This window comes from Bos javanicus, chromosome X (assembly GCF_032452875.1).
Source record: "Bos javanicus breed banteng chromosome X, ARS-OSU_banteng_1.0, whole genome shotgun sequence".
NCBI lineage: Eukaryota > Metazoa > Chordata > Mammalia > Artiodactyla > Bovidae > Bos > Bos javanicus.
This window is the reverse complement of record NC_083897.1, coordinates 24,582,248-24,654,336: the sequence shown is the minus strand read 5'-3', so window position 1 is coordinate 24,654,336 and position 72,089 is coordinate 24,582,248. Positions and strand designations below refer to the sequence as shown.

Genomic DNA, 72,089 nt, shown 5'->3' with positions numbered 1-72,089 from the left:
CCAGGTTCCTATGCAATATTGCTCTTTACAGCATTGGACCTTGCTTCTATCACCAGTCACATCCACAATTGGGTATTGTTTTTGCTTTGGCTCCACCCTTAATTCTTTCTGGAGTTATTTCTCCACTGATCTCCAGTAGCATATTGGGCACCTAACAACCTGGGGAGTTCCTCTTTCAGTATCTTATCATTTTGACTTTTCATATTGTTCATGGGGTTCTCAAGGCAGGAATACTGAAGTGGTTTGCCATTCCCTTCTCCAGTGGACCACATTCTGTCAGACCTCTCCACCATGACCCACCCGTCTTGGGCGGCCCCACACGGCATCACTTAGTTTCATTCAGTTAGACAAGGCTGTGGTCCATGTGATTAGATTGACTAATTTTCTGTGATTATGGTTTCAGTGTGTCTGCCCTCTGATGCCCTCTTGTAACACCTACCGTCTTACTTGGGTTTCTCTTACCTTGGACTTGGGGTATCTCTTTATGGCTGCTCCAGCAAAGTGGAGCCACTGCTCCTTACCTTGGACAAGGGGTATCTCTTCACTGCCATCCCTCCTGACCTTGAATGTGGATTAGCTCCTCTCAGCCCTCCTGCACCCGCACAGCCACCGCTCCTTGGACGTGGGGTTGCTCCTCTCGGCTGCCGCCCCTGACCTCGGACATGGGGTACCTCCTAAGATGGGTAGAAAATATTAAATCCAAATATAATTTTTATACCTACTAATCACAAAGGAAGACCTTCTCCCTGCAAGCAGTGTATGCAGAACCTATTGAAACTTGCAAACCTTAGTAATTAGCTGTATAACATTTTAAACCAGACTGTAAAAACTTGGACAATTCTTGTAGTGAGACGTCATTTTAATATCCACACCTAAACATATCCCATCAAAGATCTGCATGCCTATCAATCAATGTGATACACCATATTAACAAATTGAAAGATAAAAACCATACAATAGTCTCAGTGGATGCAGAGAAAACTTTTGACAAAATTCAGCACTCATCTATGGTTTAAAAAAACTGTTCAAAAAATGGGCATAAAAAGAGCCTACCTCAACATAATAAAGGCCATATACAACAAACCCACAGCAAAGATTATCCTCAATGGTGGAAAACTGAAAGCATCCCTCTAGGATCAGGAACAAGACAAGAGTGCCCACTCTCACCACTATTATTCAACATAGTTTTAGAAGTCCTAACTACAGTGATCAGGGGAGAAAAATAAATAAGAGGAATCCAGATTGGAAAAAAAAGAAGTAAAACTCACTGTTTGCAGATGAGATGATGCTATACACGGAAAACCCTAAAGATACTATCACAAAATTACTGGAGCTAATCAGTGAATTTACTAAAGTCAGAAGATACAAAGTCAATATACAGAAATCACTTGCATACATATACGCTAACAACAAAAAATCAGAAAGAGAAATTAAGGAATCAACCTCATTTACCATTGCAACAAAAAGAATGAAATACCTAGGAATAAACCTACCTAAGGAGACAAAAGAGCTGTATACAGAATACTGTAAGACACTGATGAAGGAAATCAAAGACAGCGTAAACAGATGGAGAGACATTGCATGCTCCTGGGTTAGAAGAATCAATACTGTGAAAATTATTGTACTACCAAATGCAATCTACAGATTCAGTGCAATCCCTATCAAATTACCAATGGCATTTTTCACAGAACTAGAACAAAAAATTTCACAATTTGCATGAAAGCACAGAAGACCCCAAATGGCCAAGGCAGTCCTGAGAAAGAAGAATGGAACTGGAGCAATCAACCTTCCTGACCTCAGAGTGTACTGGAGGGCTGCAGTCATCAGGACAGTATGGTACTGGCACACACACACAAAAAAATATAGACTGATAGAACAAGATAGAAGCCCCAGAGATAAACCAATGCACCTATGGATGCCTTATCTTTGATGGAGGAGGCAGGAGTATGCAATGGGGAAGGGATAGTCTCTTCAATGGGTGGTGCTGGGAGAACTGGACAGCTACATGTAAAAGAATGAAATTAGAACATTTTCTAACACCATACACAAAGATAAACTCAAAATGGATTGAAGACCTAAATGTAAGACCAGAAACTATAAAACTATTAGAGGAAAACATACACAGAATACTGTATGACATAAATCACAGCAAGATCCTCTATGACCTGCCTCCTAGAGTAATGGAAATAAAAAACAAAAATAAACAAGTCAGAACTAATTAATCTTAAAAGCTTTTGCACAGCAAAGGAAACTATAAACAAGGTGAACATGGACTTCTAGATTGCTTCCATTGCAACCCAGAACTGACAAAGGATAAATTTTTAAAATATATAAGCAGCTCATACAACTCAATACCAGAAAAACAAACAACCCAATCAAAAAGTGGGCAAGAGACCTAAACAGACATTTCTCCAAAGAAGACAAACAGATGGCTAATAAACACATGAAAAGATGCTCAACGTTGCTCATTATTAGAGAAATGCAAATGAAAGTTACAATGAGATATCACCTCATACCAGTCATCATGGCCATCATCAAAAAATCTACAAACAATAAATCCTGGAGAGGGTGTGGAGAAAAGGGAACCCTCTTGCACTGTTGGTGGGAATGTAAATTGATAACAGCCACTATGGAAGACGGTATGGAGATTCCTTAAAAGAAAAAAAAAAAAAGCTAGGAAAATAAGCTAGGTCACCATATGACCCAACAATCCCACTACTAGGCATACACCCTGAAGGAAACCACAACTGAAAAAGACACATGCACCCCAATGTTCATTGCAGCTCTATTTACAGTAGCTAAAACATGGAAGCAATCTAGATGTCCATCGACAGGCAAATGGATAAAGAAGCTGTGGTACATATATACAATGGAATATTACTCCGTCTTAAAAAAGAATGCATTTGAGTCAGTTCTAATGAGGTGGATGAACCTAAAGCCTATTATACAGAGTGAAGTAAGTCAGAAAGAGAAAAAAAATACTGTATATTAACACATATTTATGGAATCTAGAAAGACGGTGCTGATGAACCTATTTGCAGTGCAGCAATGGAGATGCAGACATAGAGAACAGACTTATGGACATGGGGGTAGGGGAAGGAGGGAGAGGGTGGGACAAATGGAGAGAGTAACATGGAAACATATACACTACAATATGTAAAATAGATAGTCAGCAGGAATTCGCTATATGACTTAGGAAACTCAAACCATGGCTCTGTAACAACCTAGAAAGGTGGGAGGGAAGGTCAAGAGGGAGGGGACATACGTATACTTATGGCTGATTCATGCTGATGTAAGGCAGAAACCAACACAATATTGTAAAGCAATCACGCTTCAATTGTATTACTCAGCCATTAAAAAGAATACATTTGAATCAGTTCTAATGAGGTGGATGAAACTGGAGCCTATCATACAGAGTGAAGTAAGCCAGAAAGAAAAACACCAATACAGTATACTAACGCATATATATGGAATTTAGAAAGATGGTAACAATAACCCTGTATACGAGACAGCAAAAGAGACACGGATGTATAGAACAGTCTTTTGGACTCTGTGGGAGAGGGAGAGGGTGGGATGATTTGGGAGAATGGCGTTGAAACATGTATAATATCATATATGAAACGAGTCGCCAGTCCAGGTTCGATGCACGATACTGGATGCTTGGGACTGGTGCACTGGGACGACCCAGAGGGATGGTATGGGGAGGGAGGAGGGAGGAGGGTTCAGGATAGGGAACACATGTATACCTGTGGCAGATTAATTTTGATATATGGCAAAACCAATACAATATAGTAAAGTTAAATAAAATAAAATTTAAGAAAATAATAAATAAATAAAAATAAATCAAATTTTTTAAAAAATAAAAAATCAAAATTTTAAAAAGACTGACATAAACCTCTTCCTGCCCAAGGGTTGTGGAAGAAATTTAGCTTATCTTTATATTTTCCATAACTGGATCCATTGAAACTGAGAAAGAATATTAATTTGGGTTGCTGGATAAAGTGATTTAAATAGCCAAAATCAAGGAGTTCATAATATAGTCTTACTTCCAATAAGGAGACTCCAAATTAAGCCCAATGAGAATACTGGGAATGGATAGGAGAGCCTTCCTGATTCATATATGCTATGAATGACACCAGAACTACATCACCAGATTTACTCTCCATTTTATGATGGTCCATTAATAGCAGGACCTTTAGTTGCCTATGCTTCCCCTTAGATAAATGCAAATGAAAAAGAAGCCAGTCTTACACATATATAACTGGGGTGAAGTATCAGCTCCAAGAAAGTTATTCTGATTGACTGCTTTCAGAAGTCGAAAATAATACAGCCAGTCCACTACACTGCCAATCAAGACGCAGTCTTGTTGCACAATTTGGACATTCCAAGTAGTTAAGATAGCCTTCTGAACAAAGGAAAAACATTTTGCATTTGATATCAGAGCAAGTAGAATTAATACCAGCCTAAACATTAAGAGTATAAAATTCAGGATAGCAGCTACTTCAGTAGAGGGGTGTAATGACAGGGAAGGACCGTGAAGAGGAAATGAGGGGTGTTTTGATATGATTGGTGCATAAATAGGTATATTTTTATTGTACAAACGCATTGAATTACATGTTTTGACTTGTGAAGCTTTCTTTATTCATGCCTACTTCAACAAGAAGTATACTTAAGTAAATGTCAGACTGGAAAGCAGGGGTAGAACTGTCAAAATTCTACCTTGAATCATTACAGGAATCAGGAAATGGCTGTTCAACAGCTGGTAGAGACAGGTCCAATCCTGCCCTAGGAAACCAGGCAGAGTTCAAAGAAAGCACATCTAACATGGCCTCAAAAGGAAGCCCTTCCCAGTTTTAGAGGAAGAATGTGAGGCTAAGTGTAGGATGGAAAGATAAATAGAGAAGAAGAATGTGGATGGCTGGCACCCTAGAATGGGAGGTAGAAATCCTCCCACTGTGAAGGGGTAAAAAAGAAGATAATAAAGACTTCCTCAGTGATCAATGCAAAGAAACAGAAGAAAACAATAGAATGAGAAGGACTAGAGATCTCTTCAAAAAAATTAGAGATACCAAGGGAACATTTCATGCAAAGCTGGGCACAATAAAGGACAGAAATGGTATGGACCTAACAGAGGCAGAAGATATTAAGAAGAGGAGGCAAAAATACACAGAAGTACTGTACAAAAAAGATCTTCATGACCCAGATAACCACAGTAGTGTGATCACTCACCTAGAGCCAGATATCATGGAATGCAAAGTCAAGCGGGCCTTAGGAAGCATTACTATGAACAAAGCTAGTGGAGGTGATGGAATTCCAGTTGAGCTATTTCAAATCCTAAAAGATGATGCTGTTAAAGTGTTGCACTCAATATGCTAGCAAATTTGAAAAATGCAGCAGTGGCCATAAGACTGAAAAAGGTCAGTTTTCATTCCAATCCCAAAGAAAGGCAATGTCAAAGAATGTTCAAACTACCACACAATTGTACTCATCTCACATGCTAGTAAAGTAGTGCTCAAAATTCTCCAAGCCAGGCTTCAGCAATATGTGAACCATGAACTTCCAGATGTTCAAGCTGGATTTAGAAAAGGCAGAGGAACCAGAGATCATATTGCCAACATCCACTGGATCATAAAAAAGCAAGAGAATTCTAAAAAAAAATCTACTTCTGCTTTATTGATTATACCAAAGCCTCTGACTGTGTGGATCACAACAGACTGTGGAAAATTCTGAAAGACATGGGAATAGCAGAGCACCTGACCTGCCTCCTGAAAAATCTGTATGCAAGTCAAGAAGCAACAGTTAGAACCAGACATGGAACAAAGGACTGGTTCCAAATTGGGAAAGGAGTACATCAAGGCTATATATTGTCACCCTGCTTATTTATTTGCAGAGTACATCATGTGAAATTCTGGGCTGGATGAAGTACAAGCTGAAATCAAGATTGCCAGCAGAAATATCAATAACCTCAGATACACAGATGATACCACCCTTATGGCAGAAAGTGAAGAGGAACTAAAGAGCCTCTTGATGAAAGTGAAAGAGGAGAGTGAAAAAGTTGGCTTAAAACTCAACATTCACAAAACAAAGATCATGGCATCCAGGCCCATCGTTTCATGGCAAATAGATGGGGAAACAGTGACAGACTTTATGCTCTTGGACTCCAAAATCACTGCAGATGGTGACTGCAGCCATGAAAGTAAAAGACACTTGCTCCTTGGAAGAAAAGCTATGACCAACCTAGACAGCATATTAAAAAGCAGAGATGTAACTTTGCTGACAAAGGTCCATCTAGTTAAAGCTATGGTTTTTCCAGTAGTCATGTATGGATATGGGAGTTCAACTAAGAAGAAATCTGAGCACCCAAGAATTGATGCTTTTGAACTGTGGTGTTGGAGAAGACTCTTGAGATTCCCTTGGACTGAAAGGAGATCCAACCAGTCCACCCTAAAGAAAATCAGTCCTGAGTATTCACTGGAAGGACTGAAGCTTCATGCTGAAGCTGAAACTCCAATACTTTGGCCACTTAATGCAAAGAACTGACTCACTGGAAAAGACCCAGATGCTGGGAAAGATTGAGGGCAGGAGAAGGGGACGACAGAGGATGAGATGGTTGGATGGCATCACCGACTAATGGACATGAGTTTGTGCAAGCTCCGGGAGTTGGTGATGAACAGGGAGCCCTGGCGTGCTGCAGTCCATGAAGTTGCAAAGAGTTGGATATGACTGAGTGGCTGAACTGACTGATGAAGGGGTAGGAATCCTCCCAATATGGCAACTGCCATCCAGCCATGGTGATGGAAGGTAAGAAGCAAGCTTCCTTTCTTGTAAATCTAAGCAACACTTATGTGTCCTTGCAGTATACTTCAAAACCAGCAATCAAAACTCTACCTGAGCAGGGTTTGGCTCTATTTCTGAAGGATTAGGGTCAGTGCTGAAAACAGAACATTTACCTGGTATCTCTTTGGCTTAGGATGGATAATATATTCCTCAGCAGAAAACACATTCCAAGTGGTCAGAAGCTGCACATTATGCAGAGCTCAGTGGCACTAAATTAAATACCACCATTTCTCTAGACTCATAAGCACAAAGGGAAATCTGCTCCACTCCTGGTTCTTTTAAAGGTTCCAATATTTCATTAGGGGGAGATGGTGTCCATCACATGGCCACCTGCCCTGCATAACTATTACATGGTAAGCTGCAAGCCTACCTACTTACTCACAAGCCACAAGGCGATCAGATCTCATCAAATTCTTGGTGAGAACACACCTAAACCCCCAGCTTCTTGCCATTCATATGCACAACCAACAAATCATTGAATTAAATATGGTATTTGGGTCTATAATTTGAATGCATTCCCCACCTAACCATACATACTCTTTGCCTCACTCACCTATACTGCTCTCTATATTTCTCAATTTAACTCACCAACTGATTCCTTTAAATTCTTTGGAACATGTTCCCTATTCAGTCTATTCTCCTATATCTTCAACCACTTCAGGCTCCTTCCATCTCCTCACCTTAATCAAGACCTGCCTGTCCCATGAGGACATGAAGCTGTCAAAGGTGGATATTTTTCTCTCTTAATCTTTGAATCTCAGAGCCAGAGGCAGCCTTATTCCTCACCACTACTTCAAAATCATTTCTTTTATTCAAAAACATCTCAAGACCCTATAAAACTCATACCATTATGCATAAAACAATGCTACCTCTCCTAGTTGCTACCAACAACCAACCTCCCAGGTGGCACTAGTAGTAAAGAACCTGCCTGCCAGTGCAGGAGATGGAAGAGACACGAGTTCAATCCCTGGGTTAGGAAGATCCCCTGGAGGAGGTCATGGCAATCACTCCAATATTCTTGCCTGGATAATCCCATGGATAGAGGAGCCTGGCAGGCCATGGCCCATAGGGTCACAAAGAATTAGACGCCACTTAGCATGAACCCAGCACCGACCTCCCAGTGCCTCTTCTTCATTCATTAAAGGCTTTGGCCATGGCTCTCTGACATCATTTCCATTTCTGTTCAGGTCATAATGTTTAGGGATGTCAATAATCACATGCATGGAATGTCTAATACTCTAGAACCACAGCTTTTTAACTTCTTCCAGTTTTCTCTCCCTCTGCCTCATCTAAGGAGAAGGCAATGGCACCCCACTCCAGTACTTTTGCCTGGAAAATCCCATGGACGGAGGAGCCTGGTAGGCTGGAGTCCATGGGGTCCCTAGAGTTGGACACGACTGAGCGACTTCACTTTCACTTTTCACTTTCATGCATTGGAAAAGGAAATGGCAACCCACTCCAGTGTTCTTGCCTGGAGAATCCCAGGGACAGGGAAGCCTGGTGGGCTGCCGTCTATGGGGTCACACAGAGTCGGACACGACTGAAGTGACTTAGCAACAGCAGCAGCCTCATCTAAGTCACTCACTCCCATGTGCATGCACTCAAGTTTAACATTACCAGTAACTGTATCACTTCTGAAATCTTGATTCCATCCTTTCATTCTTTCTCTTACTCCCACTCAAACAATCTTTCAGCAAACTTGTCATCTCCAATCCATTAACCCCATCACCATTTCCGTGTCCCCAACTTCTTTACCCAAATTAGATCCCATTATCCATCATTGCAATCATTCCCTTTCTTATACACTAACCCTTCTATCTCTCTGAGCAAGGAGTAACATCTCAACCTTGGTTGAACCCAAGTATATAATTTTCTCACATGTAAAACTTAGCAGTTGAATATTACTCGAGGAAAAGTCCTATTTAAATCCATAGTCACAAACCTTACATAGGTACTCTATAGTACCAGGAAATCCTACATTCTCCTGATAAATTTGCTTTTACCATTTTGTAACTTTTCCATCTTTCTTCAAATATGCCATAGCCTCACTCACATACTCTTAGCAGATGGACTTAGCACATTCCTTTTGAGAAATTAGAAGCAACTGACTTGAATTCTCTAATCTTCTTCAAAGGATAACCAATGATCCCCCATGTTTGCAAATCCAGTGGACCCCTCTCTGCTCCTGTCTTAAACACTCTCTCTTTAAACACTCCCATCTCTAGGTACTCAGGGTGTTACACTCTCCTGACTGTCTGCACACACAATTGGTCAATCATTCTCAGTCGTCTTTGCTGTATCATCTTCCTCTTCTTGGCCTTTCATTGTTGAAGAGTCCCCATATTGAGGGGCACTCTTCTCTAAAAATAGTTTGTCTGTCAAAAAAATCTCACGCTGGGATATACTTTGAACTATCACTTATATGCCAAGTTTATAGTTTCAGCTTTAACCTCTTCTGTGAACTTCAAATTGTTATATTCTCAACATCTTCATATAGTTCTCTATTAAAGTTCAAACTTAATATGACCCAGCATCCAGATTTCACAACCAAGGCCGGCTCACTCCCCAGTCTTTCCTGTCCCAGTAAATAGCATTATCATTCACCCAGTTGCTCAGACCAAAAATCAAGAGGCCATCATTCTTCCCACTCTCTCATCATTTATATTCAATCCAACACATGCTTTGTTAACTTACCTTCAAAATATATCCCCAAATCCATGCACCTCTTTCCATCCTTACTGCAGTCAGGATTAACCAAATCACAATTACCTCTCATCAGCTGGCTAATTGGTATTTCTGCTTTCAGTCTTGCCCTTTATAGCTAAGAGTCTACTAAACTCCAAACAGCAGTTGATTCTCACACATAAAGCAGATTGTCATTTTCCTGCTTAAATCCCAACAGTGGCTTCCCACCACACTCAGAATACAATTCCCAGTCCTTCTTATAGGTTATACAACCTCGGAGGATCTGACCCCTACCAATGTTTTAATCTCATCTTATACCTGTCTTCTCACCTTAATTGCAGGAGCCTCCTTTCTATTCCTCAAAGAAGCAATCCTCTTTCTCACTTCAGCATCTGTGTGTTTGCTGATTCCTCTGCCTGGAGTACTTTTTCTCAGCTCCTCATGTAGTTGGCCTTTTTTGGAATATGCCAATCTCAGGACAAACATGTCTTCAGAGAGGTCTTTCCTGAGAAGTCATTCCAAGGCAACCAACCTTTTCCCTGCCACACCCTAACACACTGTTTTGCTCATTACTTTCCTATCAAAACAACCTGTAATTATAGTTTTGTTTGTTTTCTGGGTTATTTTCTCTTTTTTTATTGGGTTATTTTCTTATTATCTGTCTAGAATAGAAGCTCTTTAAGGACAGGGGCCTTGTCTTTTATACTGTAGAGCATATGTACTATCTAAGCTTACATGGCTTTGGAGTCCTCATTCAATGCTCTAAGAATCACTCATCTATTTAGAGATCCCAATTTATAAATTGAGGGAGCTCTGGCTTCTTCTCTAATTGCTGGGACCAGTCTATATTATGGGGCAGTTTTACATATTGTCCTGCTAGTGTACGAGGGTTGGAATAGAAGTTTCTGACAAACTATCCTTTTGCTTTTATGTAATCAATTGTACATCAGGGAGTTGTACTTTTTCTGACATTTGACCCTTTAAAAATGACACTGTGAGTACTTGATTCTTTGATAGCTAGGCAGATAAATGATTTCCACTAAGTTATTCTGTGGAATATATACTGTGGGGCATATGACTATATGGTCCAGTGAGGTGTAAGGAGCATGCCCCAACCAGAGACAACTCAACTGGAGAAACAATCCCTACTTTTCTTTTCCTTTTAGGGTAGCTAGAAGCATAGCTTGGAGGTATCTACAATCCAAGTTCCATACTACCCTCTGCTTAACTATTCAGAAAGCAAGTCTCATAATGGAAATAACCTGAAAGGATATTTTGTTGCTGCTCATATCAAGAACCAAAAAAACTATTCTTCAATTCCATTAACCAAATATTTATTCAGTGCCCAATTTTGTTCTAGGTAGGCCTGCTCTCAACATAGGTGATACAGTGATCAATAATATAGGAATCCTATTCTCAAGAAGCACACAGCCTGGTGGGAAAGGATGGCAGAAGCTTTGAAACATAAATATCTCTACTATAACTCTTTTACAGTGCAGTGAGAAGTGCTGTCCTAAAGGTGCAAAAAGAGGTCAGAACACAAAGGAAGTGGGATTTATGAAGGCTTTTGCCAAAAAGAGACACACCTGGACTACTATTTGAAGCCAATATCACTGGAGCAAAGACATCAATCATACACAAACTAACCCAGAGTGTATCTGGAGGTTTCAAGAATGGAAATGGAACACACTAGCTGTGGCATTTTCTATACCTGTTAGCAAGCTAAAGTCTAACTCTGATGTCCCTAGACTGTGTGTCTGAAAGCCTCACGCATCAGAAGCGCTTCTGTGTCCTTGAACTTTCTATGCAGTCAGAACTATGGAGTGACAGGGCAGGAGAATAACTTAGTGGAAATCATTTATCTGCCTAGCTATCAAAGAATCAAGTACTCATAGTGTCGTTTATAAAGGGTCAAATGTCAGAAAAAGTACAACTCCCTGATGTGCAATTGATTACATAAAAGCAAAAGGATAGTTTGTCAGAAACTTCTATTCCAACGCTTGTACACTAGCAGGACAATATGTAAAACTGCCCCATAATATAGACTTGTCCCAGCAATTAGAGAAGAGGCCAGAGCTCCCTCAATTCATAAATTGGGATCTCTAAATAAATGAGTGATTCTTAGAGCATTGAATGAGGACTCACAAAGCCATGTAAGCTTAGGTAGAACATTCTGCTTTCTGAAGTCCAATTTTCGCCTCGTATGTAAAAGAATTTAGTAATTCCAACATCCGTAAGCTATCCTAAGCACCAAATGAGAAAACGGGTGCCTTGCAATATCACCTACGCATTTAGAAGTGCAATATTACATCTGTACCATATCACCTCCCCCAAAATTCGGCAGTTTCCTCTGTGACCCAGAGAGCTGACTTTACTATTGACTCTTGTCTCACTAAGAAACATCAACAAATTTACCCTGGTTCCTTAACCAACAATGGAATCCCCTCCAAGAAATGTTGGAGTCCCTTTCAATAATCAGTCTCATATCATTCAGTAATATCTAGAAACCTTGCCAATGTATTGTTGAAAATTAATCCTACAACTCTGAATATTAATATTTTTACTTAAAAATAAAAGTAAGACCTAGCCAGTGCAATCAGGCAAGAGAAATAAAATACATAACATGGTGGAAAGGAATTATTTAAACTATCTCTATTCACAGATAATCTGATTGTCTATACAGAAAATCCCAAGGAAATTGAAAAAATATATCTAGAACTAAGTGAGTTTAGCAAAGTTGTGGCTTCCCTGATAGCTCAGTGGGTAAAGAATCCACCTGCAATGCAGGAGACCAGGGTTCAATTCCCCGGTTGGGAAGATCGGCTGGAGAAGGGATAGGCTACCCACTCCAGTATACTTGGGCAAAATTGTGGGATACAAATTAGTGCAAAGACAATATAGGAAAGTCATGGCATTTCTATATACAAGCAATGAAACTGGAAATTAAATTTTTAAATTAAAAAAATGTCATTTACAGTACCACCCAAAAGTAAAGTGTTTATATGTAAATCTACAAAATCAGGCAAGATCTGTATGTAGTAATATACAAAGCACTGGTGAAAGAAATTTAAAAGCAAACCACATAAATAGAAATATAGTTCATATTCATGGGGTTGGAAGACTCAATATCGTTAAGATGTTGATTCTTCCTAACTTAATCTATAGATTCAATTCAAACCCAAACTCCCAGTAAAAATTTTGTAGCTCCTGACTGACTATAAAATTCATGTGGAAATGCAAAGGATTTAGAGTAGCCAATCAAAATAACTTTAAAAGAGAAGAATACAGTTGCAAAATATTTCCTGATATTAAGATTTATTACAAAATTACATTAAGCAATAAAGCATGGCATTGGCATATGCCTGGGTGCTAAGTCACTTCAGTTGTGTCATACTCTGCGACCCCATGGACTGAAGCCCACCAGGCTCCTCTGTCCATGGGAATTCTCCAGGCAAGAATACTCCAGGGGGTTGCCATGCCCTCCTCCAGGGGATCTTCCGGATCCAAGGATCAAACCAGTGTCTCTTAGGTCTCCTGCATTGGCAGGCGGGTTCTCTACCGCTAGCGCCACTCGGGAAACGCCCCCCAAAAGAAAAAACTCCCCTGGGGGCGGTGCAGTCCGGGGGAGACCAGAGGGAGAGCCCGACCTCCCAGACCCCAAGGTAGACGGGCGACGCCCCCCGCCCCCACCCAGGGGTCTTGAAACCTCCGCGCCAGGACGCGCTAGGTACCTGGAAAGGGGGAGGTGGGCGAGGCGGGGCGTGGTGCCCCACGGGCCCGCGGCCCAGACCCTGACTACCGCGTCCGCCCGCGGGCCTCGGGCGCTACCAGCCCGTGACGCGGGGCCTGCCCGGCCCTGGCCAACAGCCGCCTGGAGTCCCTACAGCCGCCGCCACCAGCCCCGACGACCCCCCCCCCATTTCCCCCGAAAAGGAGCAGAACCCCACCGCGCGCCCAGACGGCACCCTCCTCTTCCCCCACAGCCGTGGCCCGTCCCCGCACCCACGTCCCAGACACCCTTTCCCCTGCCACCGAGGGCAGAGGGACGCTCCGACGGGAAGCGTGGCGCAGTCGGGCAGGAGCACGACAGAGGAAGGGCGCGAGAGAGCCGGCCGGCCGGTCGGAGGGCACTCCCCAGGCTCGGAGGGCGGGGAGAGGCGCCTGGCGACCTGGCGGAGAGCAGAGCAAAGGACAAGCGACGACCGGCCGGGAAGACTGGTCCAGGGCCGGCGGCGACCGGCAGGCGAGCGGCCCCGCCGCGCAGCCTGCGAGATGCACCGGACGCTCCGGACTGTGCCGTCGCGACCGGGGACAGTCCTGGCCACCGCCAGAGGCGAAGGTGTGTAGCCGGGGGAACCTCGGCCCCCCGGCCTCGAGGTATGTAGCCGAGGTCGGGCGGAAGAGAGACGCCGCCGGAGACGACAACCCGGGGCCGGGGTCCACCTGGGCAGGCCAGGCGTTGCGGAGGGCGGGGGGTGCGGGTCGAGTGGCGGGGACGGGGTGGGAGGAGGCGCGGAGAGGGCGACGGGGCGGGGGAAACGGGAGGCGAGGAGCCGCCTTCCCGCCCGAAGACCCTTTTCACGCCGCCCCCCACCTTCTCGCTCTCCTTCCCCTACCGGAAAGACCACCGGACCCGACAGCCGGCCGCCGGGAATACCCTGTCTCCGCGCGGAGGGACTGGCCTCCGGATGTCTCCCTCCCTCCGTCCCATCCCGCGCCGCACGGGTGGAGGAAGCTCGCGAGCCGGCGGGCGAGGCCACTGCGCTGTTACCTAACAAATTGGCATCAGGATAGACAAATCCTCCAATGGAAGAAAATACGGAGTCCAGAAAAGAAAGTAGAAAATACCATATACAAAAATTTTTTTATCCTATAAGTCTTTATTTCTGGATATTTTTAAATATAAATTTATTTATTTTAATTGGAGGTTAATTACTTTACAATATTGTATTGTTTTGCCTTCAGTTCAGTTCAGTTCAGTCGCTCAGTCCTGTCTGACTCTTTGCGACCCATGAATCGCAGCACTCCAGGCCTCCCTGTCCATCACCAACTCCCGGAGTTCAACATGAATCTGCCAATACAAAATTTAATTCAAAATGAAACACTGACCTAAATGTAAACCTTGAAAGTATGAAACTTCTAAAACTAAGCATGAAAGAGAAATTGGGGCTGGGGGGGGGGTGGGGGGGAGGTCCTAGGCCAGACTACTGGCTCCCCAGGTGGCACTAGTGGTAAAGAACTGGCCTGCCAATACAGGAGACATAAGAGACGCAGGTTTAATTACTGGGTTGGGAAGATCCCCTGGAGGAGGGCATGGCAACTCACTCCAGTATTCTTGCCTGGAGAATCCTATGAACAGAGGAGCCTGGTGGGCTACCGTCCACAGGTTCTCAAAGAGTCGAACACAACTGAAGCGACTTGGCGCACACGGCAAGCCAGACAACAGTTTGTTAGATATAATACCAAAACACCAAATCAATTTTTAAAAAATGGATAGGGTTGGCTTCAATAAGAACAAAACTTCTCTCCAAAATATTGTTAAGAGAATGAAAGGATAAGAGAAAATATTAGAAAACCATGTGTTCAATGGAGGGCTTGTATCCAGTGTATATAGAAAATTCTCAAAACTCAAGAAAACAATGCAATAAAAAGTAAAAAAAAAAAATTAACAGACATTCAGCAAATAGTTTATGTGAATGGACAATAAGCACATGAAAAGATTCTCAACATAATAACTTGGAATAGGCAGATAAAAACTACAATGATGTGCCATTACATACTTGCTGAATGACTGAAATTAATATGGTGACCAAACTAAGTGTTGGTGAGTATAGTCTAATATTTCAACTCTTCCATTCCCACTACTACTTTAGTTCAGATTCTTATGAACTATTATACTGTATCCCTTTACTGTTTAAATATTTCCTTGAAAACTCCCCATTTTTACTCCTGCCACCCTCCAGATGTTCTCCATACTGTAAATAGGGTGTTATGGTCTGAATGTCTGCATCCTCCCAAAATTCACATGTTGAAATTTTGATGCCTAATGTGATGGTATTAGTAGGTGAGGCCTTTTGGAGATGATGAGTTTTTAAGAGTAGAGCCCTCATGAATGAAATTAATGATCTTATAAAAGAGACCCAAGAGAGCCTCCTTGCCCTTTTTCAGCTTATGAGGATATGAGAAGTCTGTAACTTAGAAAAGGGCATTCTGTTGAAACCTGATCTCAGACTTCTAGCTTCCAGAAGAACTTTGAGAGATGAATTTCTGTTGTTTAAAGCCATCCAGTCTGTGGTATTTTATTATAGCAGACAGAACAGACTAAGATAGAAAATTGGTACTGGAAGTGCTATTGCTGCTGTAACAAAAAAAAAAAAAAAAAATGAGGCGTCTTTGTAACTGAGTAATGGGGCAGAGGATGGAAGAGTCTAGAGGTGCATGCTAGAAAAAGTCTTCCTTGCCAGTGAATGGACTGTTAAGAGCTATTCTTGTGAGGGCTCAGAAGTAGAACTATTGAGAATGCCTGACTCTTGCTTCATCAATATGCTCTACCTTACACTCTTTTAAAAAATCTTATGCTCCTTCCTCTTATGTATTTTATGCATCCTACCAGACAAAACCATGTTATTTTTCCTGAACACATTATTTTATTTCAGACTTTTATGCCCTTTACAAATCTACTATTTTCTTTGTCTAGAATGTCCTCACTTCTCTTGTCCAACTTATAATCATTTGTCAAGATTCTGCAACAGCATCATTTCTTCTGTGACCCAGTGCTCCAAACATTAGCTCTTCTGTGCCCATAACACTATGTTTCTTCAGTCAATAACAACTCTCTCAGTGTACTATGAGAACTAATTTATATATCTGCCTCTTCTACTCTACAGTGAACCCTTTAATGGTATGAATTGTAAAATTTAATGCCTGTACATTTTTTGTGACTATACATCTTTTTTTGTGAATTGTAACTGTACATTTAGCTATGATTAGTGCCTAATTCATGGTAGGTGCTCAGTAAATTGGAGAAGGCAATGGCACCCCACTCCAGTACTCTTGCCTGGAAAATCCCATGGATGGAGGAGCCTGGTGGGCTGCAGTCCATGGAGTCGCTAAGAGTTGGACATGACTGATCGACTTCACTTTCACTTTTCACTTTCATGCATTGGAGAAGGAAATGGCAACCCACTCCAGTGTTCTTGCCTGGAGAATCCCAGGGACAGGGGAGCCTGGTGGGCTGCTGTCTATGGGGTCACACAGAGTCAGACATGACTGAAGTGACTTAGCAGCAGCAGCAGCAGCAGCAGCAGCTCAGTAAATGTGTAAGAAAGAGGCATTAAAAATAATTTAATTTACAGCTACTCTAAAACATTGTTTTATGCCTAGGCCCTCCTTAGTATCTAGAACTGATTTTCAATTTAGAGAGATTCTTGCCTGAAATGAAAGTTTAAATCATTTTTTTTTTTTTTTGGTCTACTAATAGGATAGGATCATTGTCATTTGGGACTTCCACATTGCTGTGTCTTGGTACCAAGAAAAGATGGTTCTTTTCAAAAACTGCAATTTAGTGACAACAAATGAGCTGTTAGATCTGTAAAAGAGATTCTTGACTCGGAACTCTTTTCCACAGGAAAAGTGAAAGTATCAGTTGCACAGTAGTGTCCAACTCTGCAACCCCATGGACTGCTTCCACAGGAAGAGAAAGGCAAATCCAGTGATTGTTTCAAGATGATGTTTTTACAATTTTTGTTTCTCTTTCTTTTTCTTTTGGTTTGCTGCTGCTGCTGCTGTGTCGCTTCAGTCCTGTCCAACTCTGTGCGACCCCATAGATGGCAGCCCACCAGGCTTCCCCGTCCCTAGGATTCTCCAGGCAAGAACACTGGAGTGGGTTGCCATTTCCTTCTCCATACATGAAAGTGAAAAGTGAAAGTGAAGTCGCTCAGTCGTGTCTGACTCTAGCGACGTCATGGACTGCAGCCTACCAGGCTCCTCCGTCCATGGGATTCTCTAGGCAAAAGTACTGGAGTGGGATGCCATTGCCTTCTCCGTTCTTTTGGTTTAAATTGTTTTTATTTTTTGGTACTCTCTAACATCTCACTGCAGAAGGTGATGGTACCCCACTCCAGTATTCTTGCCTGGAAAATCCCATGGATGGAGGAGTCTGGTAGGATGCAGTCCATGGGGTCGCTGAGGGTTGGACATGACTGAGTGACTTCACTTTCACTTTTCACTTTCATGCATTGGAGAAGGAAATGGCAACCCACTCCAGTGTTCTTGCCTGGAGAATCCCAGGGACTGGGGAGCCTGGCGGGCTGCTGTCTCTGGGGTTGCACATAGTTGGACACGACTGAAGTGACTTAGCAGCAGCAACATCATCACAGGCAGTTTTGCATAGGTAAAAATGAAAGATTTAGACCACCTTCTGCCTCATGTGGGGGTGTTCATGGGGTCCTGGCTTTCAGTTTCTCTTGCTGTCTGTTTCGAATGCCTCAGCCATTTATAAAATTTCTGAACATTTATTTGGAGGAAGTTACATAAGAAGGGGTGCTCGTTGCTGCAAATCCAAGAAAATTTTTTTAGACACAGCATGATGTTATAAAATATTTATATCTTTGCTGTGGCCCTGAACTGATGGTTGTTTTCTCCAGGAGACTCCTGAGTTTTTTTGTCATGGTCATATATTATCTTCAAACCACTACCTTAGTAGTCCTCTGAGGAGCTTCACTTTACCCTCTCTAACAAGTTTGGAGAGTTGGTTACAACTGTGTGATTTGTGTTGTTAACATAAATCCGGCCCCTGAAGCATTGTGTTTTGGACTTTCCTGCCATGATAGATGGCTTCCCCAGAAGTTTCTGTCATTAACCTCATTGTTCCAGATGCTCCTCCCAACTGCCTTGGGAGCTTCCTTTTTGTTGGAGATGGTTACAAGAACTGTGGCCCAACCTTAAATTAATTAGGCAATAATTATGTGACCCATGGCTAAACATACCATTTCTGGCATGCCCCTCAGGGACACTTATAAAATTCTTCTTTGAAACATATATGAAAGTTTAGCTTTAGGTATTTCAGGAGCTTTGGCGACAGGAATATCATCCTTTTTGTTCCCAGTAATTCTGATATGGGTAGAAAACTGGGTCTAGGGGCAGAGTTAAGAGTGAAATTAACTTTGGCTCAGTGTCTGAACTGGACTGAGGCCTAGTATGCTTTCTCAAGAATAATGACAGTTTCACAATTTTCATCTAGGAGAGATTTAGAGATGGCACTCTAGTCACAAGTGGATCCTAAAGGACTGGATTGGAAGCTACATTTGCAGAGCAATTTATATAAGATTGTGAAAACATCATTTGTCCACATCAGTGAATTGAGGAAAAGGGATAGATACTTGGAGTAAAGCTAAAGGAAAGGTTGTGTTCATCAAGGAACACAAACCACTTCTGCTACTGCTGCTTTCAGGGACTGCTACTGCTGCTTTCAGGGAAGAGTGCACTCTCCATAATGGAAAGTGTTTGGCTTCTTGGTGCAATTATTGGGAAAAGGAGTCTTTTGGGAGAAGGCTGTTTTTGTTTTGTTTTGGGCCAAAATGCACAGGTTGTAGGATTTTAGTTTAGTTTCCCAACTAGGGATTGAACCTGGGTCTTCATCAGTGAAAGTGTGGAGTCCTAACCAGTGGACCACCAGGGCATTCCAGAAAGGGGATTCTTGCTTAGAATAGATTCTATTTTTCTCTATTTCCATGAACTGACTTTTATAGAAACCAGCTTGATCTTTGCCACTTCATGATATAAATCCTATGTATGATTCTTAAATAATTCTGCTCCTTTCAGTTCAGTTCAGTTTAGTTGCTCAATCATGTCTGATTCTTTGTGACCCCATGAACTATCCCAGTTCTTGTTTATCAATAGTTCATTCTTTTATATTGCTTTGTAGTGTTCCATGGTACAGATATATGGCAGTTTGTTTAACTAATCTGCTGCTGCTGCTAAGTCACTTCAGTCATGTCCGACTATGTGCGACCCCAGAGACGGCAGCCCACTAGGCTCCCCAGTCCCTGGGATTCTCCAGGCAAGAACACTGGAGTGGGTTGCCATTTCCTTCTCCAATGCATGAAAGTGAAAAGTGAAAGTGAAGTCACTCAGTCATGTCCGAGCCTCAGCGATACCATAGACTGCAGCCCACCAGGCTCCTCTGTCCATGGGATTTTCCAGACAAGAGTACTGGAGTTGGTTGCCATTGCCTTCTCCGTTAACTAACCTAGAATATCTAAATTGTCCCCTGATTTTGAGTCTTTTTTATATCATCTATTTCTTTGCTAAAACTTTATATATCTTTTCTGCAGATATTTTTTCATTTGTTTTAATCATGTCCATAATTGCTCACTGAAACATTTTTATGATGACTGCTTTGAAGTCTATTAGATAGTTCTACGAAGAAGGCAATGGCTCCCCACTCCAGTACTCTTGCCTGGAAAATCCCATGGACCGAGGAGCCTGGTGGGCTACAGTCCATGGGGTCGCTAGAGTCGGACACGACTGAGCAACTTCACTTTCACTTTTCACTTTCATGCATTTGAGAAGGAAATGGCAACCCACTCCAGTGTTCTTGCCTGGAGAATCCCAGGGACTGGGAAGCTTGGTGGGCTGCCGTCTCTGGGGTCGCACAGAGTCGGACACGACTGAAGCGACTTAGCAGCAGCAGAGAGTTCTAACATTTGTACTACCTAGTTGTTAGCCTCCGTGCATTGTGTTTCTCATTCAGTTTGAGATCTTTTTAGTTCTTGGTATGATGATTTTCAGTTGAAACTTGGACATTTTGTGTGTTATGAGACCCTGAATCTTGTTTAAAGTTTTGTTTTATCTGGCTTTCTCTGACTCTGGCACAGGAAGGAGGAGTGACACCACCTTGTTACTGACAGGTAACAAGTTCAGATTCCCAATTTGGCTTCCATTGACATCTGAGCATTGGAGTTTCCCTCAGATTCTCTACCCTGGATGGGGTAAAATTCCAGGCCCATAAGTGGTCTCTTGCTGTCCAGTGGTGATGACAGTCCCCAGTTTCCTTTAGCCCTTCTCTGACATCACCCTGGCAAGGGAGTTGGGGCTGCTTTGTTACAGGCCTGTGAAGATAGAAGGCTATGCTCCCCACTCAGCCTTGGCTGTTGTGTGCAGGGATGACACCACAGTTACTTGTGCCGTGTTTGGCTGGAATAGAGCAGTTACTGTCTAAAAGGTTTCTGTCCTACTAAGCTGCCCCTTTCTTTGTCCTTAGGCTAGAGAAAGCAGGATTTTGCCAGGACTTTTCTTTTTGTCTGCATCTATTGGCATTTCCTGATTGCTGGTTTCTTCAGCTCCACGACTGGGACTTACGAAGCAAGAAGAAAAGAAACTCAGGGAACTCACCTCTTTGCCATTCCTCAGACTCCTAGGCCCTTAGCAAGTCTGGCTGATTCTTTTCACCTTTCAGAGTCCTTTTATATTTGTTTTGAATATAATGTCTAGGATTTTTAGTTGTTCACAGCAGGAATAATAAGAAAATACATATATATTCCATGTTTTCCAAAGTAAAAGTCTTCAGACTAGATTTTGATGATTAGATAAGGTCAGAGTATTTTCCCTCTACTTTTCAGATCAGTAATTTCTATTGTTCTCTTTTCAAGTTCACTGACTCTATCCTCTGTCATCTCCAGTCTACTATTGAGCCCATCCAACAAGATTTTTATATCAGCTACAGTATTTTTCACTTTTATATCTTCTGTTTATTTTTTTATAATTTCTATCTCATTTTTGACAATTTTTTCTTTTTCTTTTCTTTATAGAGAATTTGTAGTTACTTGTTGAACTTGCTTTCTAACGGCTGCTTTAAATTCTTTTTAGATAATTCCAACATTTTATTCACCTTAGTGTTGGCATCAGCTGATTGTCTTTGCTCTCTCAAATTGTGCTTTACTTGATTCTGGGTATGAAAGCTGTTTTTCAATTGTATCCTGCACATTTTGGACATTATATTATGAATTCTAGATCCTATTCCTTTTTTTTTTTTTTTTTTCCTTTTTAGCAGACAGTTCCCCTGTTGAGATACATGATGGGTCCACGTTCAACTTTCCTCTGGTCCCCACCAACATCTTCTCAGCAAAAGCAAGGTGCTGACTCACATAGCATTATTATAGACAGAGTGGAAGCTCAGCTCCCTCTTTGACTGAAGTGACACTGTCCTGGCAAACATAAAGAACTAACTCATACTTCCTGGGTACCTCCCAGCCACAATGTAAACTTGTCTTTCTGCCAAGTAACATGGTTACTCACCAGTATGAGTGGGAAAGAGGGATGACTCAGACTGCTTCTATTATCCTCTTCTTAGCCTCTGTGCATTGCCTTTCTCATCCGTTTGAGATCTTTTTAGTTCTTGGTACCTAACCTATAGGGCAGGGTAGATTGTTAGCTCACCACTGGCCCAGTGTCACTGTGATACTAGGAAAGTGGAGAGGAGGTATGCCATATAGCTCTGCTTCAGAGCTATGTCATAGCTCTGCATGGCCCAATGTTATGAGGGGAAAGAGGCTGGATCCTGATCACATTATCTTTGAGGGGGAGTCAGAGCACCTCCTACTGTGCCATCTGGAAGACTTGGAAGACCAGCTTTCTGCTCTGCCCCCAACACACACACACCACCTTGGAGGGGAATAAGGATGTTGTGTGTTTCTGCCAGGCAGGGAATATGAAGGCCAATACCTTGCTAAGCCTTGCCAACATTATTACCCTGCTAGGAGAATTCTGGCACTACCACCTTCAGCCTTAGAAATGTAAGATCAGTTCCCCACTCCTTCCTAATAACCTTTTAGTGTGCCGATGGTGTGTGGATGTTGTAGTTTGTCTGTTAGTGTTTGGCTAGCATGAGGCAAGTATTGCTAAAAGATTTTCTCTTCTTAGGCCAAACTTTTCCTGGTCTTTTGTCTAGGAAAGAACTTGCATTTTTTTATTAAATGGCAGAGGTAAGTGGAAGGTTAATATATACATAATTACCAAGTATGTTAAAAGAAAAACAATATATTTTTTAATACATGTATTTATGGAACAACATAGAATAACCTTTAAAATAATACACAGCAGATTTTTAATTGTAGTTACCTCTGAGGATGATGCTGTTATAGTGCTGCACTCAATAGGTCAGCAAATTTAGAAAACCCAGAAGTGGCCACAGGACTGGAAAAGGTCAACGCTCATCCCAATTCTCAAAAAGGGCAGTACTAAAGAATGTTCAAACCACTGGACAATTGCACTCATCTCCCATGCTAGTAAGGTTATGCTCAAAATCCTCCAGGCTAGGCTTCAGCATTATGTGAACTTGCAGATGTTCAAGCTGGGCTTAGAAAAGGCAGGGGAACCAGAGACCAAATTGCAAAATTTCATTGGATCATAGAGAAAGCAAGAGAATTCCGGAAAAACATCTAACTCTTGTTTCATGAACTATGTTCAAGCCTTTTGACTGTGTGGATCATAACAAACTGTGGAAAACTCTTAAAGAGATGGGAATGCCAGACCATCTTGCCTGTCTCCTGAGAAACCTATATGTGGGTCAAGAAGCAACAGTTAGAACTCTGTCTGGAGCAACTGACTGGTTCAGGATTGAAAAAGGAGTACAAGTTTGTTTATTGTCACCCTGTTTGTTTAACTTATACACGAAGCACATCATGCAAAGTGCCTGGCTAGAAGAGTTACAAGCTGGAATCAAGACTGTGGGGAGAAATAGCAGAAACCTCAGATATGCAGATGACCTCAGATATGCAGATGATACCATTCTAATGGCAGAAAGTGAAGAGGAACTAAAGAGCCTCCTGATGAGGGTGAAGGAGGAAAGTGAAAAAAAAAATGGTTTAAATCTCAATATTAAAAAAAGTAAGATCATGGCATTCAGTCCTATCACTTCATGGCAAATAGAAGGGGAAAATGTGGAAGCAGTGACAGATTTCCTCTTCTTGGGCTCTAAAAGCACTGCAGATGGTGACTGAAGCCATGAAATTAGAAGATGATTGCTTCTTGGCAGGAAAGCTATGACAAACCCAGACAGTGTGTTAAAAAACAAAGATATCACTTAGCCAACAAAGGTTCATATAGTCAAAGCTATGATTTTTCCAGTAGTCATGTATGGATGTGAGAGTTGGACCGTAAAGAAGGCTGAGCACTGAAGAATTGATGCTTTTGAACTGTGGTTCTGGAAAAGACTCTTGAGAGTCCTTTGGACAGCAAGGAGATCAAACCAGTCAGTCCTAAAGGAAATCAGTCCTGATTATTCATTGGAAGGACTGATGCTGAAGCTGAAGCTCCAATACTTTGGCCACCTGATGCAAACAGCTGATTCATTGGAAAAGACCCTGATGCTGGGAAAGATTGAAGGCATAAGGAGAAGAGGGTGACAGAGGATGAGATGGTTGGATGGCATCACCAATTCAATGGACATGAACTTGGGCAAACTCCGGGAGATGGTGAGGGACAGGGGAGCCTGGTGTGCTGCAGTCATGGGGTCTCCAAGAGTCAGACACAACTTGGTGACTGAACAACAACTGAGAAGGGGTATGGATTTTGAATGAACTTTGTAAAGGGGAAAATTGTGATTGATTTTTGTTTTTAGAATTTTTTTACAAGAATATATGAACTACTAGCTTTCTAAGTATGGAGAAGGCAATGGCACCCCACTCCAGTACTCTTGCCTGGAAAATCCCATGGACGGAGGAGCCTGTTGGGCTGCAGTCCATGGGGTCCTAAGAGTCGGACAAGACTGAGCAACTTCACTTTCACTTTCATGCATTGGAGAAGGAACTGGCAACCCACTCCATTGTTCTTGCCTGGAGAATCCCAGGGACAGGGGAGCCTGGTTGGCTGCTGTCTATGGGGTTGCACAGAGTCAGACACGACTGAAGCGACTTAGCAGCAGCTTTCTAAGTAAAATATTTAGGTAGGCCTAAAATCAGAAATAGGTGCTATGTGTTAATCAGTAAATTAACTGCTTGCTGACGCAGTAGACAAAACCTGACATATGAGTGACTTAACACAATTGTTATTGTTGTTCACATAAACTCTGATTTGGGTTGGCAGGGACTTTCTGCTTTCAGGTGACTCAAGGCTACAGGCTGCTTCCATCTTGTAGCACCACTATTCCAACATGCGGGTCTCCATGTTTGCTGCTGAATGGCAGAGGAAGCATGGAAAGGGCATACTGGCTCCTACCTAACTACCAGTGGAGCACCCAGAAGGTGAGGAAGCAAAATGTGGATGAGTTCTTGTAGTCTATTCCATAAGCCTTCGCATACTCTCTCTCCCATGAGCTGTCACCTAGTAGGTGCTCAATAAAAAGCAGAGATTGTAATTTGTTATAACAGTTCTCTTCATTTCTTGAAGGCAGTTTCTGAGAAAACCCAATTTACCTTAAGATTCACCAACTTTTCAGGAACCTACTATCTGACAGGTGCTTTCTAATATAAGACCACACCTAGTTGTCAAAGGATTCTATAATCTCGGCAGGGAGAACTTACCCTTCTTCACCCAATAACACTTTAGTTCACTACTCTTTGCAATAATGTTTCTAATTTCAGCATACTGAGAATTTTCTCCTTCCTTGTGATATGTGGCCAGAATCTTTTATGAGCCTCTGCTACGTTCTACATGACTGAACATTCCTGTACAGGTAGGTGTCTTTTGGCATGCTGCAAACCAGGACTTTCCTGTACAACAGGTACACAGACAAGGGGCAGTAGAAGGATGGTTGTTTTAGTCAGCTCAGGCTGACTAAATAACATACTATCAACTTAGTGGTTTAAACAACAGAAATGTATGTATCTTCTGGGGGTCCGTGAAGTCCAAGACCAGGCTGCTGATGGACTTGGTGTCTGGAGAGGACCTTCTTTTTGACTTGAAGACAGTTATCTTCTTATTCTATTGTTACATGGCCAAGAGAAATCTCTAGCCTATTTTTCTCTTCTTATAAAGGCACTACTCTCATCATAGGGGTTCCACCATCATGACCTCATCAAAACCTAACTACCTGCCAAATGCTCCACTTCCTAATACTACCACAATGGGGGTTATGTTTTCAATATATGAATTTGTGGGCGACATAAACATACAGTTATACAGTTCACTACAAAGATTTTTTTGTTTGTTTTTAAACAGAGCTAGCATGTCTGCTAAGGAACCATTTTCATTGCCCAGAAGGACTACAGAGATTTTAAGAATTTAGCCTCTGTAGACATTTGATTACACAGAGATTTCTATGGTCTTTCCTTATCTATTATTTACGATGAAGGCTTTGGTTTTTAACCAGCTAGATAAGCACATCCATCTATGTATGTGTTCAGTGGTCAATTTCAAAAAGACATCCCATTAAAGTCCTACTGCAAGTATTATGGTGTTTTCAAAAATGGTGTATCTAACTTCAGAGTTATATTCCAATAGCCAGTAGATTCTATGCGGAATCACACTCTACTTGGAGAAGTCAATGGCACCCCACTCCAGTACTCCTGCCTGGAAAATCCCATGGACGGAGGAGCCTGGTAGGCTGCATCGATGCGGTCGCTAAGAGTTGGACATGACTGCGTGATTTTACTTTCACTTTTCACTTTCATGCACTGGAGAAGAAAATGGCAACCCACTCCAGTGTTCTTGCCTGGAGAATCACAGGGACGGGTGGGCTGCCGTCTCTGGGGTCGCACAGAGTTGGACACGACTGAAGCGACTTAGCAGCAGCAGCAGCACACTCTACTAACAAGCACCTTTGGAAAACACTTTGATATTCTGTTAAATACACCTGGGGGAATGAACATGTAGTAGCTTCCCAGGTCTATCTGTAAATCTTAATGAGAATTCCATCTCATGGTCCTCTTCTGCCTTCTGGTTATCACCAGCAATCCTTGGTATTTCTTGCATTATAAATGCATCACTCCAATCTCTGCCTCCAACCTTCATATCACCTTCTTCTCTGTGATTCTGTGTGTGTCATATCTCCCTTTCTTTTTCTTACTTATGCACCATTCATTGTATTTATGGCCTACCCTAAATCCAAGATAATCTCAAGATTCCTAACATAATTACATCTGCAAAGACCATTTCCAAATAAGGTCACATACACAGATACTGGAAATTAGGACTTGGATATATCTATCTATCTATCTATATCTTAAATACATATCTTTTGGGGGTCACCATTTAACTCACTACAGATCAGTATAATCTACACTGTCTATTTGAACTTTCCAAACTGGACTTCAAAGTTGAAGGGGCTGTTGCTATCAGGGCTCCAGAGTGAAGATGAAAACAGTCAGAGTACTTTTGCAGGGAGTAGGAATGTTCTCTGTTAGGGGGAAGGCAGCGGTGGTGCTGGGTCGTCCACTGGGAATAGGGTACAGCTTTCAGATGAGGAGACAGTGAGGAGCTGTCCAGCAGACTAGGTTCCAGAACTGGACAAGAGGGCACACTGGGGAAGATAAGGGGAAGTGTGCTGTAATTCAGGATATTGCTAGGACTGGACACAAATGCCAGCACCTGGGTAGAGTTAACTATGAAGGTATCCTAGGTCTCTAAGCAAGAGGATCCTAGATAAACAAAGCTCAGACAATCCCCAAATTATGTCTTATTCTCATTTTCTCTTCATTTTTTTTTTTTTTTAGTACCTTGTCACGTGGTCCTTCTTTTTGTCACCTGAGAGGTTACACAGTACTCAGAAGAGAATGGAATAAAAGATAGACCTGCCATAAGCTAGGAGGTTATGGGCCCTAGATGAATTCAGACCATAGTCTAGTCTCAGCCCTATCACTTACTAGCAATATAATCTTGGGGAAATTACCAACACTATGAGCCTTGGATGCATCTTCTATAAAATGGTTTTGATAAGCCCTCTTATAGGACTGCTGGAATGTATGGAAAATAAGAAAAACATCTAGCACAGTGGCATTTATTAGGTCTTTAATGAATGGCAATTATTTCTAGTATTATTTTGTCCCCAGACCTTACGACCCTCTCTTCTGGGATTTTGTTTTTATCCAGGGTGTCCCAAACAATATACAGATAATCAAATCAGGCAAAAATGCAGCTTCACAAAACTCACTAAATTTTTGAGTTTTAGAGGATTATTAATTTGGGGTATGAGTAAATTGCCCCAGCTAATATAACTCAAAGCTCCTAGAATTTAAGTCAAATTCTTTCCTTCTCTCCCAGCTACTCATCTATCCAAAATACTATTTTCATTCATTTCACTGCCACCAAAGTCTAGACCTTGCTTAGATTTGGCCTAATTACACACAAGATGGGATGGACTTCCCTCCTGGCTCAGACGTTAAAGAATCTGCCTGCAATGTGGGAAACCTGGGTTTGATCCCTGGGTCTGGAAGATCCCCTGGAGAAGGAATGGTTACCCACTCCGGTATTCTTGTCTGGTGAATTTCATGGACTGAGGAGCCTAGCAGGTTATAGTCCATGGGGCCACAGAGAGTTGAACACGACTGAGGGGCTAACACTTTCACACTCAAGCTTCCCAGGTGGGGCTAGTGGTAAAGAACCTACCTGCCAATGGAGGAGACGTAAGAGACACGGGTGGAATCTGCTTGCAATGTGGGAGACCTGGGTTCGATCCCTGGGTCATGAAGATCCCCTGGAGGAGGGCATGGCAACCCACTCCAGTATTCTTGCCTGGAGAATCCCATGGACAGAGGGGCCTGGCAGGCTGCAGTCCATAGGGTCAGAAGGAGTCAGACACGACTTAAACGACTTAGTATGCATGCAAACTCAAGATAACCTATCTTTAACGGGATCTTAACAGAGTTGGCTCTGACTGTCTTAGGCCAGGGACAGGAATGCCAGCCTAGTGGCTTCTGGGTATCACCTCAAGAGAGTATCACCCTATTCTCAAGAAATCACTGCAGATGATATATATATATAGAACACCTTCAAGCACTGTATTCACTGCCCTGGAACAAGAGTTCAGGGTACCTCTCATACCTGCCCCAGATAGGGATTTCCCTCTGGTTTATCCCTGATCCAAAAGTAACTACTAAGCAATTTTCCATTACATGCTCTTCTCTCACCTCTATAACACGCAGTCTAAGAGTCTGGCCTCTGCCATCACCCATAGCTTAACTAATAATTAGCTCTCATAGAAGGAAATGCAGTTTTCCCAAAGCCCCAAACTGCCCTAGCTCAGGGCATTTCCACTTGACTGCTCCCATCTGGAGTCCTACTTCCTTACTCTTTTTTTCAACTGTTGTTTAGGTAATGGAGGACATCTTACTTTCTTCCTGATATTATTGCTTCTCCTAACCTCTTCCTTTCTCTGGGCAGGAGTATGTCTTGCTTATCCTCAGATTTCCACTGTTATCACAGTGCTTTCTAAAGAAAATATATCCAGTTAATGTTTGATGAATAAATGAGTCAGTGAGTAGCTTTTTATTTACTAAGATTAAGATCACTCTTTTCCAAATAAGCCAAGCAAATTCAAGTATATATCTTTTAATTTTACTGAAGAAAATCAAATCAAATCCCTTATGATTATACAGTGGAAGTGAGAAATAGATTTAAGGGACTAGATCTGATAGACAGAGTGCCTAATGAACTATGGATGGAGGTTCGTGACATTGTACAGGAGACAGGGATCAAGACTATCCCCGTGGAAAAGAAATGCAAAAAAGCAAAATGGCTGTCTGAGGAGGCCTTACAAATAGCTGTGAAAAGAAGAGAAGCAAAAAGCAAAGGAGAAAAGCAAAGATACAAGCATCTGAATGCAGAGTTTCAAAGAATAACAAGAAGAGATAAGAAAGCCTTCCTCAGCTATCAATGCAAAGAAATAGAGGAAAACAACAGAATAGGAAAGACTAGAGATCTCTTCAAGAAAATTAGAGATACCAAGGGAATATTTCATGCAAAGATGGGCTCGATAAAGGACAGAAATGGTATGGACCTAACAGAAGCAGAAGATATTAAGAAGAGATGGCAAGAATACACAGAAGAACTGTACAAAAAAGATCTTCACCACCCAGATAATCACGATGGTATGATCACTCACCTAGAACCAGACATCCTGGAATGTGAAGTCAAGTGGGCCTTAGAAAGCATCACTATGAACAAAGCTAGTGGAGGTGATGGAATTCCAGTTGAGCTATTTCAAATCCTGAAAGACGATGCTGTGAAAGTGTTGCACTCAATATGCCAGCAAATTTGGACAACTCAGCAGTGGCCACAGGACTGGAAAAAGTCAGTTTTCATTCCAATCCCAAAGAAAGGCAATGCCAAAGAATGCTCAAACTACCGCACAATTGCACTCATCTCACATGCTAGTAAAGTAATGCTCAAAATTCTCCAAGCCAGGCTTCAGCAATATGTGAACCATGAACTTCCTGATGTTCAAGCTGGTTTTAGAAAAGGCAGGCGAACCAGAGATCAAATTGCCAACATCTGCTGGATCATCGAAAAAGCAAGAGAGTTCCAGCAAAACATCTATTTCTGCTTTATTGATTATGCCAAAGCCTTTGACTGTGTGGACCACAATAAACTGTGAAAAATTCTTCAAGAGATGGGAATACCAGACCACCTGACCTGCCTCTTGAGAAACTTATGTGCAGGTCAGGAAGCAACAGTTAGAACTGGACATGGAACAACAGACTCGTTCCAAATAGGAAAAGGAGTACGTCAAGGCTGTATATTGTCACCTTGCTTATTTAACTTATATGCAGAGTACATCACAGAAATGCTGGGCTGGAAGAAGCACAAGCTGGAATCAAGATTGTCGGGAGAAATATCAATAACCTCAGATATGCAGATGACACCACCCTTATGGCAGAAAGTGAATAGGAACTAAAAAGCCTCTTAATGAAAGTGAAAGAGGAGAGTGAAAAAGTTGGCTTAAAGCTCAACATTCAGAAAACGAAGATCATGGCATCTGGTCCCATCACTTCATGGCAGATAGATAGGGAAACAGTGGAAACAGTGTCAGACTTTATTTTTGGGGCTCCAGAATCACTGCAGATGGTGACTGCAGCCATGAAATTAAAAGATGCTTACTCCTTGGAAGGAAAGTTATGACCAACCTAGATAGCATATTGAAAAGCAGAGACATTACTTTGCCAACAAAGGTCCTTCTAGTCAAGGCTATGGTTTTTTCAGTAGTCATGTATGGATGTGAGAGTTGGACTGTGAAGAAAGCTGAGCACCAAAGAATTCATGCTTTTGAACTGTGGTGTTGAAGAAGACTCTTGAGAGCCCCTTGGACTGCAAGGAGATCCAACCAGTCCATCCTAAAGGAGATTAGTCCTGGGTGTTCATTGGAAGGACTGGTGCTAGAGCTGAAACTCCAATACTTTGGCTACCTCATGCGAAGAGTTGACTCATTGGAAAAGACTCTGATGCTGGAAAGGATTGGGGGCAGGAGGAGAAGGGGATGACAGAGGACGAGATGGCTGGATGGCATCACTGACTCAATGGACATGAGTTTGAGTGAACTCCGGGTGTTGGTGATGGACAGGGAGGCCTGGCGTGCTGTGATTCATGGGGTCGCAAAGAGCTGGACACGACTGAGCGACTGAACTGAACTGAACTGACTGAGACTAAAATAGCTAAAGGGAATCCAAAAATTAAGATTTGTTAAGATTATGCCTATTTTCTTGAATAAGCCAAGCAAGTACAGGTATATATTTTAATATTACAGAATAGTACACTAAAGTGGTTAAGAGAATCCAAAAAGTAGGGTTTGTTTAGATTACGTTTACTTTCTTGAATAAGCCATACAAATCCAGGTATACATATCTTAAATTTTACAGAACAACAGACTAAAGTGGTATGGGAATCCAAAAATGAACCATGTTTTCCATTTTTTTCTCTATTGCCTGCTGAGTTTTTCCACATTTCCAAGAAAACCCCAATATCATGTTATCTTGTTCCATGTCACAAAATACAATGGAAGGTTCCCCAAATTGCTTTGCAAAATATCAAAACCCTTATTCTTAAATCTGATAAATGTTTAGCAATAAATGTGATCAACATCATTCATAAACAGATTCTAAAGTCAATAAGCCTATTAAAAGGAAGAGTATTTGAAAAAAAATATTGAAAGGGAAGAAAAAAAGATAAACTTTCAAGTCACCCATACAGAACAGGAAAACAAAGTTGTTGCACAGAGTGTTCTCCCCAGCCTGACCCCGACTCTCCTCTACTTTGAAACCTGACTGCCCTCTTCAAACACAGTACATTCTTCAGTTGGGTCAGGAATTACTGGCAAATGCTGCACAATAAACATGGCGGTATTACTATCCATAGAGTTATTTCTGGTCCCAGCTCTCTCTTCTTCATCTCTTAAAGCCTCCTCATACCAATCTGAGAAGGAAATGGGGTCAATCCCTTTGATCTTGGCCAAAAATTCCAAAACTTTCAGCTTGCTGGTTTCAGCATAGGCCCTTGGACCCCACAGGAATTCGTACCATGAAGGATCACTATTAGGCACCATCCAGTACTCTAGATAATTCTCCTACACCCAGTTTCTGGTGATGAGCTTTCTAGGCTTCCCATAAATGAAGTGCTTCCTCCCAGCATGGATGCCTATCATATTCAAGAAATCCCAGATGTTTTCTTCAGGGACACAGTTGCCCTCTATGAATATCACACCCAGGACGATTATCAGAAGGCCATTTGCAGGCATGCTCTGATCATCACTATCTTATCATGGGTGAGGCCTAGAGTTGACAAGTACGTAGGAGTGGGTCTTAGGGTCCACTTCCCTCAGATCGATGCCAGAGATCACCTCTAGGCACTTAGAAGCTTTCTCAAAGATCACAGGGAATTGTTTGTTATCCCTTTCGATGAAACTTTTAGCATTTCTACCTTTGTGATGGGCTCCTTCTGTTGATATTTGAGGTTCATTAAATGCACCAAATTAGCCACCTTCTCATTTAGCAGGTCTTTGGGCAAGGATGTGGTGTCTTCTGAGGCGTGGAGAGAGCCTGTGCCCTCCTCTTCTTGGCTGCTGGAGTCTTCATCTGATGCACTCCATGTCGTGGAAGAGAAGAAGCTCCCGGGACTCCCCGGAGGCTCCTGCTCCTTCTCCTGCTGCTCCATCTCCTCCTCCTCCTGCTGCTCCTCCTCCTCTTCCTGCTCCTTCTCCTCCTGCTCCTCTTTCTCCTCCTTCTGCTCCTGCTCCCGCTCCTGCTCCTTCTCCTCCACCTGCTCCTGCTCAGTCTCTTCCTCCTCCTGCTCCTTCTCCTCCTCCTCCTCCTCCTGCTCCTCTTTCTCCTCCTGCTCCTTCTCCTCCTCCTGCTCCTTCTCCTCCTGCTGCTCTTTCTCCTCCTCCTGCTCCTCCTGCTCCTTCTCCTCCTGCTCCTCTTTCTCCTCCTCCTGCTCCTTCTCCTCCTGCTGCTACTTCTCCTGCTGCTCCTCCTCGTCCTCTTTCTCCTCCTTCTGCTCCTGCTCCCCCTCCTGCTCCTACTCCTCCTCCTGCTCCTGCTCCATCTCTTCCTCCTCCTGCTCCTTCTCCTCCTCTTCCTCCTTCTCCTCCTGCTCCTCTTTCTCCTCCTTCTGCTCCATCTCCTCCTCCTGCTCCTTCTCCTCCTGCTGATCCTTCTTCTCCTCCTCCTCCTGCTCCTTCTCCTCCTGCTGATCCTTCTTCTCCTTCTCCTCCTGCTCCTTCTCCTCCTGCTGCTCTTTCTCCTCCTTCTGCTCCTTCTCCTCCTCCTGCTCTTTCTCCTGCTGATCCTTCTTCTTCTCCTGCTCCTTCTCCTCCTGCTGCTCTTTCTCCTCCTCCTGCTCCTGCTGCTCCTTCTCCTCCTGCTCCTCCTCATCCTCTTTCTCCTCCTTCTGCTCCTGCTCCCCCTCCTGCTCCTTCTCCTCCTCCTGCTCCTGCTCCATCTCTTCCTCCTCCTGCTCCTTCTCCTCCTCTTCCTCCTTCTCCTCCTGCTGCTCTTTCTCCTCCTCCTGCTCTTTCTCCTGCTGATCCTTCTTCTTCTCCTGCTCCTTCTCCTCCTGCTGCTCTTTCTCCTCCTCCTGCTCCTGCTGCTCCTTCTCCTCCTGCTCCTTCTCCTCCTCCTGCTCCTTCTCCTCCTGCTGATCCTTCACCTCCTCCTGCTCCTTCTCTTCCTGCTGATCCTTCACCTCCTCCTGCTCCTTCTGCTGATCCTTCTTCTCCTCTTCCTCCTGCTCCTTCTCCTCCTGCTGCTCTTTCTCCTCCTCCTGCTCCTTCTCCCCCTGCTGCTCCTCCTCCTCCTCTTTCTCCTCCTTCTGCTCCTGCTCCTCCTCCTGCTCCTCCTCCTCCTTCTCCTCCTGCTCCTCTTTCTCCTCCTCCTGCTCCTTCTCCTCCTGCTGATCCTTCTTTTCCTTCTGCTCCTGCTCCTTCTCCTCCTGCTGCTCTTTCTCCTCCTTCTGCTCCGGCTCCTCCTGCTCTTTCTCCTGCTGATACTTCTTCTCCTTCTCCTGCTCCTTCTCCTCCTGCTGCTCTTTCTCCTCCTCCTGCTCCTGCTCCTCCTCCTCCTCCTCTTTCTCCTCCTTCTGCTCCTGCTCCCCCTCCTGCTCCTTCTCCTCCTCCTGCTCCTTCTCCTCCTGCTGATCCTTCACCTCCTCCTGCTCCTTCACCTCCTCCTGCTGATCCTTCTTCTCCTTCTCCTTCTGCTCCTTCTCCTCCTGCTGCTCTTTCTCCTCCTGCTCCTTCTCTTCCTGCTCCTCTTTCTCCTCCTCCTGCTCTTTCTCCTCCTTCTGCTCCTTCTCCTCCACCTGCTCCTTCTCCTCCTCCTGCTCCTTCTCCTCCTGCTGATCCTGCTCCTTCTCCTCCTCCTGCTCCTTCTCCTCCTGCTGATCCTTCTTCTCCTCCTCCTCCTGCTCCTTCTCCTCCTGTGGATCCTTCTTCTCCTTCTTCTGCTCCTGCTCCCCCTCCTGCTCCTCTTTCTCCTCCTCCTGCTCCTTCTCCTCCTGCTCTTTCTCCTGCTGATCCTTCTTCTCCTGCTCCTGCTCCTTCTCCTCCTGCTGCTCTTTCTCTTCCTCCTGCTCCTCCTGCTCCTTCTCCTCCTGCTCCTCTTTCTCCTCCTCCTGCTCCTTCTCCTCCTGCTGCTCCTTCTCCTCCTGCTGCTCTTTCTCTTCCTCCTGCTTCTCCTGCTCCTTCTCCTCCTGCTCCTCTTTCTCCTCCTCCTGCTCCTTCTCCTCCTCCTCCTCCTTCTCCTCCTGCTCCTCTTTCTCCTCCTTCTGCTCCTTCTCCTCCTCCTGCTCCTTCTCCTCTTGCTGATCCTTCTCCACCTCCTCCTGCTCCTTCTTCTCCTGCTCCTCTTTCCCCTCCTTCTGCTTCTTCTCCTCCTCCTGCTCCTTCTCCTCCTCCTCCTCCTGCTGCTCCTCTTTCTCCTCCTTCTGCTCCTCCTCCTCCTCCTGCTCCTTCTCCTCTTGCTGATCCTTCTCCACCTCCTCCTGCTCCTTCTCCTCCTGCTCCTCTTTCCCCTCCTTCTGCTTCTTCTCCTCCTCCTGCTCCTTCTCCTCCTCCTGCTCCTCTTTCTCCTCCTCCTGCTCCTTCTCCTCCTGCAGATCCTTCTCCTCCTGCTCCTCCTCCTCCTCCTCTTTCTCCTCCTTCTGCTCCTTCTCCTCCTCCTTCTCCTCCTGCTGATCCTTCTTCTCCTTCTCCTTCTGCTCCTTCTCCTCCTGCTGCTCTTTCTCCTCCTCCTGCTCTTTCTCCTCCTTCTGCTCCTTCTCCTCCACCTGCTCCTTCTCCTCCTCCTGCTCCTTCTCCTCCTGCTGATCCTTCTTCTCCTCCTCTTCCTGCTCCTTCTCCTTCTCCTGCTCTTTCTCCTCCTTCTCCTCCTCCTGCTCTTTCTCCTGCTGATCCTTCTTCTCCTCCTCCTGCTCCTTCTCCTCCTGCTGCTCTTTCTCCTCCTGCTCCTCCTCCTCCTCCTCTTTCTCCTCCTTCTGCTCCTGCTCCCCCTCCTGCTCCTCTTTCTCCTCCTTCTGCCCCTTCTCCTCCTCCTGCTCCTTCTCCTCCTGCTGATCCTTCTTCTCCTCCTCCTCCTGCTCCTTCTCCTCCTGCTCCTTCTCCTGCTGATCCTTCTCCTCCTGCTCCTGCTCCTTCTCCTGCTGATCCTCCTCCTCCTCCTCCTCCTCCTGCTCCTTCTCCTCCTGCTGATCCTTCTTCTCCTCCTTCTGCTCCTGCTCCCCCTCCTGCTCCTCTTTCTTCTCCTCGTCCTCCTTCTCCTCCTCCTGCTCTTTCTCCTTCTTCTGCTCCTTCTCCTCCACCTGCTCCTTCTCCTCCTCCTGCTCCTTCTCCTCCTGCTGATCCTTCTTCTCCTCCTCCTGCTCCTTCTCCTCCTCCTGCTCCTTCTCCTCCTCCTGCTCTTTCTCCTCCTTCTCCTCCTCCTGCTCCTCTTGCTCCTTCTCCTCCTCCTGCTCTTTCTCCTCCTTCTCCTCCTCCTGCTCCTCTTGCTCCTTCTCCTCCTGCTCCTCTTTCTCCTTCTTCTGCTCCTCCTCCTCCTGCTCCATCTCTTCCTGCTGCTCTTTCTCCTCCTTCTGCTCCTTCTCCTCCTCCTGCTCCTTCTCCTGCTGATCCTTCTTCTCCTCCTCCTCCTGTTCCTTCTCTTCCTGCTGCTCTTTCTCCTCCTCCTGCTCCTCCTGCTCCTTCTCCTCCTCCTTCTTCTCCCTCTGCTCCTTCTCTTTCTCTTGCTTCTTCTCCTCCTCTTGCTCCTTCTCCTCCTGCTGCTGTTGTTCCTTCTCCTCCTGCTGTTCCTTCTCCTCCTCCTGCTTCTCCTCTGGTGTGCCCAGTATCAGTTGAGAGGAAGGGTTGGGGGGAAGGAGAGGGGTAGGAGAAGGTGAAAGAGCAAGAAGAAATGGAGAAGGTCTCCTCCTTCTCCTCAGTTATGGAATCCTGAACCATCAGCAAGCCTTGTATCTCACTTAGGGTATGAAACCCTGGCTCAAATGTGAGGCGTAGACACTTTGGAAAGTAAGGCATGATAAGTCTTGTTGGAGGGAGTAGGTGGAAGTGTTAGCAGGATGGTAGGAGATGGGATCCCACGGGCCTGAAGGAGAGAGAAAGTGGGTTAGCAGCCTCATCAGAGAAATGTACCCTTGGCAGCTCTGACAAAGGCTGACTTACAGATCTCCTCTTTAGGGAGTACTCTAGGGCCTCACAGGGCTCCTGTCTCCCTGGACAGTTTTTCCCCTGGGAACCTATAAGAGGATGTTAGAAAGTTCCTCAGAGTGCAGCCAACCAGCACAGCCCAAGGCTTCTGGGGATGACTATGGCAGGTGGGGTCAGGAACTGTGAGATCCCTTCTGTTCTGGAATAGGTGGGGTCCTTGGTAGACATTCAGAGTATCCACCTCACCTTGACTTCCCAGCACTGCCTGGGCTCTGCTGACCTGAGGACATGTGCCTCACACCAAGGCCCTTACCTCATAGTTCCTGGAGCCCCTGACAGGTGAGGAGGGGTTGAGTTTTGTGAGGTCATTACTGTTCTGGAGTGGATGATTCCCTCCATGCTAAGGTTCTTACCTTTGCTCTAACAAGGCTTGTGCCCCCTCTTTCCCTGCCTGCACTAGCTTAAGACAAGAGCTTACATTCCTGAGACAGATGAGAAGTGAAGGGGCAACACTTTCGGCCACACCTGCCCAGGGCCTCCCAGAGTGACAGCAGGAGCTGAACGAAGTTTGTGGGTTCCCCCTCTCTCCTAGCTGAGGGTTACCCTCATTCCTCACACTGCTGGTTGGTTCTGGGACTCCCTCTGCTGTCCTGAGTCTGGCCCCTTCAGAACAAGCCCTCACCTGCCTGAGACCACCAAGAAGGAAGTAAGGGTACACCATCTGACCACTGTGCCCAGGGCCCCCCAGGGCTGACCACAGGGGCAGGGCAGAGCTGGGTATGCCTTGGGTCCTCAGGTGAGGGTGTGCCCTCAGTCCTCATTCAGGGTCCCTACCTTAAACTCTGGCAGAATCCAGGACTCTTCCCTCTGCTGAGCTGATGTAGCTTCCCCACAGACTGCCACTTCCTCAGAACGAGGACTTCACCTTCCTGAAAAACCCATGGACAAAAATGAGGCACTACATCTTACCACCCTTGCTAGGTCCTTCCAGTGCTAAAAGCAAGTGCTGGGCCCCATGTGTCCTCTGGTAGGGCTATCTTCAGTCTTCCCTCATGGTATCCATTTTTACCTCGACAGGGCCTAGACCACCCCCTGCTGACTGGACATTACTGCCTCAGACCATGACCTCACCTTTCTGAGACAATTTTCTCACCCTTGGATAAAGTGGGGGCATATCATATACAACCAACCCTGCCTGAATCCTTCCAGGCCTGAAGACAAGAGATAGCTAGACTCCATGGGGTCTCTTCATTCTGGGATTGAAAGTGCCTTTGGTCCTCACCAAGTGTCCTTACCTTGACTCTGGTAGAGTCTGGGACTTTTCCCTCTTCTGATCTGATGTGACTCCTTCAGCTGACCTGTCTTCTCATTCACACCAAGGCCTTCACCTCAAGGCCTAAACACCCTCAAGACAAAAGTAAAGAGACATTACATCCAACCACCTCTGGTTGGGGGTCTCCCATGGCTGGCAGCAGGGGCTGGGCTTCCTCTTCTGAGATAGGTAATTCTCTCTGTCTTCCCTCAATGTACTCTTTACTCCTGGAGGGCCTTGCCCAATTTAGGTGGTGACCTAAAATCATCCTTCTCAGACCAAGGTTTTATCTCCCAGGGACAGCTCCACATACCCCTTGCAGGGAGTGAGGGTACACCACATCTGACCATTACAGCCTAGATCCTTCCAGGGTGGATAGTGGGGACAGTGTGGAGTTTCTGTGTGACCCCTTCTGTCTGTGTTAAGGAGTAACCTTAGTCCCCTCCTTCAAGACCTTTATCTTACCTTGACTCCTCAGATTCTGGAACTGCCCCTTTGGCTGATGTCATCAGCTCAGACCAAAGTGTTCATCTCCCTGGGACACCCCATACAAAGTAAAAAGACACAAAGTCCAGCCACCCCTGCCTGGGGTCTGTTCTGGCATAGGGAATGTACTCAATCCTCACTCAAAGTATTCATCTGTACCCCTGGCAAGGCTTGTCCTACCCTCCGCTGACCTGAAGTTTTCTGCTCCAACCCAGACCTCACCTCCCTGAGACACTCTATCCCCTGAACTCCTGGTAGAGTTTGTGGCACAAGTGAGAGTTCCTCCCCTCTGTTCACCCCTACTTGGATCCTCCCAGGGCTGAGATTCTGTGGCATCCTTCTTTTCAGGGAAGGGGGGTTTTCAGGACTCTCAATGGCCCTTACCTTGATTCCTGACCGAGCCTGAAACTCCTCCCTGTTCTGATGTGTCTCCCCTTCAAAGGGATGCCCTCACCTCTCTGAGACCCCCATTCCCCAGCAAAAGTTAGGAAATGCCACATCTGTCCAACCCTGCCTGTGGTCTCCTGGGGCTGACAAGAGGAACAGCTGGGCTGGGGCCCTTTCTCTTTAAGACAGATATTTTCAGGGCAAGGCCCAATCTACCTGGTGAGGGAGGTCCTCTCCATCGTCCCTCACAGTTCTCTCTGTTATCCAGAGGTCTACCCCTCAGAAAAAGTCTCACCTCCCTGAGACTCCCAGAGTGGAAGTCAATAAAGCCACATTTGGCATCCCTGCTACATGGCCTCACAGGGCTGACAGCAGGGGCAGGTTTCTGGGAGACCCCTCTTCATAGGTTGGGAGGTCCTGTAGATTTTCCCTCAGAGTACTTATCTTGATGCCTGACAGCATGTGGCTCTCCTCCCTCTGCTGAACTCAGGCACATCTACCAGACCCAGGTCTTCCATCCTGGGAAGCCCCCAGAAAAAAAGTAGTCAGGGCCCAAATCCAGTAAGCATCCTTGGCTCTCCTGTGTTAATGGCAAGGGCAGAGAACTGCTGGGTCCAATGTGTTCTGGTGTAGGGGGTGCCCTCAGTCTTATATCTGACCCTGGGGAAGGCCTGCAATTTCTCTACCAAACTGTCCCTGCTCCTTCAGACTTGGTCCTCACTCCCTTGAGAACAACCAGAGAAACGTTAAGAGAGGCCACACCCTCCCTCCCCCACCCACCACCCTTTCCCATTCCACTCCCCTCCCCACCCCTCCGCCCAGCACCTCTGAGGGCTGACAGTAGGGGCTGACCAGCATATCTTCTGCAGCAGGGAGCTCTGGCCGCGCTTAGGATATTCCCACCACCCCGCAGGCAAAGGCCTCTCTCCCCAGAGACCAGCCCCACCACGTCCTGAGGGAGCGAGGGCCACCACTCCCGAGCCCCGCGGCCGAGTCCTCCAGGTGACTGGGGCAGCGGAGCGGAATTGGTGGGGCTCCTCGGCTGCGGAAGGTGCCCCCAACCCCGAGTTTCACATTCACGCCCCACAGGCCCGCCTCCCCTGCTTCTCTTGACCTGAGGCCGTTCCCTCACCCTGCACCCACCATCGCCATGAGGAGCCAGACAGAAGTCAGAAGACAAAGAGGGGCGCAGTGCCCCCTAGCTCCCCTCAGGGCGCCTCAGGGCTGAGAGCAGGCTGGGAGGGCGTCATGGGCCTCTGGGTCCCAGGACCCAGAGTGGAGAGGGAGCCTTCCTCTGCATTCTCACCTCCACGTCTCCCACCCTGAGTCCTCCACCGACGCCTCAGAGTGCCCCAGTCCCCTGGGTGCAAGTCAGGACACATCACATTCGGGACCCCTGCCTGAGACCTCCTGGGAAGGATGGCCGAGGCATAGCATGCCAGAGGGTCCCGTCCACAGGGGCTAAGGAGGCTGCTCTCCCCTGCTCTGGGTCCTCGCCTCAAAGGCCAGTAGGGCCTGGGCTCGTTCCTTGGTGCCCCAAGTCCAGCCTCCTCTAACAAGCCTCACCACATGTCCAGGAAGCCTACTGTGGGTTCTCAAAGCTGAAAGCAAGCACACGGTGGGGCTCCCTCCACCTGACCTGCAGTGGGCTTCTCCCACTTCTGGGTCCTCACCTGATAGACAACAGCTGGACTCCTTCTTCCCCAGCCTCTCAGAGAAGCCTCGTGTCCCTCAGACTCCAGAAGAAATGGTCCGGACACACCACCTCTAGGAGTCCTATGTATGGTCTCCCAGGGATGACTGCAGGGCTAGGGCGGGGCCAGGTTTCCCCGCCCCATCCACGGGGTGGATTTTCGGCTCTACCTGTCAGACACAGCCAGCGTTCCCACTCATTCTGTCGGGCAAGGCTGGATTTCCAGCTCTACCTTATAAGACGCAACCAGGGTTCGTTTCATGGCTATCTGTGCGGCAGGGTGGGGTTTCCAGCTTTACTATGAGAAGTAGCCAGGTTTCTCCACCCCATCTGTAAGGCGAAGCCAGGGTTCCCACTCTTTCTGAGAGGCAGGGCCGGATTTGCACCTCTACCTTAGGAGACATGGCCAGGTTTCTCTGTCCCATCTGTGAGACACAGCCAGGGTTCCCGCTCTTTCTGCGGGGCAGGGCCCAGTTTCATGGCGCTGTCTGTGTGGCAGGGCAGGGTTTCCAGCTCTACTAGGAGACGTGGCCGGGTTTCCTTGCCCCATCTATGAGGCAGAGCCAGGGTTCCTACTCTTTCTGCAGGGCACTGACAGGATTCCAGCTCTGGTGTGGAAAAGCCATGCAGTCCTAGCTCAGAGTCCTCACCTTGACTCTGGGCTCTGCCTGGGCTGCTTCCCTCACGATCTCCAGAACAAGCCCCTACTCCTTGAGAACATCAAGGCATGCGTGACAGGGCTATGGAAGGTTGACAGCAGAGGCAGGGCAAGCTACTGGCTCGCCCTGAGATTGCAGGCATACCCTCAGACTTGTCCAAAATAGTATTTAGATTTACTCCTGACAAGGCTTGTATGCCCTCCTTTTTGCTGACCTGATAATGCATCCTTTGGTCCAAAGTCGCCATTTCCCTAAGCACCTCTCCAAAGAGGGCATGGGGGAGGGGCACTCTATCTGACTGGACTACTCAGGACATCCCATGCTGACTATATGGGCAGCTTTTTGTGGGTCTCCCGCTGTCTGGGAAGGGGCTCAACACAGTCCTTCCTCAAGATCTTCCTCTGGATGCCTGGCAAGGCCTGGGTCCCCTCCCTTCTCCTGACATGAAACAGGGTTCCTCAGAGCAAGGTCCTCAACTGTATCTGATGCCTTAGTGAGAAGTCAGGGAACCCCACACCCAGCCATCATGCTTTAGGACCTCCTAGAGTTGAAAGCTGGAAAATCCCATGGACGGAGGAGCCTGGTGGGCTGCAGTCCATGGGGTCGCTAAGAGTCGGACACGACTGAGCGACTTCACTTTCACTTTTCACTTTCATGCATTGGAGAAGGAAATGGCAACCCACTGGAGTTCTTGCCTGGAGAATCCCAGGGACGGGGGAGCCTGGTGGGCTGCCGTCTATGGGGTCGCACAGAGTCGGACACGACTGAAGTGACTTAGCAGTAGCAGTAGCAGAGTTGAAAGTAAATAAAGGGCTGGATTCTGTAGTACCTCCTCTGTCTGGCGCAGGCTTCTAATTGCTCCTCCCTCAGGGTCCTCACCTTGATGTCTGTTGGTGACTGGATGACGACAGTGTTACCTGTCTTTCCCTTCTGACCACATCCAGCGACCACACCCTGCGGTTTCCCAGGGCTGACCACAGAAAGAGGGCAGGGCTAGGGCCCAGTTCTTCAGACCCTCAAATCCTCTTTTAAGTCCTCACCTTGACAACTAGCAAGATCTAGGCTCCTCCCCTTGCTGACCTATGTCTGCCACCTCCAGACCAAGGCCTCTACCCTCCTGAGACCCTCCAAGCTGGAAATGAAGGGGGCTGCTCAGCCTGAGATCTATGCCTGAAGTCTCCAAGGACTGATATCAGCAGTGAAGCAGGATTCTGTGGGGTACCCTCTGTTCTGGTATGGGTGCACCCCTCAGTCCTCTCTGAGAGTCCTCATCTTGTACCCTGGGTTCAACTAAATACAAAATGGGAAATTATCCCTTCCTGCCATCTCTGGCCATTTGCTCAGGTGCATCTCCTACAGAGAATGGTTTTAGGTTCCAGGCTAGATGCTGTGTAAGAGAGTAGCAGCATCCATGAGAGAGATGAAGCCCAACTTCCTAAGGGGGCTCTTCACTAGCCAGACTTAGATTTCGGAAACTTTTGTTCTGAAAAATGTATTTTCTACATGGAAGAAGCTGAACAGTTGTGATTATGGGATATCCTGCCTCCTTTGAGCTTATCTAACTCTGCATTGTCCAATGAAGTAATTTTCTTTTATGTAACCCTCATTCTTAGAAATATATTGTACATTGTGTATCTCTACCAAATATATATGTAGAATATATGTGTGTGTGTTTGTGTGTATTTCATGAATATCTACCCTTACTGTGGGTGATTCATTGTGATACTCACTATTCTATTTTTAGTACATTTTTTATAGTCTGCTAAAATAGTACATTTTTTTAAAAAAAGACCAGTCTTTACCCACTAAAGGGGTTTCAACCGATTATTAGCAGACTCAAGTCATACTGGGTAAATCAACTCATTTTTCCTGCTGTCCTGCTGTCCTCAAGGATACTGGCATCTGGGGTCTGAGGTGCAGCCTCAGATTACTATATTGAAGTAGGAACAGAAGCTTTTAAACTTTACTCCTCCCTATACTGTCATCTTCCTTCTATTATAATCTATAAACTCTCTCCAACCTCTCTTAGGCCCAGGACTTCCTCATCCCAAACACAAGTTCAACACAGTGCACAGTCTTCCCCAGGGGTTTCTCATGTTTTGTTGCTTAGATTTTATTATGTACAGTTGTGAGATTTCTTTTTATTCTACCTTCTATGGTTTTCCAGGCTTGATTTTGGGAGAACACAACGGGCCAAGTTTGATTGTCATCTTTGCAGCTACAAGTAAGGCATGAAATCTGTAAATAAGAATTGACATCTTTACATTGATGTATATCCCATCAGTAAGTATGATATACTGCCCCATTTATCTGAGACTTACTTTACCTGAATTTATCAGTAAACTTTTATAGTTGCCTCAATAAAGATCTAAAGTGTTTTTGTGATGATTCTTTTAAGGAACTTTTTGGATTTTATTGCTGTTGTGAATGGGATATTTTCGATTACATGTTCTAATCAGTTACTGCTTTTATGTGACAGGCCTCTGGCTTTTGCTATAGTGAATTTATACTTTCTGAGGTTTCTTGTTTATTTGAATATTCAACATGCTTATTCTTTAGAATTTTCTACACAGGTAATATCTCCAAATAGTATAACTTTCTTTTCAATATTCATACCTCTTATTTATTTTGATATCCACAGTTCTGACTTTGTGTTCCAGTATCATTTTAAATGATAAAGATGATAGCATGTATCTATTTATTTTCCCTGACTTTAATGGAAATGCTTCTACTATTTCACATTAAAGCATGTTTGTTGTAGATCTGGGGGGATGGAAGCTCCCTTAACCTTAGTTTGCTAAAAGAATTCCTATGAACTAGTATTGAAATTTTCTAAGATTTTTTTAAATGTACCCATTGAAGAAATGAAATGGTTTTCTTTTGTTATGGGCTGAATTGTGTACTCCAGAATTCATACATTGAAGTCCTGCTGCTGCTGCTGCTGCTGCTAAGTCGCTTCAGTCATGGCCGACTCTGTGCGACCCCAGAGATGACAGCCCTAAACCTCAGCAATTCAGAAGGTGATTGAATTTGGAGACAGGGCCTTTAAAGAGATAACTGAGGTAAAATGAGGTCATAAGGATGGGGCCTAATCCAATATGACTGGAGTTCTTATAAGAAGAAGGGATGGGGAAACAGATACACATAAAGATCATATGAAGACAGAAAGAGAAGACAGTCATCTACAAGCCGAAGAAAGTGACTTCAGGAGAAACCAATCCTGCCAACATATGGATTGTAGACTTGTAGCCTCCGGAATTATAAGGAAATAAATTTCTATTGTTTAAGCCACCTGGTCTCTGGTATTTTTGTATGGCAGTCCTAGTAAACTAACACATTCCTTTAATTTGTTAATGTAGGGAATTATAATTGAAAGTATTTCCTAATGTTAAATCATGTTTTTATTTCTCAGACACTATCCCTTTGTTCATTTAATTCACTGCTGTGCTGAATATGCTATTAATCTATTTAAGGTATTTACTGCCATGTGAGTGAGTTTGGCTCAAATGTTATTTTCATGGGGAGTCCTCATCTCGTTTTTGAATTAAGGAGAGCTAGCCTGGGAAAAATGGTTGGAAAACTGCCCACCATTTTATATGCTTTAGAAGAGATTACATGACATGGTGATTTGGCTCTCTCTGACCATTTGATAAAATCAGCCTTCAAACTGCTTGTTCTGGAACATATAAGGATGGCTTAAACTTTGAAAATAGTTTCAGTTTTTATTGTTCAGTTGGAAGTTTCTATTTATTTTTTTTCCTTTTTTAAATTATTATTATTATTATTATTTACTTTACAATATTGTATTGGTTTTGCCATACATCAACCTGCATCCACCACGGGTGTACACATGTTCCCCATCCTGAACCCCCTCCCACCTCCCTCCCCATACCATCCCTCTGGGTCATCCCAGTGCACCAGCCCCAAGCTTCCTGTATCCTGCATCGAACCTGGACTGGCAATTTGTTTCTTATATGATATTATACATGTTTTAATGTCATTCTCCCAAATCATACCCCCCCCCACAGAGTCCAAAAGACTGTTCTATACATCTGTGTCTCTTTTGCTGTCTCACATACAGGGTTGTCGTTACCATCTTTCTAAATTCCATATATATGCGTTAGTATACTGTATTGGAAGTTTCTATTTCTTTATGAGGTGATTTGATCTTTCTTTCCCTAAAAAGTCGTTGCTTTCACTTAGGATTTCATATTTAATGACATGATATTTATAATAAAAATTTTATTACAGAAATCCTAAAACATACACAACAGTAAAGAGAATAGTATAATGAACCCAATATACCTGATACTCAGAATCAACAATCATTAATGCATGGCCAACATGGTTTTAATTATATATACCTCCATCTACTACCACCACCAATCTTTGCTTCTTGAAAAATGTAAAACAAATTTAAGATATTATACTGTTTCATCTCTAAATATTTCAGTATGCATTTTAAAAGATAATGATCATAAAATATGAACTCAATGCAATTATAAACCCTAAAATTTTCTATTTATATATGTATTTCTTAATTGGTTTCCTTCAAATTGGTGCCCAAATATGATCTATACATTGCTATTGCTTATTATGTCCCCTAAGTTATTTTTAATCTACAGGTTTCCCCTCACACACATAACATTTTTCCATTGCAATTAATTTTTGTTATTTAATGAAACACATACATATGTCTTGTGTTCTATCCTGTTTCCCATAGTCTGGATTTTGTGGATTGCAACACTTTAGTGTCTTTTAACATGTTCTTCAGCCTTCTGTACTTCTTTTCATTGCTAGTTAGAGGTAGAGACTTGATCAGATTTTTTTTGTTATTTTCTTTTGTTTTCCAAGACTACTCCATAGGTGATGCTGTGTACTTCCAATGGTGGTTTAGTCACCAAGTCATGTCTGACTCTCTGTGACCCCATGGACTATAGCCTGCCAGGCTCCCTGTCCATGGGATTTTCCAGACAAGAATACTGGAGTGGGTTGCCATTTCCTTCCCAGGGGATCTTCCCTACCCAGGGATCAAACCTGGGTCTCCTGCATTGCAGGTGAATTCTTTGCCAAGTGAGCTACCAGGAAAGCCCAAGTACTTCCAAGAGGAGGGTACATAATGTCTGGTTATCTCTCTTTGTGCTGATGCTGGCAGTCACTGATGACAATTATCCATTAATCCCTTAGGGCTTGAAGAATGATAATTTCTTATTTGCTCATTTCATTTTAATTTATTAGCTGAAATACCCCTATACTGTATGTATAAATTATTCTTTGTCCATCATTTGTTTATCCTGAGGGAAAGGTGTAATATTTGCTGTGTTCTCTTATAACATTTAAATCTCTTCTGCATCAATATTTTGTATAATTTTATTTAAGTTATATTGTTTATTTCTGATTTTATATTCAGTTCAGTTCAGTCACTCAGTCATGTCCGACTCTTTGCGACCCCATGAACCACAGCACGCCAGGCCATCACCAACTCCCAGAGTCCACCCAAACCCACGTCCATTGTGTCGATGATGCCATCGAACCATCTCATCCTCTGTCGTCCCCTTCTCCTCCTGCCCTCAATCTTTCCCAGCATCAGGGTCTTTTCCAATGAGTCAGCTCTCCACATTAGGTGGCCAAAGTATTGGAGTTTCAGCTTCAACATCAGTCCTACCAATGAACACCCAGGACTGATCTCCTTTAGGATGGACTGGTTGGGTCTCCTTGCAGTCCAAGGGACTCTCAAGAGTCTTCTCCAACACCACAGTTCAAAAGCATCAATTCTTCTGCGCTCAGCTATATTCAGTAATCATATTTTAAAATTTTGTCTGTTTTATAAGATTTTCAAAGAACGGGCTTTTGTTATTTGGCTCTACTGTTTTCCATTTCCTTATTTCTGCATTTACTTTCTTTATTTCCTACTTTATACTTCCTTAGGTTTAACATGCTATTTATTCTCTAGCTTCTTGAATGGCTTGGATGTTTCAGACATTTCTTATTTTTTAAATACATCTATTTAAGGCTATATATTTCCCTCTGAGTAGCACCTGGGTTGCATCACACAGTTAAAGTTAAATATATCATCTGATTACTTACATTATTAGAATTTTTCAAAATATATATAAAAACTAGAAATGCAAAAAAATTTTTAATTAAAAGATGGACAATATGAGAGATATATAGTGTCATATAGAGAAGGTTTCAGGATCCAGGGGTATTTATGTTTTTTCTTTTATTAATTATAAAAGTGGGTAGCCTTTCCCTTCTCCAGGGGATCTTCCTGACCCAGGAATTGAACTGGGATCTCCTGCATTGCAGGGGTATTCTTTACCAACTGAGCTATCAGGGAAGCCCTTATTAACTATAGAAGAAACTTAAACCTATTTAATTGCTGGTGACAGAATTGGGTTTATCCCAGGAATGTGATGAAGTTTAAAACTAGAAAATCTGCCACTATTATTGGCCACACATGTAATAGTCAGAGATTGTCCAGGGAAATAGAAACCATGATAAATATTTAAAGCAGAAAATTGGTGACAAAAATGACAGAGAAGCTAAACAGGGAACAGTTGGGGAGTCCAATAATTAGCAATATAAAGAAGTGTTCATTTCGATAGGATCTGAAGCCATGGTGGATCAATCTGATAGGGCTGGAACCATGGGAAATATGTAGCTATTAAAGGGAAATCACTTGATGCAGAGGAAGGAGAAAAACTGGCTGTTTCTTTTTACTGGGTTTAATATCCTGCTGGTTTGCCTGTTGGCAGAACTCAGATGGAAGCAAAATGTTAGCCAGCCTGAGAGTTGCAGACTGTAGGATTCAGCCCATATATAATATAAGGCAGAGAGGAGGACAAATGAGGGGTGAATCTGAGGGCGGTTAAGCCCAGGAAAAGCATACAGTGTTGACAGATTAAATGAGAAAGATAATATCTAAATTGATACAGAATCAATAATGTATTTTGTCCTCATTCCACACCTTCCCAAATCCAGGCTAGATCAAATGTTCTTCTCTGTGTTCCCATACCCCTTTTATGCTCCTCGTCTCATCATCAAATTAATTTCCAAGATGTGATTAACAGTTTGTCTATCTCCATAGACTATGCTATGTCTCCCACTGAATCCACAGTGTCTGTGTATTGCTTCGATCAGAGTGTACACTGTAAATATTTGTTTTTGAATCATTTGATTTGCCATTGCATTTGAATTTTTAAATAAAATACATAATTATTTTAACTTTATAATTTTTCCTAGGTTGAGTATCACACAAAAGACATGATTGCACAAATGTAAACACAGAAATTAAGGTAACAGCTTCCATCTAGTCAGATTACACTCTTACCTGAAGTAATTAGCATCAACCATTATCTAACCTAGGAACTGCATCGTTCTCAAAGTTTACCTGTCAATATTTTAGAGATATAATCTTAGAAATCTATAAAAGCTGGAAAATGAAAGAATCATGAAACTTATATGTTGATAACCTCAAGAAAAAGGTCTTGAAAAGTTAGTTTTCTCTTTTCCACAGATTAGTAACAGAATTTTCTCAAAAATATTGAGTAGAAAGCAGAACAATTAATCTCAGAGATTGACAGAATATACTTCATCCAGGATTTAATCAAAAAATAGACAAAGCCACCTTGCCTGGGTGTCTTAAATGACTTTTGTATTACATGGCTATTTAGCTGGAAAGAAATTCTCTCTGTAGTATACCATTACCAACATTTAAATCATACAATCACAGATTCACAGTACAGAAAAAGGACCTTGAAGGACATTTAGTCTAGTCACCCATTAAAGTTTTAGACATACTACTTGCTACAAAGTTCCTTACATAAAGTCCATAATTGGTCCCTGTGTAACTGATTATTCATTAGTTCTGATTCTGCTTTGTGGAATCACAATAAACGTTTCTAAATAACCATATGGCAATCCTTCAGATGTTTGAAATAGCCAACATGTTCTGCTCAAGTCTTATACATGCTAAGACACTTCAGTTGTGTCTGACTCTGTGTGACCCTATGAACTGGAGCCCACCAGGCTCCTCTGTCCATGGGATTCTCCAGGCAAAAATCCTGGAATGGGTTGCCATGCCTTCCTCCAGGGAATCTTCCCAACTTAGGTATCGAACCCAGTATCTACGTCTCCTGCATTGGCAGGTAGGTTCTTTACCATTAGCGCCACCTGGGAGGCTGAAGTTTTACCAGTCCGAAATAATATACTTATTTCTTTCAGGAGATTCCCATATATCACAGTGTCTACTAAACACTAAACTTCGCTGTCTACTAAACAGTTGCAGTTAGAGGTAAATTAACTAAAATTAAATATTTGCTTCTTTAGTCATAATAGCCATGCTTCAGATATTCAGGGTGGCAGAGGTTGAGATGGTTGGATGGCATCACCAACTCAAAGGACATGAGTTGAGCAAACCCCAGGAGATGGGAGAAGGACAGGGAAGACTGGTGTGCTATGGTCCATGCTATCACAAAGAGTTGGACATGATTTAACAACTGAACAACAACACGTAGCTGGTAGCTATTGAACTGGAAAACACTGATAGAGAGCATTTCCATCATCATTATCACAAAAGTACTGTTATTGTTCAGTGCTGGTCTATACCTCTCTTTTTTGTAGATTAAAAAAGGTATATAAATGGTGAATTATAAGTTAGGCTCGGTTTGTTTTTTTTTAATCGTTCATTATCTGGTATCTCCTTCTAGAAGCAGTACACTTCTTGGACTCTCCTCATAGAACATTATGTTACTCACATTCAATTAGAAAAGCAGAAACACTAAGATCCAAGACTTCATCTGAAAATAATGTTCTTTTCTGTGCAATGTAATAATCTATAACTCTGACTTTTCTTTCTAAGCCTATGGATATTTGCTTTGCAATGCTGCAGCAGTTTTCAAAATCAGAAATTCTAAACTCCGTGAAGAATTCTAATAACTCCCTGAAATGGTTAGTACAATGTCTGAGAATATGTTTTTATTTTTATAATAATTTACTAACCAATTTACTGCTTGAGCATAGGCTGCACTTGTCCTGGCATTCAGGCCAAAGAGGTAATGTTTGTACAAACACTACAGGAACAGGTTCTGGGGACAGATGAGAAAGACAAGGTCCCACCTTGGGTCCCAGCACTTCCTCCATGTGAAGTACGACCTCTCCCTCTGATCCACAGATGATGCCATCACTATTACTGCCTTAGCTGTCACCATCACTGCCCCCAATCTGGGCCAAGATTCCAGCATCACCTTCCTGTTAGGGACCTGTGGTACCTGGCACCTGCAATAAAATGAAATACGATTAAATATTCACTTCCTCCATGAACAAAGGGAGGCTTGCCAGGAAGCTATTTTAACAGTTGATGTAAGAGGTCATAAGAATATTAACTAGAGTAGTTGTGGTAGGAATGGAAAAGAGTGAACAGAAAGAGTGTTTTCTTTGAGACTCTTCCATTAAGTAATAGAAACAACTCTAATGTTATACAAAAATGTAATGTTAATGTTTCATATAACCAAACCAAAGGGTGAGTCTGTCCTCAAAACAGTTGGAACTGAGACAACTACCACCTGGCTACCCACTCTGCTGTTTCCATTCTCTACAGTATGCCTATCTTTGTAACCAAGGACACCTGGATACTCTACCAGAACGACTTCGTTTGATTGAGAGGAAGAAGCAATTTCCTTCCAAGAAGATAGAGATGCTCCCAAGGGAAGAGACACTAAGACAATAAACCAGACAATGTAAACTTCAGAGACATAGTCTCCACAAAAATGACAGATTTTCCTAACATTTTATAAATGTAAATGGAGGCTACAGAGGGCAGTACCTTATTTCTCCTAAGTGGAAGAAGGCAAATTTTTATCTTGGCTTTTCCTATCCTCAGGTCATTCTTCTGATATGAGGAAGGGATGTGTCAAGAAAGATACTTGAACTCAGAATAACAGAGGTGTGTAATTATCTGTCTCTTTGGGTTGTCCGACCTTTGTTCACCTCCATTAGATCAAATAATAAAGAGCTAATTACAGATGCCAAAAATATATCCAAATACAAGCAAAAAAGCTCTGGAAACTCCATACTCAGAAAACCCATGTATCCGTATTACACTTTCAATAATTCTTTATACCTTCTTAATATATTTATACATAAGGCTAGAACAAGAAACTTTGATATTCTTAATTTTTTTTTAACACGACATGGTTGTATTTTTCTTCTTGTATCAATAGGAAGATCCAGATAAGTGAGAATCTGAAGAACGTCCTAGTGGGAGCCTCTTATCAAAGATTGGATGTTAAATAGAAAAGAGTTAAGTGCTATAACTTTTCTATTCCTTTGGAGAGTAAGCCAATGGAGGCATAATAGGATGCAGGGTATGATAGGGTTGGAGGGTTAACAGGAAAAGGTGATTTCTCCAGCTGAGCCCTTTCCCCAGTGCACCCTACTCTTAAGAGCAGAGCACTCTTTTTAAACTGGTTCTTATCAGTTACTCTTAATTCAAAAATCAATCTTCTTGGTCTGGTGTGATAGGCCTCAGGAAGACATAGGTTCAGTTCAGTCACTCAGTCGTGTCCGACTCTGCAACCCAAAGAACCCCAGCACGCCAGACCTCCCTGTCCATCACCAACTCCCAGAGTCCACCCAAACCCATGTCCATTGAGTCGGTGATGCCATCGAACCATCTCATCCTCTGTCATCCCCTTCTCCTCCTGCCCTCAATCTTTCCCAGCATCAGAGTCTTTTCAAATGAGTCATCTCTTCACATCAGGTGGCCAAATTATTGGAGTTTCAGCTTCAACATCAGTCCTTCCAATGAACACCCAGGTCTGATCTCCTTTAGGATGGACTGGTTGGATCTCCTTGCAGTCCAAGGGACTTTCAAGAGTCTTCTCCAACACCACAGTTCAAAAGCATCAATTCTTCAGCGCTCAGCTTTCTTTCTAGCCCAACTCTCACATCCATACATGACCACAGGAAAAACCATAGCCTTGACTAGATGGACCTTTGTTGACAACGTAATGTCTCTGCTATTTAATATGCTGTCTAGGTTGGTCATAGCTTTTGTTCCAAGGAGCAAGCATCTTTTAATTTCATAGCTGTAATCACCATCTGCAGTGATTTTGGAGCCCAGAGAAATAAAGTCAGCCACTGTTTTCACTGTTTCCCCATCTATCTGCCATGAAATGATGGGACTGGATGCTATGACCTTAGTTTTCTGAATGTTGAGCTTTAAGCCAACTTTTTCACTCTCCTCTTTCACTTTCATCAACAAGCTGTTTAGTTCTTCTTCACTTTCTGCCATAAGGGTGGTATCATCTGCATATCTGAGGTTATTGATATTTCTCCCGGCAATCTTGATTCCAGCTTGTGCTTCCTCCAGCCCAGCGTTTCTCATGATGTACTCTGCATATAAGTTAAATAAGCAGGGTGACAATATACAGCCTTGATGTACTCCTTTTCCTATTTGGAACCAGTCTGTTGTTCCATGTCCGGTTCTAACTGTTGCCTCCTGACCTGCATACAGGTTTCTCAAAAGGCAGGTCAGGTGGTCTGCTATTCCCATCTCATTCAGAATTTTCCACAGTTTATTGTGATCCACACAGTCAAAGGCTTTGGCATAGTCAATAAAGCAGAAATAGATGTTTTTCTGGAACTCTTTTGATTTTTCCATGATCCAGCAGATGTTGGCAATTTTATCTCCGGTTCCTCTGCCTTTTCTAAAACCAGCTTGAACATCAGGAAGTTCATGGTTCACGTATTGCTGAAGCCTGGCTTGGAGAATTTTGAGCATTACTTTATTAGCGTGTGAGATGAGTGCAATTGTGCAGTAGTTTGAGCATTCTTTGGCATTGTCTTTCTTTGGGATTGGAAGGAAAACTGACCTTTTCCAGTCCTGTGGCCACTGCTGAGTTGTCCAAATTTGCTGGCATATTGAGTGCAGCACTTTCACAGCATCCTCTCTCAGGATTTGAAATAGCTCAACAGGAATTCCATCACCTCCACTAGCTTTGTTCATAGTGATGCTTCCTAAGGCCCATTTGACTTCACATTCCAGGATGTCTGGCTGTAGGTGAGTGATCACACCATCGTGATTATCTGGGTGGTGAAGATCTTTTTTGTACAGTTCTTCTGTGTATTCTTGCCACCTCTTCTTAATATCTTCTGCTTCTGTTAGGTCCATACCATTTCTGTTCTTTATTGAGCCCATCTTTGCATGAAATATTCCCTTGGTATCTCTAATTTTCTTGAAGAGATCTCTAGTCTTTCCCATTCTATTGTTTTCCTCTGTTTCTTTGCATAGATTGCTGAGGAAGGCTTTCTTATCTCTCCTTGCTATTCTTTGGAACTCTGCATTCAGATGGATATATCTTTCCTTTTCTCCTTTGTTTTCTCGCTTCCCTTCTTTTCACAGACATTTGTAAGGCCTCTTCAGACAGCCATTTTGCTTTTTTGCATTTCTTTTTCTTGGAGATGATCTTGATTCCTGTCTCCTGTACAATGTCACAAACCTCCATCCATAGTTTATCAAGCACTCTGTCTATCAGATCTAGTCCTTTAAATCTATTTTTCACTTCCACTGTATAGTCATCGGAGAAGGCATTGGCAACCCACTCCAGTACTCTTGCCTGGAAACTCCCATGGATGGAGGAGCCTGGTAGGCTGCAGTCCATGGGTTCGTGAAGAGTCAGATACAACTGAGCGACTTCACTTTCACTTTTCACTTTCATGCATTAAAGAAGGAAATGGCAATCCACTCCAACATTCTTGCCTGGAGAATCCCAAGAATGGAGGAGCCTGGTAGGCTGCCATCTACGAGGTCGCACAGAGTCGGACAAGACTGAAGTGACTTAGCAGCAACTGTATAGTCATAAGGGATTTGATTTAGGTCATACCTGAATAGTCTAGTGGTTTTCTCCACTTTCTTCAATTTCAGTCTGAATTTGGCAATAAGGAGTTCATGTTCTGAGCCACAGTTTGCTCCTGGTCTTGTTTTTGCTGACTGTATAGAGCTTCTCCATCTTTGGCTGCAAATAATATAATCAATCTGATTTCAGTGTCTACCATCTGGTGATGTCTGTGTGAAGAGTCTTCTCTTGTCTTGTTGGAAGAGGGTGTTTGTTATGACCAGTGCGTTCTCCTGGCAGAACTCTTATTAGCCTTTGCCCTGCTTCATTCTGTAATCCAAGGCCAAATTTGCCTGTTACTCCAGGTGTTTCTTGACTTCCTACTTTTGCATTCCAAATGTCAAACAAAGCAAGCTTCCCACTGGACCCTGAGTGCATTTGGTCCTGCAAGTATCAGCTGAGAAGCCACTACCTTCCTCTCCATTCACCAAACTGTTTTCCCTCTTTACCCACACATACTGGCAGTACTTTGCCTTTCTACTGACAACTACCGTTTGCCTGGGCTTGACAGGTTTTATGCAGAAGAGTCTTCCCTTCTAGACTGTACATTCCAGAATTAAGTGCACATATTGACACATGATAAGTACTCAGGAGTAGAAATAAACTGATACGGGGGCATCAAAGATTGCCTTCAGCATAAGAATACCCATGCCCCTCCTACCCATTGGAATCATAATACTAGAAGCCTGGACCGCACACTGGTAGCCAAAGGTGACTGACTATAGCAGGCCAACTGAGAACAAGACAACTTGAGGATGACCATACACTGGCTCTCTCACTGACTGGTATTTTATTAGAAACAAGTTGGTTCTTGAAAGTTATATCCACTGGTTGTTTCAGCTTTTGAACACTTCATTCCTAAATTTCTCTCTCTACTAAAGTATGGCATTTTCTTTTCCCCTTGGAGCATCTTGTGAAAAATATGCTCTTTTCTCTCTCAAGTTCAGTTTCTGTAGTACATATACATAATTATATTCAATATATTTCACTTGAGTGTACTCCTTTCTCCTCTAATTTATTTCTGATATTTTGTGGAAAATTACTTAAGTGATGAAACACTCTATTTCCAAGTATATCTTCGGGCAAAAGAGGAAGGAGTGGATTTACAGACAGTGCATAAACCCAACATTATGAATATCTCCCAACAAACTGATATTTACAACAAACAGGCAATTTTTGCCATACTGCCAAGAAGACATAAAATTTTCTAGAATCCATAACACATCATGTGGGCAACAGAAAGGAACTTCAGACACTTAACTGCTCATGGCAAAAGGACAAAGCAACAAACAAAAAACATGCTGCAATATCAAAGTAGTCACACCAGGATAGGACATTAGTTTCAAATATAGTTTTTAAATGTTACAACTGTCAGAATACTAGAAGGATTCTTGAGGTAAATACTAAAGAATTACCCTACAGTCCAGGCTATTTTTACTTTTCCACATTATCTTTGATATTTTAAAGATAACCTTTAAATTGTAAACATTTATTATAAAAGAATATGAAAAATGAAAAAAATGTAAAGAAAAAATTTAAAAATCCATCTGTGATATACCACCCAGGGATGAGGGATTTTAAAATATTGACATACAGTTGAAACCTTGAAAATGAGTTGAACTGCATGGGTAATTTATATGTGGATTTTTTTTTTTCAACAAATGTGTATAGAACAAATAATCCACAGTTGGTTGAATCTACAGATGTGCACATACAGGTATGGAGGGTGAACTATACAGTTAAAAGCAGAATTTCAACTGCGTGTGGGGTCAGTCCCACTAATACTCATGTTGTTCAAGGGGCATCTGTATTTATTCTGTCTTTTTTAATGCAAATATAGAAGACTTCTTATTTATTGTAAGCAGTCTAAAAAGTCAGTTGAAATAAGAATTAAAAATTATGCTAAATATTTTTAATAGATTACTCTTTAGAGCATACAGAGTCTTTTCAAATTGGCTTCTCTCACTTAGTAATGTGCACTTCCAGTAAGATTCCACCATCTCTTTTCATGGCTGGATAGGTCATTTCTTTTTAGCTCTGAATAATATTCTACTGTCTGAAAGTACCACAGTTTGTTTATTCAATCACTTACTGAAGGACATCATTTGACTGCAGGTTTGGGCAATTATGAATTGAGCCACTATACATACCCAGGTACAGGTTCTTGCATGGACTGCTGCTGCTGCTGCTAAGTCGCTTCAGTCGTGTCCGACTCTGTGTGACCCCATAGACGGCAGCCCACCAGGCTCCCCTGTCCCTGGGATTCTCCAGGCAAGAACACTGGAGTGGGTTGCCATTTCCTTCTCCAGTGCATGAAAGTGAAAAGCAAAAGTGAAGTCGCTCAGTCGTGTCAGACTTTTAGCGACCCCATGGACTGCAGCCTACCAGGCTCCTCTGTCCATGGGATTTTCCAGGCAAGAGTACTGGAGTGGGGTGCCACTGCCTTCTCCGTTTGCATGGACATCAGTTTACAATTCTTTTGGAAAATACTAAGGAATATGATTACTGGATAATATTAGAGAATGTTTACTTTTGTAAGAAACTGCCAGTCTTACAAAATAGCTGTACCATGTAGTTTTCCCACCAGCAGTGAATGACAGTTCCTATTACTCCACATCCTCATCAGCATTTGGCATTCTCAGGGCTCTGAATTTTGACTATTCTAATACTTGTGTTCCCTTCATGGATCACAGCCTTGTCGTGGCAAAGGGGCTTGCATAACTCAATGAAGCCACGAGCTAATTCCACGCAAGGCCACCCAAGATGGACAGGACATAGTGAACAGTTCTGACAAAATGTGGTCCACTGGAGGAGGAAATGGCAAATCACTCCATGATTTGCCTCAAGAATCCCATGAACAGTACAAAAAGGCAAAAAGATATGACAGTGGAAGATGAGCTCCCCACCCCACCCCCGCCCCAGGTCAGTAGGTGTTCAATATGTTACTGCGGAAGAGCAGAGAGCAGTTACAAATAGCTCCAGAGAGAATGAAGCAGCTGGGACAAAGCAGAAATGATGCTCACTTGTGGATGTGTCTGGTGGTGAAGGTAAATTCCAACACTGTAAAGAACCATACTGCATAGGATCCTGAACTATTAGGTCCATGAATCAAGGTAAATTGGATGTGGTCAAGAAGGATATAGCATGATTGAACATCGACATCTTAGGAATATACAGGAATGGGTAAATTTAATTCAGATGATTACTATATCTACTACTGTGGGCAAGAATTCCTTAGAAGAAATGGAATAGTCCTCAGAGTCAACAAAAGAGTCTGAAATGCAGTACTTTGGTGCAATCTCAAAAATGACAGAATGATCTCAACTTGTTTCCAAGGCAAACCATTCAACATCATAGTAATCCAAGTCTATGCCCCAACCATTGATGCCAAAGAAGCTGAAGTTGACCAGTTCCATGAAGACCTAAAACACCTTCTAGAACTAACACCCCCGAAAAGTGTCCTCATCATTATAGGAGAAAGTGGAAGTGAAAGTTGCTCAGTCGGGTCTGACTCTTTGTCACCCCATGGACTATACAGTCCATGGAATTCTCCAGGCCAGAATATTGGAGTGGGTAGCTATTCCCTTCTCCAGGGGATCTTCCCAGCAAAGGGATCGAACCCAGGTCTCCCACATTGATAAGTGGTGCTGGGAAAACTGGACAGCTACATGTAAAAGAATGAAATTAGAACACTTCTTAACACCATACACCAAGATAAACTCAAAATGGATTAAAGACCTAGATGTAAGACCAGAAACTATAAAACTCTTCAAGGAAAACATAGGCAGAACACTTGATGACATAAATCAAAGCAAGATCCGCTATGAACCACCTCCTAGAGTAACGGAAATAAAAACAAAAGTAAACAAGTGGGACCTAGTTAAACTTAAAAGCTTATGCACAGCAAAGGAAACTATAAGTGAAGTGAAAAGACAACCCTCAGAATGGGAGGAAATAATAGCAAATGAAACAACTGAGGAAATATTAATCTCCAAAATATATAAGCAGCTCATACAACTTAATACCAGAAAAACAAACAACCCAATCAGAAAGTGGGGAAAAGACCTAAACAAACATTTTTTCAAAGAATACATACAGATGGCTAACAAACACATGAGAAGATGTTCAATATTGCTCATTATTCAGTTCTGTTCAGTCACTCAGTCATGTCCGACTCTTTGTGACCCCATGAATTGCAGCATGCCAGGCCTCCCTGCCCATCACCAACTCCCGGAGTCTACTCAAACTTGCATCTATTGAGTCGGTGATGCCATCCAGCCATCTCATCCTCTGTCATCCCCTTCTCCTCCTGCCCCCAATCCCTCCCAGCATCAGGGTCTTTTCCAATCAGTCAACTCTTCACATGAGGTGGCCAAAGGATTGAAGTTTCAGCTTTAGCATCATTCCTTCCAAAGAAATCCCAGGGCTGATCTCCTTCAGAATGGACTGGTTGGATCTCCTTGCAGTCCAAGGGACTCTCAAGAGTCTTCTCCAACACCACAGTTCAAAAGCATCAATTCTTCGGCACTCAGCTTTCTTCACAGTCCAATTCTCACATCCATACATGATCACTGGAAAAACCATAACCTTGACTAGATGGACCTTTGTTGACAAAGTAATGTTTCTGCTTTTTAATATGCTATCTAAGTTGGTCATAACTTTCCTTCCAAGGAGTAAGCGTCTTTTAATTTCATGGCTGCAGTTGCTCATTATTAGGGAAATGCAAATCAAAACTACAGTGAGATATCACCTCACACCAGTCAGAATGGCCATCATCAAAAATTCTACAAACAATAAATGCTGAAGAGGATGTGGAATAAAGGGACACTCTTGCACCTTTGGTGGGAATGTAAACTGATACAGCCACTATGGAAGAAGGTCTGGAGATTGCTTAAAAAACTAGGAATAAAATCACCATATGACCCAGAAATCCCACTCCTAGGCATATACCCAAAAGAAACCAAAATTAAAAAAGACACATGTACCCCAGTGTTCATTGCAGCACTATTTACAGTAGCTAGAGCATGGAAGAAACCTACATTTCCATTGACAGATGCATGGATAAAGAAGCTGTGGTACATATACACAATGGAATATTACTAAGCCATAAAAAGGAACACATTTGGGTCAGTTCTAATGAGGTGGATGAGCCTAGAGCCTATTACAGAGTGAAGTAACTCCAAAAGAGAAAGATAAATATTGTATACTAATGCATATATATGGAATCAAGAAAGATGGTACTGAAGAATTTATTTGCAGGCCAACAGTGGAGAAATAGACACAGAGAACAGACTTACAGACATGGGGAGAGGGGAGAAGAGGGTGAGATGTATGGAAAGAGTAACATGGAATCTTGCATTATCATAAGTAAAACAGATAGCCAACGGGAATTTGCTGTATGGCTCAGGAAACTCAAATTGGGGCTCTGTATCAACCTAGAGGGGTGGGATGGGGAGGAAGATGGGAGGGAGGTTCAAGAGGGAGGGGATATATATATACCTATGGCTGATTCATGTTGAGGTTTTGACAGAAAACAACAAAATTCTGTAAAGCAATCATGCTTCAATTAAAAAATAAATAAATTTTTTAAAAGAGATACCAGAAGAAACAGGCAAACTTGACCCTGGAATACAAAATGAAGTAGGGCAAAGGCTAACAGAGTTTTTTCAAAAGAACATGCTGGCCATAGCAAACACCATTTTCCAACAACACAAAAGATGACTCTACACATGGACATCACCAGATGGTTAACACCAAAACATAATCAGATTGATTATGTTCTTTGCATAATCAAAGAAGGAGAAGCTCTAAACGGTCAGCAAAAACAAGACCTGAGCTGACTGTGGCTCAGATCATCAGTTCCTTAATGCAAAATTCAGACTTAAATTGAAGAAAGTAGGGGAAAGCACTAGACCACTCAAGTATGACCTAAATCAAATCCCTTGTAATTATACAGTGAAGGTGACAAATAGACTCAAGGGATTTGATCTGGTGGACAGAGTGCCTGGAGAACTATGGATGGAGGTTCATAACACTGTATACGAGGCAGTGACCAAAACCATCCCAAAGAAAAAGAAATGCAAGAAGGCAAAGGGGTTGTCTGGGGAGGCTTTACAAATAGCTGAGGAAAGAAGAGAAGCAAAAGGCAAGGGAGAAAGGGAAAGATATGCCCTGAACACAGAGTTCCAGAGACTAGCAAGGAGATAAGAGATCCTTCTTAAGGGAACAGAGCAAAGGAATTGAGGAAAACAATAGAATGGGAAAGACTATAGGTCTCTTCAAGAAAATTAGAGATATCAAAGGAACATTTCATGCAAGGATGGGCACAATAAAGGACAGAAATTGTAAGGACCTAACAGAAGCAGAAGAGATTAAGAAGAGGTGGCAAGAATACACAGAAGAACTATACAAAAAAGGTCTTAATGACCCAGATAACCACGATGGTGTGATCACTCACCTAGAGCCAGACATCCTGGAGTGTGAAATCAAGTAGGCCTTAGAAAGCATAACTATGAACAAAGCTAGTGGAGGTGATGGAACTCCAGCTGAGTTATTTAAAATCCTAAAAGATGATGCTGTTAAAGTGTTGCACTCAATATGCCAGCCAACTTGGAAAACTCAGCAGAGGCCACAGGACTGGAAAATGTCACTTTTCATTTAAATCCCAAAGAAGGGCAGTACCAAAGAATGTTCAAACTACCAGACAATTGTACTCATTTCACAAGCCAACAGGTAATGCTCAAAATCCTTCAAGCTAGGCTTCAACAGTACATGAACCTGGAACTTCCAGATGTACAAGCTGGGTTTAGAAAAGGCAGAGGAGCCAGAGATCAAATTGCCAATACCTGTTGGATCATGGAGAAAGCAAGGGAATTCCAGAAAAACATCTACTTCTGTTTGATTGAATACATTTAAACCTTGACTGTGTGGATAACAACAAACTGGAAAATTCTTAAGAAGATGGGAATTCCAGACCACCTTATCTCTCCGCTAAGACCTGTATGCAAGTAAAGAAGCAAATTAGAACTGGAAATGGATCAACAGACTGGTTCAAAATTGGGAAAGGAGTATCACAAGGCTGTATACTGTCACCCTGCTCATTTAACTTATATGCAGAGTGCATCATGCAAAATGCCAGGCTGTATGAAGCACAAGCTAGAATCAAGATTGCCAGGAGAAATACCAACAACCTCAGATATGCAAATGATACCACTCTAATGGCAGAAAGTGAAGCAGACCTAGAGCTTCTGGATGAGGGTGAAAGAGAAGAGTGAAAAAGCTGGCTTGCAACTCAACATTCAAAAAACCAAGATCATGGCATTTATCTCTATCACTTTATGGCAAATAGAAGGGGGAAATGTGGAAGCAGTGACAGATTTTATTTTCTTGGGATTCAAAATCACTGCAGATGGTGACTGCAGCCATGAAATTAAAAGACGCTTGCTCCTTGGAAGAAAAGCTATGACCAACCTAGACAGCATATTGAAAAGCAGATACATTACTTTGCCAACAAAGGTCCATATAGCCAAAGCTATGTTTTTCCAGTAGTCATGTATGGATGTGAGAGTTGGACAATAAAATAGGCTGAGCACTGGAGAATTGTTATCTTCAAACTGAGGAGCTGGAGAAGACTCTTCAGAGTCCCTTGGACTGCAAGGAGATGAAACCAGTCAATCTGAAAGGAAATCAATCCTGAATATTCATTAGAAGGATTGATGCTGAAGCTGAAGCTCCAATACTTTGGCCACCTGATGCAAACAGCTGACTCATTGGAAAAGACCCTGATACTGGGAAAGATTGAAGGCAAAAGGAGAAGGGGGAAGCAGAGGATAAGATGGTTAAACAGCATCCCTGACTCAACAGGCATGATTTTGAGCAAACTTTGAGAGATAGTAGAGGACAGAGAGTCTGTTGTGCTGCAGTCCACAGGGTGGCAAAGAGTTGGAAATGACTTAGCAACTGAACAACAACAACAATACTTGTGTAGCAATATCTCATTGTGGTTTTAATTTGCAATTCCCTAATGATATGTGTTGTTGAGCATCTTTTCATATGTTCATTCATCATGTATATATCTTCTTTCATGAGGTCCTCTTCGGGTCTCTTGTCCATTTTTTAATTGGGTTGTTTTCTTACTGTTAAGTTTCAAGAGCTCTTTATATATTTTGAGCTACAGTCCTTTGTCAGATGTCTTTTGCAAATATCTTCTGCCAGTCTGTGCTTTGTCTTCTCATTCTCTTGACAGTATCTTTTGCAGAACAGAAGTTTATAATTTTAATGAAGTTTAAGTTATCAGTTATTTCTATCATAGATCATGCCTTTGGAACAGTATCTAAAAAGTCATTGTTATACCCAAGGTCATCTACATTTTCTGTTATATTCTATTAATTTTGTAATCCTGCATGTTTTGCTTAGGTAGGTGATCTATTTTGAGTTAATTTTTGAGAACGATCTGTGTCTAGATTCTATTTTTTTTTTTTTTTTGGATGTCAATGTCCAGTCATTTTATCACTTTTCATTGAAAAGACTATTTTCTCTCCATTGTATTGTCTTTGTTCCTTTGTTAATTGGGTCTATTTCTGTGCTCTCTATTCTATTCCAATGATAATTTTTCTATTCTTTCACTAAAACCACACTTTCTTAATTACTGTGGCTTTATTGTAAGTCTTGGGTAGTGTCAATCCAACTTTGTCTTCTTCAGGATTGTGTTATGTTAGCTATCCATGGTTATTGCTTTTACTTAAAAACTGTAGAATCAGTTTGTCAATGTCCACAAAATAATTTCCTGGGATTTTTTTTTTACCACAAATAAGATCTTTTATTTGTCACCATTAAAGGTCTGCATTTTAAACAGATTCTTGGACTGGTGGCTCATATCCATCAACTCATTCAACTTTAGCACCTGTCTCGTCCCCAGTAGCTTTTCCAGAGCTACTAACTTCACCATGTAGCTCCATGAGTTTTCCCAATTCAAATTTGGGCTTCTTCAGCATTTTTACTAACAAAGACATCATGGAGCAGATAAATAAATTGGCAAGCCTTTTTTATGTCTTTTCCAATGCTATCTGGAATCAATTTATTGACCACCTTCTTCAAGTCATTTGTCTGCACCTCTCAGGTCATGATTTCCATCATCTTCTCGTGGATCTGGCGCACCTGCTGGTGCTGGGCATAAGAGGTCTTCCGAATCTGATTGTTGCATTTTTTTTTATTAAAACCCACACAGAGTAACCATTGGTAGTCTTGATATCAACGTGAGTTTCAATCATGATCTGCCACTTTTTGACCATGGAGCACATTTTGTCACGGGTAAGATCCATACCATGAAGATTAGTCAGGCAGTTTTTGTCCTGAACATCCTCAGTAATTAGCTTGAATTTTCTAAATGCTACTTCATCATTCTGCAGATCAGCAAGACTCACTTCAAAAACATGACCTTTGAGGCCATCAGATGCGATTTTGGTTTCTTGAGTTCTCATGACCAATGTTTTCCCAATATTCCTTATATTGAACATAGCTGATGCTTTCACATCATACCAATCCTTTTTAGAAAATGGGTCAACCACTTTCTTCTTGGCTCCCTTTTTGCCTGCTTTCATAAGGTGCTTGTTCTTGCCGACCGCCATGGTGCCACTCAGAGCCAAAAGGGCTTTCCTGGGATTTTAATTGGGACTAAATTGAATATATAAAATAAATTGGAAAGAAGTGACATCTTGACAATACTGATTCTTCCTATCCATGCATATGGAACATCTCCATTTACTTAGAGCTTTTATTACTTTTATTAGAGTTTTGTAGTTCTTTTCCATATTTTTAACATAAAACATGAAAGTGTATATTCCTTAACTAGTCCTGTAAGGTGAAGCCAAGGTCTTCTCTTGTGATGTATCCAGAGTCCTGTTCCTCATCCTTATGAAATGCATACTAACAGTGAATACTAGTTACATTTTATTTCTAGTTACATTTCTGTTATTATTATTTCCAGTTACATTTTATTTGCATTGGAGCAATAACTTAAAAAGCAACAAACAATCTGGGAGAGGTCTTCTAATTTTTATAATATTTTTACAAATTTTTTATTTTCTTGCTCACTCCAGATTAATACAGATTTATTTTAGAGCTCACCTTTATTGTGTTTTCCCAAGGCTTTTATCTGAGCATTCCTGCATGAAAAAAAAAAGCTTTATTTTTATAGTTATATCACATTGGTTTCTTTGACATTTAATTGAATTGTTATTATATCAAGTTTAATTAGCATATAAAACATTTGCAAATATGCAAATGATTCTTGATAAGCATACTCCTCAACCAGTAGGAAAAGGACCACATAAGCACACAAGGAGATGCCTACTAGCCATGAGCTTTACATGTGCTACAAGTATTACATGTATTATAGAGGACCCAGAAACCACTCAGAGGTCAGCTAACAGAACTTCTATTGTTTATTGTTTATTTATTTTGCTTTATTTTTATGAAACAAAATCACAAAGGGAAAAGGAACAAAGAACAACTTTAATCACCATTCTATATTTAGAAACTGTCAATAGAATAGGTTTAAAGAATAGAATTTTAAAGGTTTTTGAGGGGGTGGGTATTGTGTGTGATGTTTGTGGTGTGCTTTGACAGAAATTTTGCAGTTTGTTCTTTAATTATGAAATATTTTATATAGACTTCTTGATGATGGCTATTTTGACAGGAATGAGGTAATAACCTCATTGTAGTTTTGATTTGTATTTTTCTAATAATTAGCAATGTTGAGCATCTTTTCATGTGCCTGCTGGCCATCTGCATGTCTTCTTTGGATAAATTTCTATTTAGATCCTCTGCCCAGTTTTGATTGGGTTGTCTCCTTATTTTTTATATTGAGCTGTTTGCATATTTTTGAAAGTAATTCCTTGTCACTTGCACCATTTGCAAATATTTTCTTCTATTCTGTAGATTATCTTTTCATTTTGTTTATAGTTTCCTTTGCTGTGCAAAAGCTTTTGAGTTTAATTAGGCCCCATTTGTTTATTTTTGTTTTTATTTCCATTACTCTAGGAGACAGTTCAGAGAAGGCAATGGCACCCCACTCCAGTACCCTTGCCTGGAAAATCCCATGGACGGAGGAGCCTGGTAGGCTGCAGTCCATGGGGTCGCTAAGAGTTGGACACGACAGAGCGACTTCCCTTTCACTTTTCACTTTCATGCATTGGAGAAGGAAATGGCAACCCACTCCAGTGTTGTTGCCTGGAGAATCCCAGGGATGGGGGAGCCTGGTGGCTGTCATCTATGGGGTCACACAGAGTCGGACACGACTGAAGTGACTTAGCATAGCATAGCATAGGAGATAGTTCCAAAAAATATTGCCACAATTTATGTCAAAGGGTGTTCTATGTTTTTCTCTAGGAGCTTTATAGTATCCAGTCTTACATTTAGGTCTTTAACCCAAAAGCATAGAGACTATTATAATGAACACCTATGTGCCAACAACTCAGCATATGAAATAAACATTAGAGATATAAATAAGACCTCTTGTTTATGTATCCATCTGGGTCCCAACAAGAAACATAGTGACACACTCAATATGAGATCATTCCAAGAGATTTTGATAGAAAAATGACTATTTACCAAGGTGTGGGTATGAGAGAGCTACAAAAAACAGTGCAGAAATTTGGGAGTATTAGCAAAAAAGCTGTTACCATCCTTAGGCCCAAAGGGATAAGAAAAGGAGATATGCCTGGAATCCAAAGAATATCATGTAGAATTGGCCTCTTTGAGTGTAGCAGAGACCTCTGGTCAAACATAGGCAGTCTGAGGGGACCTCACAGAGAAGGAGACAGAAGAATACTCTCTACCCTCTTTCTGAATTCCTACTGGCTTCCCCATTGTCCAAATCCTTCCTGAAGCCACAGAACATGGAGAACCAGTTTATGCAGTTGATACAGGTCAGCCTCCCCTGGCAGAGAGCAGAGTGGAGAACAGAGTTAACTGAAGAAGCAGATATCAGTTATTCAGCTTTCTCATCCCATCCCACTCTCTTCTTCCTCTCATCCACAGTGGTATCATTAATCTGAATTTAGTGTTCAGTATTTCCATTCAGAACTGTGTACTTTTACCATACTTGCATATGTCCATCTGCACTACAGAGTACTGTTTAGTCTGGTAGTTGCTAGAGTTATCCACCAAACACAATCCTAAAGGAAATCAACACTGAATATTCTCTGGAATGACTGATACTGAAGCTGAAATTCCAATACTTTGGCCACTTGATACGAACAGCTGACTCATTAGAAAAGACTCTGATACTGGGAAAGATTGAGGGCAGGAAGAGAAGGGGTGACAGAGGATGAGATGGATGGAGGTCATCACCAACTCAATAGACATGAATTTAGCAAACTCTGGGAGATAGTGAAGGACAGGGAAGCCTGGTGTGCTGCAATTCATGGTGTTGCAAAGAGTCAGACACGACTTAACAACTAAACAACAACAACCAAATACTTGGGGTGATCTTACACTCACATAGTAAGATTATACTTCCTAGTCCTTTAAAGTTCAGTGTGACTATGTAACTTTCTTTAGACAATGAAATATAAGTGAAAAAGAAATATTCCTCTTTCAGGGAGAAGCTTTAAGAACTACCATGCAAGTCACTTTATCTGCTTCCCACTGGTAAAGTGATCAGTGAAGCATGTGACAAAATGAAGTTTATATCAGCCTGAGACTCTGAATTACTCATAAACAGAGGCCCCAGATAATCGGAGCTGGACGTATCATGGATCTAAGTCACTGAGATTTCAGAGTGTTTGTTAAAGTAGTATAATTTAGCTTGTCTAAACAGAAATGTTTTACATAGTTTTAAACTTTGTATAAATTATATTTTGCCATATTTATCATACAGCAGTTTTTTCCTTGACAATTTTTTTAATTTTATTTTTTAACACCAAAAACATTTTATATTGGGGTATTTTGAAATTCACTCATGCTAATGCAGGTAGCATATAAAAATCTATAATATTTATCTGTTCTCCCATTGATAGAACAGTTAAGATACAATTTTTGCTATGACTCATAATGAGTATTCTGGTACATGTCTTCTGTGCAGATGTGCAAGAATTTCGCTAGGGGATATACTCAGGGGAGGAACAACGTACTTTTAAGCTTTTCAAAGAAAGTAACAGGTTGGGAGGAGACTTTGATCATTATGAACCACAGTTTCCATCAAAAAGGTTTTCAGAAATCTTTGTCCCTCAGGAGTGTGAAAACTGCCTCTCTCAGAACACTAAAATATAATATTCAGGAAAATTCTATTTTAAAATTGGCCTGACCTTGAGAAGACCAAAATCATCCTTAAAAATTAAAGAGATCCACCTCAGAGAACAAATGGTTACACAAAATAACACCAAATTACTCTTCTAAAAATCTCTCAGGATAAAAGGCAAATTGAGATAAAGGGAAAAAATAGTATAATTTGGAGTTGGTTCTTGAAAATTTTTCTTTTTACAAATATAGTGAAAAATAAAACTACATAATCAGCCAGTAACTGATTAAAAGTATTATCAGCAAAGACAATTGGTGACTAAACAATGTGCTACCAGTCATGAGTCAGGGAATGATAGTACAGAATTACCCATATTATCTTTTCCATTCTCAGTCTAGGTTACTAATATCAAATAATCACCTTTTAAAAAAAAAAGCAATCTAAATAACAGGATTGGTTCCCCCACCCCATCCCACTCCTGCCCAAAGGTGATGAGAAATAGAGAAACATTCTGGAAATATTTGAATGAGAAAGGAAAATGCCTCAGAACATGTCATGTACATTTCTTTGGAATCCACCATACAAAAATATCCTGTAGTAAAAGATATTTGTGTAGGTAACAAGTATTACAGACTGTAATACTAAGAACATAAGGTATAGTAGTAGTATGTATTTTTATGGTACTCAAGGCCCTAGAAAACAGTTATGAAGATGATTATAAAAGTATGGAAACTTTTGGATGAAGTGGAACACATATGGAAAGCAGATTATGAAACACTCTGGTAATAGCCTAGTTGTTTTTTTTTTTTTTTTTAATCTGGAGTCTGTCACAATATAGATGAAAATATCAAGAGCTGTTCTCTAAGCAGTAGGATTGTGGATACTTTTAAATTTCATTTTTTATGTATACATATATCTAATTTTCTACAAAATTAAATATTAAAAACATTATATATTACATTTGAATTACTTATATTAAGAAGTTGTTAATGGCTGGAAAAAAAGAAACAAAAAAACTTTTTTTGCCTCCCCATCAGCATTTTGCAACTGCCACTTTCTTGACTTTCAGTGTAGGGCTTTCATTTTGTTTCCATGTGTTCAGACTCAGACCACTGGGATGTGCTCACCTCCAAAGACTAGTGTGATAGTAAGAGGAAACACCAAACAAGAACCTTCTTTCCACATGTCCAGTTACTCTTCTCCCTCCCTCTAGGCCTGTCTGAAGCCCAGAATAACAAAGGCTGTTGATAAAAGTACAAATTAGCCTGCAGCTGAGTGGGGGCTCATATCACAGAGCAAGAGTGCCCATCCAAGCTCTCAGTTCCTGTTTCACCTGCATACCTTTTCCATACCAGTTCCTGCCCGCTACTCCTCCACAACACTTCACCCTATCCAAAGGTCACGTACCCATTCATTCTTAAAAGACTAGAGATAGGAAAACCCACAGTTAAGTTCCCTCATTTTACAGATGGAGATATTTCCAGAGAGTGAAAGTACCTTCTCTAAGGTCACACAACAGTACAGTAAATGTTAGATCTGACACAAGACCCATGTCATAGATAAAGGATTAGAAAACTGGGCTCCACACTGTGACAGACACAGGTTCAAATCCCAGCTTTTCACTCCCTAAGCCTTTGCTTGCTCAGAAGTAAATGGAGCAACATAAGGTTGAGTGAGGACAAATCAGGTCACATGGGTCCATGCTTTAGTGTGCAAGGCCTGGCACATAGTACACATCAAACAAATGGCAGCTGTATTATTATTATTACTAACACTTACACTAATACAATAGTACTGTTATGATAGAAATTTGCTGCTTAAAAGCTACATCTCCTTCCTCTAGATCCCTGCCATAAGTTGCCCTTTTCTAAGATGAGGTCACATCTTGGAAGTTTTCTGGTAACTCTGGCCAAATTAAACATCTCTCATTAACCTTAAGTGCCTTGTGCAAGACCTGTCACTTTGCAGCTGACATATTGACACTTGCTCTAATTTCAGTTGTGATGCAGCCACTGCAGTTCTTCTTTTTCAAAGCATTTTATTTGAAGTCACTTGAGTGCATTCTGACACCCTGTGATTTTTAAAGTCAAATAAATAATTGCTCCACTTCCTCCTGAGCTTTGATGAAATGTCAAAAACATTATAGAAATTGATGAGAATTTTGTGAAGGTCTTGTCAGTAGCCCACTGAATCCCCATTATCATCATTCCTAGTCAAACTCTAGGGTCATTTAAACAGCACATTTTGACTTAAATTCAGGTTTTAATTATAATAATCAGCATACAATGTTTTTTCATTGACTGTTCACATTTGTTTGGGATTAATTTGGATGACACAGTCAGTACTAAATTAGGACCGATCAATACTAAATTAGGACCAGGAGGGGGAAAATACCCAGATAATTTTTAAATGAGTGATTATCCAATAACTTCAACCTCTTCTCTAAAACATTTTGTGCAGAGTGGTGAAAAAGGATCACACTTTAGGACTGAAATTGGTCACCTTCACTTCTCCTTGCTTGCTAACCTTCTGATCAGAATTCTAGCTCACAGTGACATGTACAAAAAGTGGGCCTTAGCAGATAGGGAAAAGACCAGCCCTACAGAGACCCTGGAAAATTCACCATCTCAAAAATTAAGAACTGGCTTCATTGAAATGGAGACATCCCAAACCAGGCATCACTCTGGGTACATGCCATGCTCTAACTACACTCGCTGGTATACTGAGAGAGAAAATAAAGCAGTCAAAGGCACAGGTGCAGTCAGCTGTAGAGAATCAATAATGTCACTCCCAGAAGACTTCTGTGGTTTACAAAGTCAAATCTCTTCAATAACCAGAACTGCATGAACTGATAGACCAAAGTACCTTTTTTATAGTGCCCAGACTGCAAAAGATCTAATCACAGAGTGAAAAAAGCCACAGACTGCAAGCATGCAGACTTGTGTAATACACTAACTGGTGGCCTTGGAAAAGTCACTGTGTCTCCCAGAATCTCAGTCTGCTGGCATATAAAAATGGATATAATGTATGTGAAAATGCTTTAGCCACAACGAAACACTATGTAACTGTAAATGATAATTACAAAAACAATAACTGCTCTAAATATTTATTATATATGCAGCACTCTAAGGAAATAAAAAAACTTCAAATTTGATCTGTATCCTCAAGGTGCTTATGACCATATGAGGGAGACAAAACTGATAATGTCAATGAAACAACTAAACTTCAATACGAGCATGTAGTTGTTCAACACTTTGAGTTTCAAAAAAAACATTTGTTAAGAATCATCTTTGTTGGGGGCCAGAGTGAGGCACTCTGCCCGTGGCAAAAGTCATGAGGAAGGAGGCTCGACATACACAAAGGCAGGATCGGGCCTCAGGAGTCCCCCTGGAAATCCTCGAGCATCTAGCCCCATAACCAGAGCCTGCCTGCTTTACTACTTTGTGCCCCCACCTACACCTCTGACTTTATGGGGGCTGTCCCCCACCACCTCTTTCAGAGAAGGAGTTAACCTAGAGCTCCAGTTAATAAAAACTCCTGGGCGTGACAAGAGTGTTTTAACCTACAAACTCCTCTGAAGGTTCTCTAGCCTGCCTGACAGGCTTGTCCGGCCACATGTGATTGCTCACAGCCTCCCAACCATGAGAGGCACGAGATGCTTTAAACCTTCTAAAAACAGGTTCCTTAGAAAAGTTAGAAAACTATTAGTATAAGTATAATGGGCTGATTAGAAATTGTATTGGTGAAGGGTTTTTCATTTGTTGAGCCAATGTTTGTTGCTAAGTCTCCACATCCCCTGCCCTTACACACGTTAATGAATATATAGAAGAAATAAGTATTAACCTTTGATATTAATCACGTTAGACCTTAGGCTAAGTAAATTCTTTCCTTAACTAAAACCCACTACATCCTCACCCTATAGGAATGTAACTTTATTTGGGTGGCGTCTGTTTTAAGAATAATCACCCCTGGAGAAATAAGTGTCCTGGTTGACTGACCGCTGTCACAAGGAGAGGGTTGTTGGGGGCCAGAGTGAGGTACTCCGCCCATGGCAAAGGTCATGAGGAAGGAGGCTCGACATACGCAAAGGTGGGATCGAGCCTCAGGAGTCCCCCTGGAAATCCTCGAGCGTCTACCCCCATAACCAGAGCCTGCCTACTTTACTACTTTGTGCTCTTACCTACACCTCTGACTTTACGGGGGGCTGTCCCCCACCACCTCTTTCGGAGAAGGAGTTAACCTAGAGCTCCAGTCAATAAAAACTCTTGGGTGTGACAAGAGTGTTTTAACCTACAAACTCCTCTGAAGGTTCTCTAGCCTGCCTGACAGGCTCGTCCGGCCACATGTGATTGCTCACAGCCTCCCAACTGTGAGAAGCACGAGATGCTTTAAACCTTCTAAAAACAGGTTCCTTAGAAAAGTTAGAAAACTATTAGTATAAGTATAATGGGCTAATTAGAAATTGTATTGGTGAAGGGTTTTTCATTTGTTGAGCCAATGTTTGTTGCTAAGTCTCCATATCCCCTGCCCTTACACACATCAATGAATATATAGAAGGAATAAGTATTAACCTTTGATATTAATCACGTTAGACCTTAGGCTAAGTAAATTCTTTCCTTAACTAAAACCCACTACACCCTCACCCTGTAGGAATGTAACTTTATTTGGGTAGCGTCTGTTTTGAGACTAATCAGCCCTGGAGAAATAAGTGTCCTGACTGACTGACCGCTGTCACAAGGAGAGGGTCGTAAATTGTCAGCAGGCCCCCTGGCCAGAAGATGATGTAACACCCCTAAGACCTCTGTATACATTTGTGTGAAGCACCTGACT

At 42.5% G+C, this 72,089-nt stretch overlaps 1 protein-coding gene, 1 long non-coding RNA gene and 1 pseudogene across 2 annotated transcripts; 1 reads left to right on the top strand and 2 right to left on the bottom strand.

Annotated features, from left to right (window-relative positions):
• The first annotated feature begins 22,556 nt into the window (after positions 1-22,556).
• LOC133242419 (uncharacterized) lies at positions 22,557-44,369 on the top strand. The gene is made up of 4 exons (XR_009734861.1): positions 22,557-24,764; positions 25,104-25,195; positions 43,288-43,403; positions 44,029-44,369. It is a non-coding gene; the product is annotated as an uncharacterized LOC133242419 (long non-coding RNA).
• Positions 32,626-36,071, bottom strand: LOC133242418 (trichohyalin-like). Its single transcript, XM_061408573.1, has 2 exons — positions 35,212-36,071; positions 32,626-35,085 (listed from the first exon to the last, which is right to left on the bottom strand). The coding sequence occupies exons 1-2, from the start codon at positions 35,983-35,985 to the stop codon at positions 32,965-32,967; spliced, it is 2,895 nt and encodes a 964-aa protein (XP_061264557.1). The 5' UTR covers positions 35,986-36,071; the 3' UTR covers positions 32,626-32,964.
• An 18,448-nt stretch (positions 44,370-62,817) lies between the features above and the next one.
• LOC133243342 (small ribosomal subunit protein eS1-like) lies at positions 62,818-63,645 on the bottom strand (annotated as a pseudogene).
• Between the last annotated feature and the right edge of the window lie 8,444 nt (positions 63,646-72,089).

Excerpts from the sequence above, each read along its gene's own strand:
- LOC133242418 (XM_061408573.1), bottom strand. The coding sequence starts at position 35,985 with ATGGAGCAGGAGGAGGAGGAGCAGAAGAAGGAGAAAGAGGAGCAGGAG. Across the intron at positions 35,086-35,211 it reads AGGAGGAGGAGAAGGAGCAG|AAGGAGGAGAAAGAGGAGGA; the intron begins GTGGAGGAGAAG and ends GAGAAGGAGCAG.